We start from the raw sequence: 62,380 nt of genomic DNA, 5'->3' as shown, positions 1-62,380 counted from the left end.
CTGTAGAGAGTTTTTGGGTTGGTGATGGTCAAATTAATTAAAATATATAATTCTATACCTTCTTCCTCGAAATTACGTAATACTAATTCCATGTCACGATTTTTTTTTTTTTTACGTGCATGCATGTTTGTAATTATGTGCATGCTTGTATTATTTTATTTTTTCAAAGTATATGTAATTTTGGAATGGTTCTAGGGGTTTGACTACATATTCATGTGAGCTCAATGCTCTGTCAAAATATTATATAAAGAGAGAAAAAAAAAAGATAATTATATAAAGAGAGAGAAAAAAAAGATAACTTGTTTAGGAACGGGAACACAGTAATTCTTTTTCAGAATTTATCAAAGTTATTATTGCTCTTTTTGTTTCATAAAGAATAAACTTATTTGATTTGATACGGAACTCAAAAAAAATTAAAAGAATTATAATATTGTGATCATTAATTAAAATTATATAAAATATATAAAATCGTTATTTAATTTTGTAGTCTTAAATATACTGCTTGAAAACTGAAATTAAAATGTCACAAAAAATCACTTTTTAAAAAAGATTAAAAAAAATATTTTTTTTAACAGAGAATAATATTTTTCAAAGAAATTTACGTGTCATTACTTAAGAATGACATGCCAGTAAAAGTAATTAACATAATACATAAACATGCCCTTTAACTTGGATTCGAATCACATTTATGTCCTTCAACTTTGGGTGTGCACAAGTAGACATTTAACTTTGTATAAAGTTGAACAAATAGACACACGTGTCCTACATGTCATTTTTGTCTACATGGTGTCCTATGTGTATTTTGTCATGTAGAACTCACATGTTTATTTATTTAAAAATTGAATAGTTAATTTAATTTTCATAAATGCAATATTGACTACTTCAAGGAGAAAAAGGAAAAAGATTGATGTTGTTTGGTATAACAAAACACCAAATTAATTTATTAAAATAAAATGATTTCACAGACCAAGTTACTTAAACATATAGTATTAATTAGGCACGTCAAATGGTATGTTGGCTAAAGCATGCTATGATTAGAAAAAAAAAAGGAAACTTTTAAGTGTACCACAACTCTTTTTTACGAAAAATCGATCGATCGAGCTGAAAGCGAGATTCAAAAATTGAGTGATCACAAGGGAATAGCAGGTCCTTGAAAATGGGAAGGGGATGGCAATAGGTGGTGCGGGATAGGGTGAGACGGATTGAGCTTATTTCATAAATTTTTTATTCAATTTCGTTATGTTCAGCGTAATAACTTTTTATCATTTTAAATTCATCTTCACCTTATCCTGCATAGAGCTGCCCCGCATAAATTTGCCTTTATAATTTTTTTTCTAGTTAAATTTGATACTAAAAATATAAATCATAAAAATAAATTTATTTTTCATTAATTTGTATTGATTTAATAGGATAGTGACTTATAAAATTATTTTTTAGAAGCCAATTCGTAAACATGTAAAAATTTATAATTTTTTATTGAACAATTTTCATTTACTATTTTAAATAATTTAATAACTTTAAAAAATTATTTTAAAAAATAATATTTTACCTCTCTTAAAAAGTTAAAAATTTTGTCTTAACTATTCAAACGACCAAAACATATGAAAACACCCTGCATCTATTGATGATTGGTAAAATGATTAGATATATCTTTAATTAATTTTGTCTATGAAAGTGAATTATATATATATATCTTTATTAATACATAAATAATTTATTTCAGTAATAATCAAAGGGACTTCATTTAATTTGTATAAACATTTCTGATAATCGATAATATTAATCGAAATTATTATCGCTTGCTTCTAATGAGAAATTGGCAAGTCTCCTCCCTGGTGGTTATCAATTGAATTTATTAAATACAACGTAACATACATAAAACTATATATATTATATTCACGTTGCATTAATTTTGCAACTGGATTCTCCTTCGACAACCACCATATGATGACATGCAAACTACGAATCTTAAGTTTGATAAATTAATAATTTATAGAAATTTTTTGTTATATTAATTCATCATGAGAGAGAATTATTAATTATAATACAAAGTTTGGGTGGATAAAAGGAAAGAGCTATCATAACCAATGGAGACACCGAAACAGTACCATGAATAAATAAAGGGAAAATGGTCTGATATACCATTCAACTTTGTCATTTGGAGTTGATATACCCTCGTTATAAAAGTGGCTCATATATGTCCTTATTGTTATACAAACGGCTCACATATACCCCTGCCGTTACAAAATGGCTCACATATACCCTTCACTCTTAACGGAAGTTAAAAATTAGTTTTAAATTTATATTTATTACTTCTAATTTTTTTTAAAAAAAATATTTAGGGGTATATATGATTCTTTAATCAAAGTTCAAGGTATATTCTAATTTTTTTCATACATAAATTATTTTTTGACTTCTTTTATTATAATTATTGAATTTCTGATTCTTATTTTATTTTTTCTTTCATTCCTTAGTTTAAAGAATAAAAAATTAAACTATTTTTTTGTGTGTATTGTAATTTAATTTCGTATTCGAAGAAAAAATTTGATCATCTACAATAAGTTTTACAAGAATATTAGTGAAACATAAATAAATTTGATTATCAAAATAATAATTATAAATTAGTCATTGAAATAAAAAAAAGTCAAAAAAAATATGTTTGACGAGGATTAAATTTACTAATATAGGATTATATTTTTTAGAAAAAAATGACAAAAATTTAGATTATAATTATTATTTTTTAATTTCCGTTAGAGGAAAAGGGTATATGTGACCCATTTGTTTACAAGTAAGGGTATATATGAATTACTTTCATAACAAGGGTTATATCAACTCTAAATGACAAAGTTGAGGGGTATATCAGACCCTTTTCCCACAAATAAAACATAGTAATATATTAAATTGTAATTAGGGTTAAATGAAGATTGAATGTATAGAAACATTATTTTTGTCTTGGAGATATATCGGAGAGAGATTGTTTTCAATAAAATTAAAATTTTCGACTTAAAAAAATAATTTAGAGAATAATAACGAATCATAGGAAAAAAACATCATAAACGTAACAAAACATTTTAAATAACAAACAATAAATATAATAAAATGTGTAGCGTCGAAATTCTAATAAATATATAACTAACTAAATTAAAAGATTGAGTCAAATTACCTACTTTTGGAGTTTTGGTCTTAATGCATCCAAATAAGGAAATTAAAAAATCATTTCATTAATTTATGATTTATTAATACATTCTAGAAGATAATATTCTGACTAATTAATAATATACAGAAAGATCTAAAATCCCATAACCTTTTTTGGCACCAAATTTTCATAGACCAGCCTTGCCGTCCAGTCCATTTAGTATATATCACTCCATACTTTTTTAATCTAATCAAATTCGTTTAAATCGAAATAACATTTGAGCGGATCATTTGTTAATAAAAAGTTACGTGTACATACGATTCAAACAAATAATACAGATCACTTAACTCATTATTAAATATTTACATTCCTCTTATGGCCAAAGCCTGCAACAATTTTTGTAGATCCCATGAAGGTGTATTAAATTCGAGTTTTGATATTCTTTCTTTTCCTTTGAAAAAAAAAAGGAATTAATAATATCAATTTCGTCAGGATCTAAATATCTACTTAGCCAAATAATGTATGATGCTATTATAATTTTTTATTCAAAGTTTTCCAATTATCATATTAATTATATGTTGTTTGAACTTTAATTCAACCACAAAAAAGTAAGTTAACTTTGACTATCATGAGAAAAATGCAAAATTCTCTCTTTTGTTTAATTAATTATTATTTGCAAGATATCAATTTGTTCACACTTACTCTAGAGAAATAGTCAAAATGGGGAAAATACAATTAACCATATAAGTAAGTAGCTGGCATGATTTAGGTATGCTTTGTATTTTCCAATATTAAATCATTCTTACTACTTTTCCATAAAATAATAATATTTTTTATATCTGATAAATATTTTTTTTTATTAATGTCATTATTTTATTGCTACAGAAACATACTGGATTGTTAACATCACATGTTTCAATTTTATGTGACGTACTACACGAAATTTAAAACGAGTTATTGGTTTAAAATTATTTTTTAAAAAGATTAAATAAGAATTTTAAAATTAAATTTACATATGAAAAGATATCTTATTTTCTTTTTCAAATATATTAAAGATAAAAATGTGTCACAGATAGCGTTTAGTAATAGATTTTGTTGAAACTTGAAATATATTAAAGTTAAAAAAGTGAAACTTTACTAAAAAGATTTAATTCGGACTAATTTTTTTTTTGAAAGATTTTGAAGATAAATTTTCAAAAGCTTACCGAATTTCATAAACAAACAAAGTGTTAGATATATTAATTCCCATTTTGTACTCTATACAATCCTCTTAATAATAGTTCTATTATTAGGTCCTTGAATGTTCTTAATCACTCCCATTTTTAGTAGGACACCTATTTAAAAGGAATGTAGGATTAAAATAGGAGAGTATATTAACTACTATGTTGGAAAATTATTTTATTTTGTTATATTTTCCCTGAATTAGTCATGAATATTTTGTTTGACAAAATCTCAAATAGTTTCTATGTCGCCAACTTGAGAAATTTTTACTAAATCCACTTTAATTTCCAAGAATAAAAGAAATAAAAGAAGACAAATTACGTAACTTCACCTTCTCTTTCTTTGAACAGGTTTGTAAATGAACAAACATTTATTAAATACTTAGCCCCAGTTTGTTTCCACTTAATGGATGTCTGAATCTTAATCATTTAGATTTAACTTATTAAGTACATTTGATTTTTAGATTGAAATTTGAATCATTCAGATTCAGCCCATTATAAGTTCATTTGTTTAATTTTTTAAAAAATCTCTTAATGAGTCTGAAGAAGTCTAGATCTGTAGGAGACTCTTAATAACATTCAAACTCATTTGATAAGTTATCAAATAATAAATCATCGCTTCTCTGCTTTGGGCGTGCCTTTCTATTTCATAACTAAAAACTTTTTTCTTCCTTTTCTCAATCAAGCACCATTTTTTTCCTTTTGAATTGGTAAGTTTTCGTAAATTCTTTCAACTTTTTTTTTTATATATTAATAATATTCTTGTATTGACGCGTGCCAAAAACATTGGTTGCAATAATATTTTTGGTGTATTATTGTTGATCAAGGTTTTTGAATGAAAAAATAGTATTCCAAATCATGATTATTAAAACTTTTCAAATTTTTTTAATCAAAAGAGATATATTTTGTTAAAATGAAATTTTTTATAATATTTTATTAATATAATGTTTAAGTTCACTTGCACATTCAAATATTGAAAACAAACAACATTATTATTTAGTGTTCATATTTAGAAACCACATCTTAATATTCAGATGTGTATTCAGATCAAAACACTGAAATTTTAATGCAAATCTTAATATTCAAATTCAGACCTCTTAATTTTAATAAAAACAAATGAGGCCTTAGACTTATTCTAATATTTGCTCGTATATTTTCAACCTTATATATATATTAAAATGTTGTTTAACATTTAAAATATTTAATATTTTATAAAATTATCTATTTTTTTAATAATATTTTTATTTGATGTGAATTGCGATGATATATTTCCTCTTATAGTTGTGAAAAAACAATAAAACAAGCTAAGGGACAAATGTATGGTCGATAACTCTACATTGTCAAGTAATTAAGGTGTACGAAGTTGGATAAGGTACGATAACCACATAAGTATATGATTTAATTAGAAAAATATTGTTCACCTACTAAATCATATAATAATATAAAAATTAGTGTGAAAAGGCATAAATACGAAGACCCTTTCAACTATATTTTCCAAGTCTCTGTCAAAGGTAGGTAAGTTTGTTTTTTTTAATCATCTTTTTTTGTTTTAAGTGTTTATACAAATACTGTGAACTTTGACACTTAACCATCTCATTAATGAGGACCCAATCTATAGATTAATTTGGATTTTTGTTGGTTGAATTATTGCCAAAAGTGTGCTGTTAGATACCTGCCTCTCTGTCTCAAAAGATATCATTACGTTTTTTCAAACCTTTACATCTCTTAGCAAAAAATAAATATAATTTTTCCGTTCGATCGTGGAGTCAGAATATTCACTCATTGAAGAAATTAAAGAGATTGGATATATATGTATAAATTTTGCTTATTTAAATAGCTTATTTTTTTGGAAAAAGATGTCAATTGTTAGTAATGATTGTTCTGAATTAGGTATAGCTTCGTCATTATAGAGTAAGCATTACTCTAATTTCTAAGAGTACTGTAATTTTCAGGATTAATGAAAATGTTGAAAGCTATGACTTCGTTAAATTTTTCAACTGCAAAACTGATTTTACTTATATTGTTGTCCTATAGTTATTGTTGGCCTTTTGGTCTTAGTTTTTTTTTTCTCATTTTTCCTTACAAAGTCACAACTTGTTTTGTTTCTGTTACAACGTCTGTGACTAAGGGTGTGTTCCTTTTCGAGATTTTTTTCAATCTTTTTTTATGTTGTTTGAATAATATTTTTTCTAGGCAAGTAAGTTATTTTAAAATATGAAATTTCGTAAGTGATGTGTACTCTCACCCTTTAACGCATCCTATTTTCATCCTCACATTCGTAATTTCCTACCTCTTCTATCGTTTTGACACTCTATCTTTCGTAATATTTGTCTAAATTATATCTAAATATTTTAGAACTGTAACTTTTGCTTACCAAACGATGAAAAAACAATTAACAAATCAATATCTAAAAATACGTTTGTTTCAATACCGAACACACTCTAATTAGTCAAAGGGGTCCCTACGACGAAACCCTATGATTCGTTGAGCATTGTAGGGTTTATTGTTTTAGAAAATAAAAAATATTTAGTATTCTCGTTTCAATTAGTTTAAATGTCTATAATTGGGCACAAAAATCAAAGTGAGAGATATTAATATTAAGAAATTCACAATCTAAACTAAGTTTGAATCTTTTATTATTATAAATTATATATTTATCTTATTAAATAATGCTACTCCTTCAGTTTCAAAAAACCTAGTTGGACATGGAACGGAGTTTAAAAAAATAAAGAAAACTTTTTAATTTTGTGGTTTTAAATTAAAGTTATATCAAATGTACCAAAATGTCCTTTAATCTTACGGAAAAGTCAAAGTGTTGCCAAAAAAGGAACATATTCATTCTTTTTGAAACATACTAAAAAAGAAAACTGAGTCATTCTTTTTTAAACGAAAAGAGTATATAAATTGCAACGGAGGAAGGAATCTACTAACGTTCAATCAACGTTTTCATAAGTTACAACCAAATGATACACTGTGATGACGTGAATGAAGTTGTTATTCACTTAATCAAAGATCTTAAATTCGAGCCGTGTATATAGAAAAATTCTTAGGTTCAAACATTGGACGGAAAAATAATAAAAAAAAAGTTTTCAAAGGTTGGGAGAAGTTGGTGGATATGCTTAGAGGATTGAGGCATCAAGTTGGTTGAGATTATTTTGACTTTTTGTTTACCTACAACGATAATTATTGCAGGACTCCAAGAGATAGTTGTGGGCCATTGGGCTCTCGTTTGATGTCTACTTTTGGCCCATTAAACCAGATACGTCACGTATCCTTTCTTATCCTTTATTACTATTATTATTATTTGGTCCCCAGAGAGACACGCTTCAAAAACTAAAATCACATCATTCACTTTTTTTTTTTTTTTAAAAAAACTCAAATATTTTTGGGAACATAACGTCACCATTCTTACATTATTACGTAATTTTTAATTTTTTGCAATTATTCAGAATGACGCACAATTTTTTCAAATTTAAATCAGAGATTTCTGATTAAAGGTGAAACAATTTTATCACTACACTATTGAAAATTGTACTCATATTTTTTTTTTTATATAAATAGGAGCAACTTAGTTAATTTATACAAGTGAAAGGGAAACCATGTATAAAATGTGACATATGCATAATTCAATGATTCCATGCAAGTGGAAATGAAAAATATATATAAATTGTGAAAACAAGGTGGCTACTTTGAATATTGAGGTAGCCGACACCAAATAATGAGTTGATTTCATGTATGATGTAATACCAGTTTTAAACAATTGAAAATAATTCATTTTTCCTATGGGAGTCAAGTGTGTAATTGATGTTAACTGTGGTATCAAATCCAGGAAAAAGATTCTTCAACTATTTCAACAAACTTATTCATGTTATTTTTTACGCTCGAAATTACTCACGACAAGTTGAATTAATTACTTCGATTTGTATTCATGGCCAAAGATTATTTTTTTTCTTCAAATTTTACAATAAAACATGATCAAACATCTAATTTTAATTTGCACATACTGTTATTAGTGAGAAAAATATTAAAAACACTTCAAAACTAGGTGTTCATTATTAGTTTTATCCTCGAACTGTGTTGATAGTCTTAAACTAACTGAACTTAAATACAACTTTGATTTCACAACATGAGTGAAATACAATCCTAAGTTCTCGTTAAGTTTAGAAGTGTTTTCAACATTTTTTTTAGCTTTTTATTAACAGTCACACGCAACACAAGAGTTTGAGACTACTTATTATATGATGTGGCAGATCAGGGTGTATATAAGTTTAGTTAATCAAGTGTAGAGATATTTTGCAATTGTCTATAATTTGAAGATGAAACTTAATTTTCGTCAACTTTCAAGGTATTTTTCAAATTTTTTTCTTAAAAATGAGACCAGACATTTTGAAAGTTATTATCTGTTTTGAATTTTTATTTTTGTGGTCTATGCAAAGAAGAAAAAGAAAAAGACAGGATGTTAATAGTACTTCGACCAACATTCCTACAAGTGGATATCTATGAAAATCAATAAGAGAGCTGTCTATGGACTCAAAGAGGGCTTATGGTTAACGGGCCCTTCCAAATATAAGAAAAGATTTATAAAAGTCATTGTTTTAAAAAATCCATAATGTAAACCTACAAAATTTATGACATTAAAAGTGAAATTCATAATGTATCAATCAAATCGAACATTTCGGAGTAATTATGATTTTGATGATAGGATTTTCATCTTTTGGAATGGTGTTTGAGAATTTTGGAAGTCTAGGGTTTTTATTTGGGCCATTCCTTACTGGACTTAAGAGATTCAAAACACAACTCAGAGTGATGTTACAAGAACACCTAGTGTCTAGGGATGACAAATTAAGCCCATTTATCTGCTTAAATTTAGATTGATTATTGACCTAATCTGACATGTAATTTGAATTGATCCATTAGAAATTTTGTCAAAATAGTTTAAGACGCACAAGTATTGAAAAGACGTGATTAGACATGAGATGGGACATTGTAGAGGATTGGATTGCTTATTCTTGTATGCTTGTAGTCGTAGTTCTTATTATTCATGTTACTATAACAACTATATAATGCATCTTGCATTTCGATTATGAGATTATTTTGTAGTAGTTATCGTTAAAGTCAGTCCAGTTAATTAACAGCCCATTATGAAGAAAATTAGCAAAAGGCAATAGTAGTGTTAAGGAAGAAGAGAAAGTATCATACCTGTAAAGCAGAGCTAATATGTGAAAAAGCAGAGCATATTAAAAGCGAAGGGACATGCCGATTCTCCAATTGTATACGACTTTTCGAACATTCTCATCATTGCTGCTTCCTCCTCTTTTTTTTTTTTCCTCTTTTATAATTCTACTAGTATTTTCGTCAATATAACCAATCTGTTTAGATTCTAAAACACATGGCAGTTTCGCCGGAAACAATGCCGGATAGTTCCTTCATCGATTTCCGTGCACCGCCGCCATCTCCGATCGCCTCAGGACGCCGATCCTGCGTTAGGAACGATGAAGTCCTCACGGAATTTCTGCAAAATTCGTTAAGAGTACCAGACCTCGTGCTACCTGATCGAGTATTCCCGAGGCAAAAATCAATTCACAATCCGTCGAAACTCGATTTTCAGTCATTAGCGTCCTTGGACAGTGACGCAATCGCGAAAATTCTGGATTCAGTTGCGACGATTGGATGCTTTGAGGTTGTTAACCATGGAATTTCAGGGGATCTGATCAAGTTAGTTTTATCTGCCGGGGATGGAATCTTTGGGATTTCACCGGAGAGAAAGGAAAAATTGACAAGGTCATCGGAAAAGGCATATGGATTTGAGGAATTTCACGGAGAGGAAGAAAGAGAGACGAGTGAAGAGTTTGTTTGGTGCAGAGGAGATCAAAATTTCAACAAAGAAATGGAGGGAATTTGGCCTCTTGGATTTTCAAATTTCAGGTAATTAAATTCATCAATTTTGTCCCCTCTTTTAATTTGTTCTTAATTAATCAGCCCTTTGTAGTAAGATTGATAATATGAAATTGTAAATTAAATATTTAGCGGTAATGTTTGTTAATTCTATGATTCAATGATCAAAACCTCTAATAAATACCAAGGCTTGTAAGCTCATAAGTCATGACCATAATTGTTTCGATTCAATGGTTAATCCATGCGTTTCGATCAATTTAATGTGATTCAATTATACTCTTATCAAATTTGGTTGCTGGTTGGGAAAGTGTATATAAGCTCGCCTATAAGTCATATCTAATTTGACTGTTCATTTGTCAACATTATTAACATGTTTACTTTGATGAAAATCTTGACTCCGTCACTAGCAACATAACTTATGAAATTATTGCAAACACGTTGTTAGTTATTTTTTTCTCCTTTTATATAATTATTGCTCTTCATGCTTCGCATGCGTGCTAAATGATGATGACTGAATCAACGTTAGATATTCTAAATCATATTAGGTGATAATTCACCTTGTTAATCAATTAAAATTATTCAATTTCAATGACAGTGAAAAGATGGAAAAACTTTTGGATGGCATGGAAGACATATCTGGAAGAATCCTACAATTCCTGCAGCAAAATACTCCTAAAAAATTAATCAATGAAAATATCGATGACGAAAATGGGGATTTGCCAGCAACCTCCATCTGCTATTTACACAAGCATAAAGGAAGTTTAAAAGGGGATGAAGAGTACATGATGAACACCTTGAAATACGATGTGATTCGAATGTTGATAAGAGGATCTGAGTTTCCTCATGCATTGTGCTTGCATGTTAGCAATGGATGCTCAGAGTTTCATGTTTATTCTAAGAAAGGTTGGGTCTCTTTTCAGCCTGGTAAAGATTCACTTATTGTCACCATCGGAGATCTCTTACAGGTAATAAATTTTAACGTCTATGAGTGTATATATATACATATATATATCTTTTTAACCAGAATGAATTTGTTGCCACGATCCATTGAGATTAAAAACTAATAAAATGATCCATTATGATGGCCATCATTGTGTTTAACTTTAGGCCTTTTACTTTTAGTAGTGTCTTTCTTTTCGTATTTTACAAACATCATAAGGGCCCCTTAAGTAACCACTTTGTTCTACCATCATTTTAGATTTAAAAAAATGGAAAAAAGTAATGATAACAATCATTCTTTCGTGGATTTGTAATATGTCACTTGAAGTCTTTAAGATTTATGTTTTTATTTTCATGAGTTGAATTGTTTTAGAGATGGAGTGGTGGACAATACAAGCATGTGATAGGAAGGGCTGTTTATCAAGGTAAAACAGAGGATTGTGTATCCATGGCTTTACTAATTTCTCCTCCTAAGATCGTCGAAGATAACTCTACTAAGCATGAACATGAACAAGAGAAGACCATTTCAATTGGGCAACAAATTATTATCGCGATAGCTTCTATTCTTATTTACAATTTCTTCATTTATATCTATAATAAGCTTTGAAGATTTTCTATAATGAGTCTGATATAGAGCATTTCAGTTTGCCTTTTAATTTCCTTCTCTTTATTTTTGTTGTTGTTAGATTGTACATGGTTTTCGGATATGTTTTGTCAAATATATGAGATTTAAGATTTTGATCATGCTATTATCTTTATTTAAAGATCTCTCATATAGATGTAAGCAACTAGAAAACTTGAAAATTAGTTATCTAACTAAAAAACTTGAACAAGATGTAACATTTCACCCAGGGGATAGGGGAATTGGTTATTGGTACAGATAGAGAAATACATTAAATTAGGCACTGACACAAAGGCCAAATGAGCAGTTCTGACCAGGAGAGCATACATTGTTACACTTGCCACAATTTCCGTTGTCTTTCTTGATGTCCACACAGATCCCACCGCAGCATCTTGTTCCAACGATACAGACGAGGCCACAGGAGCCACAGTTGAACCTGTTGGTGAACAAATCAACACAAAAGTAGTTGAAACAACATGTACGGTGTTCTGATAATCTCTTGCAAGTTTTGCAGATCAAGTCATCGTCATCAGAATTATCTTTTCCTAGCTGTCTGGGAGGAGGAAATACAACTTTTCGTGCAGAAAGAGCAACGTTGGTGTAAGAGTTTGTAGTTGAATATGTATGGTTTGTCACAGATCCGGATATAATGGTAATTGGTGTGCTAGAAAGAGCAAGGATGGCGATGAGAAGGATGATAAAATCCATTATTGATACTTGTGGTTTCTGCTGAACTGGTAACAAGGTTTTATAAATAAAAGAGTGTGGCATGAGAACATAATGTCAAATACAAAAATCTAGGGTCCATGCGCAAGAATCTGAAATAACATGGCTTGTTATGCGATAAGTCAAAGTTGCATAATGCACAAATACAAGCCTATGCAGTTGATAAATGTCAAAACCTATGCAGTTTGCTTTTTGAACTTCTTGGCACCAAGAGCTAGTGACAGATCTTGGAGCCAAATTATAAGGAATTACTTGGAAGGTTGGACCTGAATCCATACAAGTTGCAGTAGGGAAACGTTGATTTCTCAAATCTACATTGCTTTCACTCACCATCTGTCACTGTTGGATTTACAGTATCTAGTGAAGATGATGATGCGATTCAAACAAAGACAAAGTTCTCGTTGTATATATGTATTTACACACTTGTATAAATACATATATATGCATCAATAAAGAACATTCATCGGAAAATTCCCAAATCAACTCTCATTTCCTCAGTCTTTCTACAGTCACACAACTAAATTTTGCACAAGGCTTTTTGATTGTTAATTGAAAAGATCACACCAGAAATGAAAGACATATACGTCTTTAAGTTTAGTAGAAAATGGTTGTGATGAAATGAATTTTGCATCATTTTTACTATATGATCATGAAGAATCAGTTATACATGCGCCAGTTATATTTGATTATATGAATCAATCACCAAGTGTAAATCCTAATCGATCTAAAATAGCAATATGGATCATTTGAACTGATATTAGGAGATGGGATGATCTTAGAAAGAATTTCAACATTTTGAAGCATCAATCCTTCCCATGTTTGACTACTCAGAATACATTACGGGGGTTAAAGTCTTCACAACTCTAGTCCTTGATAAGTTTCCAGAGTTGTTCTCACTGCTAGAGGACTCTTCCCATGTTTGAGCTGGCCATCAGACATGATAAATTCATGTTGACAGCCTCGTAATTCTTGATAAGATTGTGCTACTGAAATATATCTACTTGCTTTATTATACTATTGTATAAAGCCTCTAGGATCATCATTTTCCTCGTCCGTCTTTGGCTTCTCTGCAATAATTCTCCTCAGAAACTTGCTTTCCTTTTGAGCATATGGAAACATACTCAACTTGGGGTTTAGAATACATTAATTTCACCAACATAATGTTCTACAACATAGAATCATCAATACTGTGATTCAGCAATTCTTATTCTTTTGTCAAAATTACACAAACATACAAGTTAAAGAATCAAATAACAATATTACACACTAAAAAATCAAAAGCAGCAGCTTCACTAGGAAGAAAAATAAATAAAGAATGTAGTTACTATTTCTTACTATAGATGGAAGAATATAGTAAGAAGCCAACCTTGTTTTAACACATCTTTACCTAATACTCTGTATCACTTATTAGACGCCTATGCCGATTGTAATGCTTCTCAATGAAGACCTTTGAAGCCCCTTGTACAGTTCTGCGCCATGTCTATCCATATGTAGAAAAAAAAAGTGATTTAGAACAAACTTATCATTATAACTGTAAGGACCGAAAATAAGCAGGTGTAAATGCAGAAGTTAGCAAAGCAAACCTCGAAAGACTACGAGTAAAAAGATAATGAGAAACATACCAAAAGACACAGAGATTTAACGTGATTTAGACAATCGACTTACGTCCACAAAGGAGATGAGCAATCCAAAAATACAAAGGGAAACAACCTCAACCAATTCACTCGTAATACATGGGAAGTTCACACAAATGATAACATATCAAGCTTGTGACCCATAATTATCCCTCTAACCAAAACACTCTCAAAGGCTTTAAGACTACCTTGTGAATAGTCCTCTATTTATAGAATCCTAAACATTTTCTTACAAAAAAAAAATTAGTCAATACAGAACATTTTCCTAAAATAAAAATCCATTTATAGTAAGAAATTTATGGCAAATAAAACCTAACAATAACATTAATTTGAACCAATATCAGAATATAACAATATCTTTACTCGAATGCACTAAGATTCGTTTGGTCGGGAATAAGTTATTAGATTAGTTATTCCAATTGTTAACACTACAATTTATCCCCAAAAAAAACATGGAATAAACTAATCCTGAAATCAATTATCTCTGCCTAAATATTTGAAGCTATTTGATGAAATTAGCTTGCTCTGTTATTATTATTGCTTATTTGATAATTAAATCAGTCAATCTGCTGATGAAATAGCAAGTGATGAAGAATGAATTACTCTAACCTTCTCAATAGTACCAAAAAAGGATCTGTTGTTGAGATTTCTAGCTCTAAGCTTTGCTTTTACAATCAGCGCCGCAGATCTTTGAGAAGCTGCGGGAGGTAACAGGGACTTCCTTTCTCCGAAAACATGATTATTAGTATCAACTTTCGTTTGCAGTGTTCTTTTCCTTCTTTTAGCTAATCTGAGCTCCTTTTTAACTTCTAATTCAGAATCCATCTCAGCAAACTTCCTCAGTAACTGATCTGATGATGCCTTTGTAACATGCTGAACTTTACCACCATTTCCTTTTGCACCTTCCATTGATGATTATGTGAATAGAGAAGAAGAAAATTAACAACTCAAATAACAAAAAAGGAAACAGAGATATTAGATATGTAAATCGTGAATTGTGGAAGACGAGGAGTTTGTCTCAACAACGGTTACTATGTGCCTTAATATGCACCAAGAGTCGACCGTTGGACAATAATTTACATCTATATTAAAAAATTAATTATAGTATAGTTTTTTTTCCTAATATTGAAGATAAAAAAACCCTCTAGCTATTTAAAAAGTGTCAAAAACAGCTCGTTAATTATACTATATAGTCAAATATGCTCCCATCGTTATTAAAGTGGGAAAAAAGTGCCCATGTATTGAAAGGAATCTCAAGATCAACTAAAAATGCATTAGGATGATTAAAATTGAGATTAATATGATAGGGGTATTATTTAGTTTAGTGGATTGGGTTGAGTCCATTTTAAAAAATAGAGGCATATTTGATCTTATAGTATATTTAAAAATAAACTTAGCTAATATACGAAGTAAAAACATATATTCATGACTTTTCTTCGTGCTTTACACAAGAAAATATCTATACAAAACGACCAAGTAAATTTAATAAAAAATTATGTGTCGCGTAAATATATATAAAAAAAATTAGATGGAATATGAGAAATTAATATTATAGGATAATTTTGAACTTTTTTAAAGTACAAGGACGTATCTAATCCTAAAATTTGATTAGAACCAAATATATTTAAAAAGTAAATACTATAATTTATTTGTTAGAGAATAATAATCCTTTCCTCCATCATATAATGTTCTTTATTAGAATTTTCAAGAGATCCCTTTTCTTAAATCATAATCTTTTGGGCATCTATGTCTTCCAATTTGGAGACCTCTATGCCCTTCAAAGTTACATAAATACTAGTGAATTTAATTGCGCTATGCGCGATTTTAAATTTTTTATATAAATTGTGTTTATGTATTTCTAATAAAATTTACGCACAAATTATATTTTCATTTCAATTATTTTTTAAATTTTTTTTAATTTATATATTATTTATTATTTATAATCACTTAAAAGTTCTAAATCTTCTATAGGTACTCGTGTAATAAACTTATAAGTGAAAGAAAAAAATAATTATTTTTCTTAATAGAAAGTAGAGAAAGAAAAGAATTTCAAGAAATTTTGTATATATTTTGAGCTTATATATGAAATCGTTTTTAAACTTTTTTTTTTTTAAAAAAAAATGAAGAATCACAAATACATTTACAAATATACTTATCAAAAAAAGAAGAAAAAAATAAGAACCACAAAGTATATTGTCTATATCGATTTTTCGAACGTTGAGACTAAATGAATCATAAGAAATTTAGAGAAAAACATCATTATACTATTTTTTAAAATAAACCAACAAATATTATAAATTATCTTACAAAATTTTCAAAAGTATTGAATTTGATAATCTCTAAAAGTAATGAATTTGACAATCTCTATATGTGTTAGTCTCTTCATCCTCTTTCTTATAATTGATTTATCATATACTTGTATTCCATTTAATGTAGTATATGTTGTTACTTATGTTTGATTGAACATTGTTTGGTACAATAAAAAAAGTTGCAAAATATGTATGAATTATTTCAACTTCACTGCAACGATATATTTGTCATAAAAAAGTTAAGTTTTGTCTCTATTGTTAAATCAAAGATACATAAAAATAGCTCTCAAAATTACATTGTCAATTAAGAAGTAGAAAAATGTTTATGATTTTGTAGAGTATATACACTTCCGATTCCATTTTATTTTGTTTCTTATATTTTGTTCGAGAGTTAAATTATATGAACTTTCACCCTTATTATATTGAATATGTGTTTTTTTAATCATATTAATGTGAAAAACATTGAATCTTATAGTATTTTTTGTACATATTTCAAAATATTTAAATTTTAATTCTAAAATAATGGATTAATCTAATTCAATTGAGCATTGAGAATAGTTAAAATAACCATAAAAAGGTAAAATATGATAAGTAAAATGAACGAAAGCAGTAATCACTTTAGAATTTAACATTGAGGTAGATGTTATAGGTCGAATATATGAGACTCATTGATGTAGATTTTAACACATGATATCAAAATTTATCAAATATTGAGTAAGAAATATTTTAATAAAGAGTTCTCAAAGTAGTTCTCAACCAAAAGAATACATCAATTATTTAGTAATTGAAATATATTATGAGACTCCTTGATTTATCAAAATATCAAGATTTGAATGTTGAGTAAGAATTAATAAAGAAATGATAAAATAGTTCTCAATCAAAACAATACATACCTTAATTTGGCCGTAAGAATGAATTCATTAAGTTTTATCAAAATAGAATATTTAATAGCACATGAATTTCTCAAAATAAAGTATGAAAGATGCAAATTAAAAATAAAATATTGTAAATCTGCAAAGTAGAAATTGATATTATTCCTTTGACTCCTTTAAACATATACCTGCAAAATAAGAAGTTCGACTCTACATGTTGGAACCAATGAGTACATGTAAAAACTGAAAATGAAAATTTGAAAAAAAAACACTCAAACAAAAATATTTAACCATAATATCCTAAATAATTGAAATGATAGCAATTTTTGTCATATGTAATAACAAACTACTTACAAAAAAAAAAAAAAAAAAAATCTTAAGCACTTCAACTACTATATATAAAATTAGGGAAACAACATTAAACTTGTTACTCATCATGTGGAGGATAAAAGCATTTCTTTAGTCTCGAATCTTGATTATCTTACGCTCCTCTAACATGCTCCTTTGAACATATACCTACAAAATAAGAATTTCGACTCCATATGTTGGAACCAATCAGTACATATAAAAATTGAAAATGGAAATTTGAAAAAAAAAATATTAAAAAAAATATTTAACCATAATATCGCAAATCATTAAGATGATAGCAATTTTTGTCATATGTAACATGCATTTTGGATATTTATATAGTGATAGATGAAGTCATGAGAATTAAATACAAGGAAGATAAAAAATCATTTTATTTTGTAGAATAGCCCTTTAGGAGGAGTTATTAGAGGATTAATGGTAGTCTTTTGAGTTTCATAAACTTATTTTTTTTAATGAGAAATAAAGAAGAGTTAATGAGGAAGGTATAATTAAAAAATATAATTTTAAAGTGATTTTTAACCTATCATATAAATAAAAAATAAATTTTTAATTTTTTTAAAAAAAGATAAATATGAATGGTGACCATTGAGATTGAGATTTGCCACATCACCTAATCTTTTATTTAGCTTTATTATATATATAATTTTTTTTATTTATAAAAAATAATAAAAATAGAAGGTATAAATTATAATAACAATAAAAACTAAAAAATTTATAATAATATAAACTTGAAAATAATATGTAGAAAACGGACATTAGGAAAAAAATATTATAAAAATGAATTTTTTTATGTTTGAGGCAATATGGTAGCCTTTTGAAATTCCTTGATTTAAAGAAGGTGTAATTATCATTAAATAACTAATTAATAGTAAAATATATATACACATAAAATTATCGTGTAAGAAATAATTTAAAAAGTCATATTTTTTTTTAAAAAAATAGAAAATATTTTTCTGGTCATTGAGGCATGCCACATAGGCGGAATGAAGATCCTCATTTATATATATATATTGATTTTTAAATTACAAATTTATTTTTGATTTTATAAGGAAGAGCAACTTTTATATTTAGCAAACATAAAAATTAATTTTTTATGTTATAGTTATAGTTTGCATAATTGCATTGAGCATCAAATTGTATGAATCGTTGGGGGCATTATATTTGTATAGAATCGCTGACAACCTTTTATTTGTATAAATCATTCGTAGCCTCTGGTTTGTATAAATCGTTGATAACCTATCAATTCAATTTTAGGTATTTGTATATCTGTATAAAATTTGAATTTGTACACAATTAAATCGAAATAAAATGTTTGTATATCAAATCTCTCTCGCTTTATACAAACACAAATTATATATTTTGTATAATCTGTGTTTGTATAAAAAACGAGAAAAAGACGAAAGTGAACTGTACAATTATAAGTGTATAGTACAAAGATATATGTATCTGCATGTGTATATACATTAGAGTCGAGGGATAAATTGACAAACAAGAATTTCTGAATAATAGCAGTTTGCTACGAGATACAATTGAATCAAATTATGATTAAATTATTTAATTTATTTGTTACCCGATTTGGCCCATTTCAGTTGAGTTTCGTTTGGAGTACTTGAGTTACATGACTCGCTCCAATTGCCGTCATCATACACACACGTGTCAACTATCTATTGGATTAACACGTACACTAAACACTCACCTCGACTCAGAGGATCTAAAAGCACTTAACAAAATCCCACAAGAACACAGTGCTTTCTCTCTCTTCTCTTATTCTGTGTTTGGTTTACACAGCCAAAAAAAATGGATGATTTGATGGAAACAGATGAAGAATTAATGGATTTCACCTTAGCTGAAGTAAATTTCAATTCAATTTTTCGATTAAAGTATTGCATGTCTTTTGGATTAAATTAAATTACTAAATGTGGATTAATTTTCTGAGGATTTTCAGTTTTGTGTCAACAGGCTATGGAAATGACCACTTTCTTTAAAGGATTGAAAGGAAAATCAATCAGTCAAGAGTTGTGTCAAGAATTTGCTAACAAGTTTAGGTAACAAAAAAATTAGATTAAATTGTCTTTTATTTCTTATATATATATATATATAGCTAATTGTTAATTCTTGCAGTTCTTCACCATTTCGTACTGGGAAATCTATAATAAAAGGGGAACAGGTTTATCTCTGAACTTTATCAATATTCTCTGTTTTCATCGCCCGTTTGAATTTGTTTGTCTCGTTTTGACTTCACATTAAGTATACAAAGTAAAAGATATTTTTTGGATCGTGTGTAGCATGTGAAAAGTTGAAATTAAAGAATTGTTAAAATAGAAAGAGACATTCTTTTTTAGACAGACTAATTGAAATGGAGGGACTATATGAATCTTCTTGTGAATTTTCATTATGTTTTTGTCATGTCAAAGGTGAAAAGTTGGTTTCTTGATAAGCAAAAACCAAAAGCAGCTGAAGTCCCTGATGATGATTATGTAGAACATGTTGATGATTACGAAGAACCTATTGTTCCTAAACGACGAGGAAGAAAACCAAAATCTAAAAACACAAGTTCATCTCTGGTGGTCTACAAAAAATACGATGCTTGTGGTTACACAAGACTCCCAGAATGTGCATATGACTTGCCTCAGAGGCCCAGAGGTTACTAATTTCTCACTGGCCTCTATTTGTCTAATGATTTGAGACTGCATTTTTGAGCTATGGTTATTCATGGTTACATGTTTGATTTCGTCCTAGTTTATTCGTATAGATGTATGAATCACATGAAAATTCTTTTGAGCTGCGGAAATATAGATGACTATGAAAAAAGAAGGATTAGATATAAAGAAAGTTCTTCATGTAACTAGCACACATGAGCCACCGGTATCTTCTTTTCCTGTTAATTTGTTTAAACCTGCTATTTTGCTAAAATTTTCTAGTCTTATGAGTTTGGCAAAAAGTTTCATTCAAATGTGCCAACATCAAATACTTTGATGGGGCCTGAAGTCTTACAAATTTAGTCTTATCTAATTGATTTTGTTCCCAAGATACTCCAGTTTAATTTAAACAGTTGCTAGCATCTTGGTGAAACCACGAGATAATTTACGTAATGGATATCCTGTCGTTTTAAGACATTTTTCTTGATTTTATCTGTTTTCTCTGTATTTTCGTACTTATCATGGTTGAACATAGAGAGTACTTGCCTTACAGTGTCGTATTATAATATGCATGACAGCATGAGTGCAACATCATGAGAAAAATGATGTATTGTATAAGCGATAACCAGACACGTATTTTAACTAGAGTGCCTTGAACTTTGTAACTACTTGGTTGCTGTTACTGTCAGTCTCAGGTCAATGTGCATTCTATTGTAGTTTCTGCAGCAGAGATGGCCAAAGAACTCAGAGGGTTGTCTTTTGAAGCTCTGTCAGCAAAGGATTTAGCTTGGTGAGTATTTGATATAGCTATAGCGTTCCCTATATGACAAATAGTGCTTTGTTTTCCTTAGATTCTACATGTTTAGACCTAATCTATTTCTCCTCATAGATCACAGCCATGGAAAAAGCATCGCTGCTAGTGGCCCTTTAGGTTGGAAAAGAATTACTTAAACGAATGACATAATTTGCATTTCTTGTATACTTAAAAAACCTGCACCTTAGATTGCCAAAGGTGATAAAATGTCATGATGAAACATCAGATCTCTTGTAGTCAATTTGTGCTGGTAAAACCAACTTTTGGATTTATCCGAGTTCAACAGCTTGAGAGTTGAGTTTTAGAAGTTGAAGCTAGTAAAGATGTATTAAGGCATTCTGGAACAGTGATAGGAAGCATAAGAAGCTACTTATAAGTGGAAAACAATCACCTCATCAGAGTACTGATCTATCATTTTCTCTCAACTTCTATCATGAAATGTCGAAGAAAAATGAACATACCATACTGTAGAGGCAAGTCTTTCATACCTCAGACTGAAAACAAAAGTTGGCTGAATGGTTCAGGCATTAACAGGATGAGCTGGTGCTAGTCATAGCAACTTTTTGTCCTGAGCATCGATTTCTATGAAAATATGAATGTCGTAAAGGTCTAAGGTCAATGAATCCGGTGTGACAAAACTCCTTTCTCGATAGTAATTCTAGATTTTTATATCCAATGCTTCCTAGTTTAGGCAAAAGGAACCAGCTTGAGTTGCTTGTATGCTTTCTGAACTCTACTCACCAAGAATTATGTTACCATATCGATGTATGAATTCGATAAGATATTACTCACCCTCCAAAAACTACGCTACAGATCTTGAATTATATACTGAGATGTTATAAAGAGAGATCACTCCAGTGCTTAAAGTCATGAAGCACTTCGGAAGCAAGCTTTCATTGCTTCTCATCAGTGAAGCGAAGCAACTTGAAAGAAGTTTGCGCTTCAGACATTGTGACATACATTCCTCTGTCAATACTCTTCAGCGTTTTCTTACTGTCTTCTTTCTGTTCTTTCATTTGCAACAACCCTTTGTATACAACTTCTGTTTCTCTGCTTCTTTGTTAGTCTCGTTTGTTCAAAATGACTTTTGCTTCTCCTTATCTTTGTGCAAGTCTCTTCTACTTTTGAACTTCTTTTTGCTACTATTATTTGCTGTTTACTATCCTTTTTCTCCTTCTCAATCTGTTTCTATCTCATCCCTATTCTCCAACTCTAGATTATGGACTGACTTTTAGGAAAACAAAGAATGACTCTTGCGAATGAAGCTAAGTTTTAATGAAGTCCTAACGTAATTAATATGAAATTAAACACTGCAAAGTGTGTTATGCTCTGGAAGGCTCTTACTGCAGCGGCAAAATTGATAATAACCCTGTCTGACCAAGTAGCGGTTTCTCTGGCTTTTGCAGGTATGACGTGGGCTCATTTCTCAACTTCAGAGTTCTTTACACGGGCGAGCTTGTAAGATGTTTGTTCTCTCTGATCCTTTATCTGGTTTACCTACTTGTGTTGACATTTTAAACTAAAATATGCCCGTTGGTTCTTGTTTACCTGGACGTCATAGGTGGAGCTAGGTAAGGTCAAGGGGGTTTATTGATGAAACTTTATACTGTTTATACATGGTTAAAATGACATATTTTATGTATATATTGCAGATGTTGAACTTTCTTTTGCTTCTTCGTGTGTTTACTTTCGTATTTTCAACCCTGTAATTAAACAACCTGGCTCTGACACTGCTGGAAGTTATAATAATCTAGTGGTCACGGTGTATGTGAGAGATTTAAGACATCTCCTTGACCCCACTGTTAAGTAGGAAACGTCTAATATTTCCCTGGACCTGAGTGAAGTAGCAACAGTTCTGTGAATGCTCCCCTAGGTTTTATATGATAGAATGCATTGATTACTGAATTTGAAACGTAGATGATGGACTCACTTGTCACTCACACATACATTTTTAAGTCTGAAATATATGAAATATTTCGTTTTGCAGGAAGTTCGTGTAAGATTTGCTGGCTTTGGTAATGAAGAAGATGAATGGGTGAATGTTAAAAGGGGAGTACGTGAACGTTCTGTTCCCTTAGAGCCCTCAGAATGTGTCAAGCTGAGTGTTGGAGATCCTGTGATGTGCTTCAGGGTATCATTTCATTTTTCCAACTTTTGTTAAGAATAATAACTCGGTTCTTAAAAACCACCATAGATATCACGAAATATGTCTCCTCTTCATTTCTACGAGTCTGGTTATGCTCAATTTGTAATGGTATGTTCCAAATTCACAGGAAGATGAATATCTCGCAGTATATGGTGACGCAGAGGTTGTGGAGATCCAAAGAAATCTACATGATAATACAAGATGCACGTGCATCTTTGTCGTCCGCTATGACTTAGATAAGGCTGAGGTAAATCATTGAAACAATGGCATGTAATGGTAGACTGGTAGTATATTGATGTCAATACTCAATACTAATAATTTCATTGTTATTGTTCTGATGCAGGAGAAAATTGTACTGGACAAGATATGTTGCAGACCGAACTTCATCAATAACAAGAACAAGAACAACAACGACAACACACCCACTGAAATTTCCACCACAAGTGGAGTCTGAAGAAGATAGGATGTAGTTAACTCGTGTCAGTGATGCTAGATGGTTAAACAAAGAAAACACACCTAAGTCACTAAGCATCCTAACTTGGGAAGTGTTCAAAACTCTACTTGTGTATTACGTTTAATTGTGTGTCTTGTACAAGTTTCATGAATACAATGGTGAATGACTGTATCTCGATGGTCTGGTAGAACCTTAAACTCACCAGGCCAGAGCATCCGGGGCGTTGTGCTCGAATTTTGGATGTTGGAAGCAATGTAATTTTTAGCATTCCTTTCCTTTGTTCTTATTTTCTGCCCACTTTTCTATCGGAAACAACCTCTCTATCTCACAAAGGTAAGGGTATGGTGTACGTATATGATATATCCCACCCTTTCCACACCTCACTTGTGAATTGCACTAGGTAAGTTGTTGTTTTTCTATATTGTCTCTTTGCTGATTACTGATTGAATGGGTTATTAGACCACATTTATAACAAGAGTTGTAATCTTAAGATGATTTTGAATGGTATTTGATAAGTGAGGTCTGAGGATTTCTATAGTCCACCCCAACTTACTTGATATTGAACCATAGTTTGTTGCTGTAGAATCACTCAACTTATGGCTGGATACCAGAAAATAAATGGCTTATTACTTAAAAATGATTAAAGTATTGCTAAAAGCAAGTAAAATCTAAAGATTAGAAGTGATTGAGTAGTATTTAGGATAGTGAATGATAACAAAATTGAGGTTGTGTTTCACAGAATTAGTAATAACAATAATTTAATAAATTTAAGCAACTAGCCCGTCTAGCTCAGTTGGTAGAGCGCAAGGCTCTTAACCTTGTGGTCGTGGGTTCGAGCCCCACGGTGGGCGTGTCATTTTTTAAAAAATTTTTTCAATCAATTTTGGGCGTTCCAATTTTTTATTTTTAAAAAAAATCAATTTCAAGATTGTATTGGGTATTTATCAATTAATGAGATTCAAATCTTTATAAGTTGTAAAGATATTTTTTTTCAAATTTTATTTTCACAAGGAATGGACAGTGAAGTTTAAATGCTTAAATATACATTTAAATTCATACCAAACTAAACAAAAAAGGACACGTAATTTACGTAGCATAATAAACGTGATACTTCATTTAGGATGCAAAGTGTCACGTAGAACACATCTATCTAGCTATTCAACTTTATGAACATTTAATTGCGCAAAGGACAAAAATCACATACTTTTACAGTAAAATTATCTTTTGTCCCTCATAAGTTTATAATTACAAAAATTACTCAAACTGATACAATAATATAAGTGCTGATACATTAATATGATGCGCGAGATATATTAATCGTAAAGTAAGATATGTTACATTTTATACATGACACACTAATCTGGTGTATATTTTATACACGATACACTAATGTGATGCGCGAAATACATTAATCTGATGTGTGGGATACATTAATTTGATGCGCCAGATATATTAATTTCATGCGCGGGATACATTAATCTGATGTGTGAAAATGAGTGAATTTTGAGAATTTATACTAATAGAGGATAATGGTAATAAGAGAATTTAAAAGATGAAATTTCTGTAATTTATCCGATTTAATCACCTAGTTATGTACCTCCAAAATTAACGAATGTAAATGTGAGGCAAGTTAGAGGGTATAATATCTAATTTTTGCTCAAAGATGAAAAAGGACTGCTAAATGTTTTAGCAGAATCTTGTGAATCAGACATTGTGAGTGTGATTGTCAATCATCATTTCTAGTTTAACTTTACCTATATTTAGAAATTGACACCACATTATTGGCTCTCAACTTTTAATATAATGTTGCCTTCCATCTATTTATTCTACTGTTCATGAGAGAGAGAGAGAAAAAAAGTAAAAATTATCAACCAAAAATATTATTTTGATTTTTTTTTTTAAAAAAAAGTGATTGGGGACCTATTACAGCTCTCTTTAGCTAAGTGCGCACCCAATCATAGAGTAGGAATTCGACTTCATAAAAATAAGTAAAGCAGAAAAAGACTACAATAACTTCACTTGTGGGGTTAGCGGAGCCATCTTAGACGAAGGGTGGTTAGGTACTTAACATTCGTCTATGTAACGTATAGAGGTTAAATATGTTATTATAATGGCTTTGTATTAAAATTTGCATATTTTAACATAATTAAAAAAAAAAATTACACATTCTTCGCTGATCCATGAAAGTGGGAAATACAAATTTGTATTGACCATGTTTCTTGGTAATTTAAGTTCAAACTGGTGTCGTCAATATCACTCATCATATAAAATAATTTAAAATAGGGTGAAAATTATTTACGTCTCTCAACTTTACTTTAAAAGTCAAATTTCCACGACAATTTTCAATCCAACTTATATCAATTATTAATATTTTAAGATGCTAATATTTATTTTTACTCTTATATTATCGACCTTTTATTATGATATATATTTTTCTAATATATAAAGTAAAAAAAAACGTATCTAAAATAGCAATAGATTCAAAGCAGGAAGAAAAAACAAAAATGAGAAATTTGCATATTCAATCGTGCAAAAAGGATATAACGATTGCTTAATACGTTATACATTATCTAAGTTGGATAATAACTGTATAAGAAGATAAGGATGAGGAGATGTATAAATTTTCATTCATATAATTAAAAGGTATGGTCCTTTTTAGATTTATTATATCATTTTCATATTCATATATCCTATAAGAGTTCATAATAATGCATTGCTAAATAATTGTTGAGTGACAAGTCCCTTTAGCTAGCTCACTTTATACAAAAGTGTTCTAATTATGTTGATGTTTCAGCTTTATTGAATTGCTATACTTCTTTTTTCCTTATATATAGGCATCAATATATGGCATAATAGTATTTAGTATATACCTTCCTTAACAATGGTGTTAGTGGCAATTTAATTGGTTGGTGGAATATGAGATTTAGCCACCACATAAAACTCCTTAAATATAATATGGTTGATCTTTTCAATATTTTTTTGTGTTTTAGTTCATGTGGTATCGTTTAACTCGATTTAAATTTGGTTTAAAAAATAAAAAAATATGTAAAATAAATCATGAATATTTATATGCTTAAAAATCATTTATCATTATGTTAAGGGCTGAGGGGGGATTCAGAAGTAAAGTTTCTTTTCGAGGCAAACTAAAAAAAGTGTTAAACTGAGACATAGAGAGTATAATGTAAATACGTTTAGTTATTTATATAAAAGGGAAAGAGTGTCACCTAAAAGACTCCCTCATGCTCTTCGTATTTATTTTATGTCTTGAAAATATCAAATAAAACTTAATTCTACATTATAGTATCACATAAAGGTTCGCTACTTCTTCTCCTCTAAAAAAAATAAAAATAAAATTTAACTCCTCCAGGATCTGCTCTATCTTTTTACTTTCTTAATAACTCGAACTCATAATTTTCATATTAAAAATGATCGAATAATTACCATCCGAACAACTCCCTCATGTCAGAGTGCTCACTATCGATTTGCTACTAATTGTAGTTTATTTTTATGCCCCAGAACAACAAAAACAATATGATCTTATTAAATACTTATGCTACATTTTATTTTATGTTTTTTTAAATTTGATAAATGGATAAATTATCAATAGAGGGGTTGCTTTTTGTTTTTGTTTTTGTTTTTATTTTTTGTATGTACGAAAAAATGAGTTGTAAAAAAAAGGAAGAGATTTGATTAGTGCAATATAAGGAGTTCAATAATTGAGCACCACTTCCCAATTTGCCCTTCCGCACTCAAATTTTCTTTCTTTTTTGGAATTTGCTTTTAGGTTTTTATATTTTCTTATTACAATGTCTGATATATTATTATTTTTTATTAAAAAAAAATATTCTAATAAATACCCAAACAAAAACTTTGTACGCCACAATCCACACAAATGAGCATACGTGCGGAAAATAATCATAAATTAAGCATTTGTCTTAACTTCTTTTTTTGGGCCATATTCCCACTAAGTAAAAGCTTTTAATTAACGAAAAAACGTATTAAAAATAATTTTAAATATCATTTTTAATTAAAAATTTCAAATACGATTCATGTATATGAAATTATTTTTGGTAAAGAGCATTTGATTGTGGAACTTCCTAATAAGGATTTGAAATTAAACAGTTTGATGCAATTATATCGGATGAAGAATCAAAAAAAATAAATGTTGAGAAAAGGATTAATTGAGTTATTTCTACCCAATTGATCACGAAAAGTTGTAAAATTGATTATTCAATGCAATTATTGGCAACATGTATTCAGGTACTTAATGTGTTCTTCAAATATCAAATCTCTTTTCTCAAGTTGATATAATTAGACTGTTGATTGTAAATTCAAAAAAAAAAAAAACTTTTGACTTTGGTGTTTTGTCATGTAAGAACATAAATTGAATGGGTCACAATAGAAAACCTAGTTTGTTTGTTTTTGTTTTAAGACCACAACTTGTCAACTTTATAAAAAGGTGGTGGGTAGCTGTGGGCAAGTCTTAGCAATAAAATCAAAAAGCTTTAGGTAGTGTAACTTTTACTAAAGCTACCTTCCCTACCTTGATCTTATAACTATATTCATTCTTTTATGACAATTTTAATTTTAGTTTTAGTTTTATATTCCCTTTAAATGTTATATTTTTTCTTTTTTTAGAGTTAAATTGTAAGAATATTGACTAATATTTTACGATATAGTACCTTTTATCATATTGATATGCAAAAAGTTGCAATTTATAGTACATTTAATATAGTTTTTGAATATTTAATTTTTTTATTTGAAATATCAAATAAATGTAATCTAATTTAACCTTGAAAATCAGTCAAATTGACTTTCAAAAATGCAACATGAAAATCAAAGTGGATAGATGGAGTGTCTTTTTCCAAAAAAAAAAAAATTATTTTTACATATCAAACATCTAAAAATAACAAGCAAAATATTTGAAAGACATAATACAATAACATGACACTTAACTCGGCGTCAGCTGACAATTATGACGTTTAACTTTGGGTGTGCAACACTTAAATTTGTATAAAATTGAACAAATAGATACATTCGTCCTACATGGCACCATACATGACAATTTTGTGTCCTACATGTATTATGTCATGTAGGACACATGTGTCTACTTATTCAATTTATACAAATTTAAATATTTGGGAAACTTTCACATATAGCCACTTAAAAATAATTAATTACTCTCCATAGCTATAGTTTGATAATTACAATTTGTAGCTACATGTTATATGGAGGAGAGAGGCGAGCGAGACTGTGTGAGAGAGGAGAGAGGCGAGAGAGAGAGGGGGGAAAGAGTGGGAGAAAGGTGAATTGTATATGTATATTGGTTAGATAATTGTATATTATACATATGTATTTGTATATATAGCAATAGAGATTGAAAGAGGGAGGAGAGAGACGAGCTAGAGATGAAAGAGAGTGGGAGAGAGGTGAATTGTATATGTATATAATTGTATATAGGGCAAACAAGATTGGGAGAGGGAGGAGAGAGGCGAGCGAGAGAGGACAGAAAGTGGGAGAGAGGTGAATTGTATACGTATATAGGTTAAATAATTGTATATTATATATATGTATTTGTATATTATGGTGAATTATACAATATACAAACATGACTAATTATACAAACTCGAAGTCAGCCCACGTAATTACTGTATAATTTTAATCGCAAGTGAATATTATATCAAACTCTAACTATGATGAATAATTAAAATAGTATAAATTTACTTTATTGCATAATTTTCCCAATATTTTCTGCACCTGTAAAAACTAAGTTAAGAGTCATATTACGTATTATGCCTATTCGAAAATATCATTTTCTTTTGCTCAAAAACCATTGCATTGGTGTAGCTTTTGTGGTAATACACATTTATAGAATTAAAAGAAATAAATCAATTAATTACCCACCAGCTGAAATTGGTGGGTTTTGGTCCTTGAATATTTTTTTTTTCCAATTTGGGAAAATTGAAAAAAAGTCAATATCATGCACCTTGTTTCCTTGAAGAAAAATAAAGTATGTATGCATGCATGCCATGCACCTTCTTTTACTTCACTGTGGTGTTCCGCTATTTATATCTATAGGAGGAATAAATATCTCTATTCGAAAATACCTTATTTTCTCTATTTCATTTTATTTGGCTTGACTTAATAGTTAATATTGCATTAATCTTTTATTCAAAATGTATGTATAACTAAATGAATTATTTATACCTAATATAATTTAAATTAGATAAATTTAAAAGATATTTTGATATATTTGATATAAATTTAATTTAGAATTATAGAATTGAATTTTTTATTTATTTTCTTGAACTCTGTATTAAGTCAAAGTAGATCCTTTTTTTTCTCTTTTAAACAAGGAGTAGTTTACTTTATTTGTTAAACTTCGACTAATAATTTTGCTTAATTAGTGTCACAGTGAAAAGTTGAAACATGACAAAAGCGTGCCCTAATCATTACGTTAATAAATTTTGCATAGTCAATATGATTTTCTTTATTTTAAAATAAGTGAACGTGGCATTATTTGATAACTTCGCCTTTAAGATATAAATTTAAAATATAAAATGTGTTAGCTGGTTTTGAATTATTTTCAGAGAATTCCAATTAATAACACGACAAGAAATGTCAAAAGTTTTGAATGAGTAAACGAAACGTATAATAACTTTAATTTATAAATTGACATAACACAAATAAATTTGATACTATAGGCTATCCACTTGCCTTTATACTCACTAGCTATAGCTAGCTTCATACCATAATTTTTTTTTAAAAAAAAATAACCATGGGGTCAATGATTAAAACCCTTTTGACATGATTGTAATATGTCGTTGAGTTTATCCAATTTAATTAACTCTATCATTCTCTTTATAAATCATAGTGTTTAAGTAACATTATTAGACACGTGTCCACGTAAAGAAATCAAATTGCATAATAAATCAAAATTTTCAATTTTATATTGGTTATTTAGCACTATTCTTAATAAATAAAATGTGATAAGTATTTTAAGACGATTTTTTTTTAGGTTTAAACGTAAGTTCTTAGAAGATGAAAAATGTTAAAGCTCGTATTTTTTTCTTTCTTTTCAAAATTGCGTTCCGGGCACATAAAGTTCTGTTTTTTTTTCTTCCTTTGTGGAACACCTTTTCCAAATTCAACCAAAAATTAAAAATATTGTCGTCAATTCAAATATTAATATTTTGACTTATCACAATTGATGATGTCATTATGAACAAATTTACCGTGGAATATATAAAATGATCATCGAAGAGTAGGTGCATTAAGTAATACATTCTTTGTTTTAATATTTATGTGACTTGCTATTTTTTTTGTCCGTTTAAAAAAGAATGACATATTTTTATATTAAGTACGTAACAATAAACTATAAAATATCTTTTTTACATTTAATAAAATAATTTACAAACAATGTATGCTACCACATCTTTTCTTGAAACATTAAATAATACAAAATTGGTGTCATTTAAAAGAAAACTCATGGACCTACAATATTCATATGTTATAGCTCACCTAATTCATTACGTACTAAAAGATATGATAGTATATGTTGTTTGCCTTCAAGAGAAGCAAACATCGATTGCATGTAGTTTTTTATCGAAATATTTTGTAGGAGTTTGTGATGATTTAATAAATTATGTTTGTTAGTTTGAATGGGTAACACTACAACAAAAATAACTTTTAGCGACAATAAACATAAATATTAATAAGTGATGCTAAAATCTATACCGGCATTATTTAAGTGTCACTAGAACCAATGTCGCTAAATATATTAGAGACATATACAAAGAGTGTCAATTGCCGCTAAAATACATATTTAACGGCAATTAAGAATTAATTGCTGCTAATGATCATTTTTATGTACTGTAATTATGGGTATTTATAAGTTCAAATGAGGTATGGACCGAGAAATAGAGTTATTCTATACGCGAAACAAACATTTAAAGCCAAAATTATGAAACTTCGAACTTTCTCTTATTTACAACTACACTAGTCTTTGTTAAAATTGTCACAATATTTCACTTTATATATTAAATGGTACAAAATTGGTGACATTTGTAAGAAAACTCAGTGAACTACTATTTTTATAGGTGATGTCTCACCTAATTTATTACGTACTAAAAGATATGGTAGTATACATTATTTGCCTTCAAGAGGGGCACACATTGAATGCATGTAGATTTTTTATCAAAATTTTTTGTGAGTGTTTGTGATGATCGATTTAATAAATTGTGTGTTAGTTTGAATGGGTAATTATGAGTATTTATAAGTTCAAATAAAGTATGGACCGTGAAATAGAGTTTTTATATACGCGAAATAAACATCTCAAGCCAAGATTATGAATATTCTCTTAATAACAACTACACTAGTCTTTGATAAATGATCATGGTGTTTTACTTTAAACATTAAATGATACAAAATTGATGTTATTTGAAAGAAAACTCATTGACCTACAATCTTTATAAGTAATGGTTCACATAATTCATTACGTATTAAAAGATATGATAGTATACATTGTTTGCCTTTTAAAGAGGCGGACATTGATTGCATGTTATTTTTGACCTTTTTTTTTTGGATATTTGTGATAATATAATAAATTATGTGTGTCAGTTCGAGTAGATAATTGTAGATATTTATAAGTTCAAACGAGGTATGACCATGAAATAGAGTTTTTTCATATCCGAAACTAACATCTTGAGTAAAATTATAAACATTTGAAAATTCTCTTATTTTCAACTACACTAGGCTCTGGTAAAAATGGTCATGGTGAATTACTTTGAACATTAAATGATAACAAAATTATTGTCGTTCGAAAGAAAACTCATTGACCCACCATTCTCATATGTAATGGCTCACCTAATTCATTATGTATTAAAAGATATTGTAGTATACATTGTTTGCCTTGCAGAGAGACACAGATTGATTGCATGTTATTTTTTGACTAAAATTTTTTGTGGGTATTTGTGATGATTTAATAAATTATGTGTGTTAGTTCGAGTGGTAATTATATGTATTTATAAAATCAAAGGAGGTATAGACCGTGAAATAGAGTTTTTCTATACCCGAAACTAACGTATAAAGTCAAAATTTTGAACATTCGAAGTTTCTCTTATTTACAACTATACTAGTCTCTAATTAAATGATCATGATGCTTTACTTTAAACATTAAATGATAAAAGAAAACTCATTGACCTACAATTTTCATATGTAATGGCTCGCCTAATGCATTACATACTAAAAGATATCGTTGTATACATTGTTTGGCTTTTAGGTAGGCACACATTGATTTGTTGTTTCTTGACCAATATTTTTTATGGATATTTTTGATGGTTTAATAAATTATGTGTGTTAGTTCGAATAGGTAATTATAGGTGTTTATAAGTTCAAAGGAAGTATGAATCGTGAAATAGAGTTTTTATATATATCCGAAACTATCATCTTAAGTTAAATTATGAACATTCGAGATTTTTCTCTTATTTTTCAACTATACTAATCTTTGGTAAAATGATCATTCTGTTTTTCTTCAAACATTAAATGATACAATATTAGTCATTTAAAAGAAAATTCATTGACCTACAATTTTTATATGTAATGATTCACCTAATTTTCAACGTACTAAAAGATATGATAGTAATATTGTTTGCCTTTTACATAGGCACACATTCACATTGATTGCATGTTAATTTTTTATCAATTTTTTATTTTGGATATTTGTGATGATATAATAAATTTAAAATTATGTGTGTAAGTTCGAGTAGGTAACTATAGTATTTATAAGTTCAAAGGAGATATGAACTATGAAATAGAGTTTTTTTATATTCAAAATTAATTTATAAAACCAAAATTTTAAACATTCCAAGTGTCTCTTATTTATATTAGTCTTAAACATTCCAAGTTTCTCTTATATATATTAGTCTTTAGTAAAATAATCATAATATTTTATTTTAAATATTAAATGATTCGAAATAACTGGCATTTGAAGAAACTTATTGACCTACCTTACAAATGGGAACGGGGAGTATATTTATAAAGAATCGCCAAAATCAATTAACTCTATGACTGCCAACTAAGAACATAACAATCACCATTAGTCAAATTAATTATTATATTAATTTAGAGAATAGGTCAATTTGTGAAAATCAATTATTTATTTTTGGGTAAAACTAAAGCACACTTAAAGTTGGACTGGTGGAAATTAGTTCAAGTGATTAATAAAACTTATTAATTACATATTCAAGGAATAATTCTAAGATCATAAAAGTTTAAAGTTCAGACTTTTAATTAACGATAAAAAAATTAAGAATTTTTAATCAACATATCATATCTTACCTACAATATTTAGTAATTTAGCTAGAACTTGCAAAAGATCATGGAGATCACAATCTAATTAATTAATTGCGATTTGTTTTATCTTTACTATAAGAATCTTAACGATTACAATGTTTTCATTATATTACTCATATAACTGATATACTAATTTTTTGAGAATTTTTTTACCTCATAAAAAATTGAACCCAAAATTTTCGTTTTAAACTACAAGTTTCACTAAAAGCTTGATTAGACCATCTTAATTGTTCAATCCAAATGTAATAAAATAAAAAGTTAAATTGAAATGATTTTAAGTCAAACAATAAAAAGTAAGGAAAAATCTATTTTTGATTTTTGACTTATTTTAAGTTATTTTTGTTGGGTTTTAGCAAGTGTGAATGGAAAAAGAAAAGAGAGAATATGAAAAGTGAGGAAACTACTTTTGAGGGAAAATGAAAAGTCATTTACAAAATGCAAATGAAAAAGTCATTTCTTCCATATCGGCAAAAGAAATGGAAATTGTTGTCCTTATAGAAGGAAACACTTCCATTATTTCTTAAAAGAGATAAGAAGAAGATGCCTCCTCGCGCCGTCGTTGCTCGGCTTTGGATTTGGCTTTGATTGATTGATAAATTTTTTGGACAAAATTTATTTAATCAGTTTTTGTTAAATCAAATAAATCCTGTTAATATTATCTCTTATAAATTTGCGGGTAACGGTAACATTCCGAAAAGTTGTTACTTTTTCGAAAAGTCGTTACTTTCCAAAAAGTAGTTATTTTCCTAACAGACACATTTTTTCGAAAAGTTGTTATTTTTTTCAAAAGACACAACTTTCTGGATAAAATGGGTCTGAACAGATTTCACTGAACAGACATGTTCCTTGCTAAAAATTGCTATAAAAGGAAGTCAATTTTTGATTTTTCAAACACTGAAAATTTTTCTTTCTCTGCATTTATTTTTCTCTCAAATAAAAATCAAAGTGTCGATCGACTGAGTCTGTGTGACTTGTTGTTGTTCTTAAGTTCGTTGAAGTTAAAGAAATTTGAGGTACCGCTATTTCTTTAATAGGTTTAATCCGTTTTATCTTGGGAGAAATTAATCCATAACCTTGGGTACAGTGAGGGGATTAAATTTCTTAAGGACACACAGTAGTTTCTGTGGACTCGAATTATTTCTTGTATTTTATAATTTTTTTTTCTGCTTCATCTTATTTCTGTTTCTGTTTATTAACCTTATAAATACAGGTTATTGTAAGTATAACAATCTTATAACAATTTTTGATCTTGTCAAACACTTTCTAACTTATTTAAAGTTATTTTTAATATTTGTCAAACATTTTCAGAAATCAAAAAGTAAGTTGAAAATAGATTTGATCAACTTTTAAGATAATTCAATCGAGCTTTTACCTTCGTAATTACCTTTTTAGTCATATAATCTCTCTCTTTGGTAATTTTATTAGAAATCCTAGTAACTTTAAGTTATTTTAATTTATTCAAAATATAATCAATCATAACATATATATTTTTTAGTAAGCACATCATCATCATTTTTTTCCTAAAAATTTTGGAGACCTTTTTCTTCTAATTTGCTATAACTTATATATGTGCGCTTACTTTCTTTATTTTATTTTATTTCTAACAATTACTTTAATTTATTTATCACTTATACAAAACGGAACCAAATTAAAGTTGTTTTTTCACTAATTAAAGCAACGGCATCGAAGTGAAATATAGTGAAATGACATGATAAGCATGTAATAAAAGATTTTACAAGCAAGTTTAATATATGACAAGTGTCTCTCAATATTAATTATTAGTCTCACCACTAATTACATCTAAAGTTTGAAACTTTAACGAACCATATATGTTGCCTGCGATATTTAGGCTTTAAGATCATATCCACCACAGATCACAATCTATTTAATTTTAGCAATTCATCATTAAGTTAAAGTGTCATTGCAAAGTCCCAAATACTGATTTAATTTGTTTATTTTATTTTAATTTGATATGAAATTTGTAAAAATAAAAAGACTTCCTGAAAATTATAATTTTTAAACTAAACAAATCAAACTGCCATTTGATTTTATGACATTACACATTTCATGTCGCATGAAATAGATATTTTTTTAGTATATAAAAAAAAAGTAAAGTAAGACAAATATAGAGTTAATATCTCAGAGGTCACTTGACTTTGAGTGGTTAACTCAGAAAGTAACTCAACTTTGAGTTGTTTACTTAGAAAATCACTTAACTTTGTTTTATAACTCAAAAGTCACTGAACTATTGATGTTTCACTTAAAAAGTCATCCAACTATTTATATTTCACTAAAAAAGTCACTCAATTAATTTTTTTAAAAAAATTATTAAGTTTATCATAAACTAATTTTTTTAAAAATAATAAGATATCAATTTTAACTATCTTTATCTACTCTGATTATTCTAATTATAATTTTTCTTAAAAAAAACGTAGATGAGTAACTGACCCCCAAAAATAAAAACTTTTACGTTCCTGTAATTGTAAAATTAGAATTAAATTGTTAAAATATTATCAAATTGGAATTGATAATAAGTAATAAAAAAAAACAAAAAATTAGTAAACTAGTCAAAATAAATAACATATTTAGTAAAAATATCCATATTTTATAAATATTAGCAATAATGTCAAAAATGTCATTATTTTTAAAAATTTATGTGTCTCAATTTTCTTCCTATTTTATCTCTCTTTTTCAATTAATTCTATATATCCTTTTTTTCAAAAAAAAAATTATTTCTCTCTCATATTTATCTTTTCAAATTGTTAATTCTCTCTCCCATTTAATTTTTTTTCTCTCTTATGGTTATCTTTTCTGATTTTCCTCCAACATTTGCAAATATTTTTTTGCCATATATTTTGGTTGTTTTTTTAATTCAAAATTGAATCAACAAGAATCCGATGAAGGTATCTCTAATCTTTATCCTATTTTCAGATTTCTTTTCTAATTTTATTTTTGTTTAAATCTTAAAAAAATGTTGTTTGTATTTTTCAATTTCCGTTATGATTTACTCTCCAATGGCTGAATCCAAGAGGCTTACTAGATGTATTCATCTTAATCAACCAATTTCTGGTGATTTCATCCTTTAATTTATTTATTACTTAACAAATAGTGTATAATGTATGATCCGCTGCTAAAATGAGGGAAGAAAGAGGGTAAGAACATTTACAAGACTCATTGTGTGCAAAACCTTCCTCAAATTCAGAACGCAAATGTAAAATCTTTGTCTATTCGTGAGGATCTTGAAAAAAACGACGAAGATCGCGAACAATTTTCTATTAGTTTGTTTTGTATTTATAGTTCTTTTTTAGAATTTGGTATGCTTTCTTAATTTGTATTCAAATCACTATGTATACTATCAATATTTGTATTTATTAAAAATTCATGTTGTATGATTTATGAATCTTGTATTTGTCCCTAATTTGTATTCATCCAAATGTATGTCAACTAGTTATGTATTTTATTTATAAGAAGAACAACTTTCTATTAGTTTATTTGTATTCGAATACAAATACAAATAATAGACATATTAGAATGAATACGACTTAGAAAACGAAACAAGATTTTGAAAAGAAAAATAAATACACAGTGAAAAATATATACAAATACAAATGTATTTCTTAAATAGCTACAATTTATTTGACATACATATTGGAATGAATACAAACTAATAAAGGTATGTCAACTGAATGATTTTTTTTTTAATTTGTATTTATTCTAAATGTATTTCAACTAGTCATGTATTTTATTTAAGAATGAGTACACCAAATATTCAATTATTTCTTTTCAATTTTATATTTCATTCACTTTTTCGTCATACTAATTTTTTGTATTTTATATATTATTATACAAAATTCTAAATAAAAACTAGAATAAATAGAAATACAAATAAAATACATATTGAAATGAATACATATAGCATTTTTGAAGAAAAAAATAACTATATAGGGAAAAAATATATAAAAATACAAATATATTTCTTAAATGACTATATAGATAAATTCGGCATACCTATTGGAATGAATACAAACTAATAAAAAACTATAATAAATAGAAGAATATATTGTGGAATGAATATAATTTTAAAAAAGTAAAAGTTCTGGAGAAAAAAAAACAAAATTTAAATTTTATTTGAAAATATAACTGATGAGAAAATTAAGGATGCTTGCCTTTTTTTAAAATATTCCCCCCCTTAATTTTCTCCTTTTTGTTATTAAATAATTATATTCTTTAAATAAAAATAAATAATAAAAACATACATAACAAACTAAAATGACATTTTTACGAAGTTGTTGCTAATGAGTCCTCTTAAATGCTAAAATATTGACATTTTGAAAAATTTCCCATAAGAAAATGGCAGTTACAATCTTCTACTATTTTTTTTTTTAAGAAAAGGTAAAAACAAAAACTATAGTTCAACAAACTTGATAAAATAATTAAAATAAGCATCTTATTTTTTTTAAAACAATTATATTATTTTTGTATTATTACAAATTTAATGAAAAATTATTTAAATTGATTAAGTGACTTTCTAAGTAAAATATGAATAGCTGAGTGACTTTTATAGTAAAACACCAGTAATTGAGTGATTTTTCAATTATAAAATAAAGTTAAGTGACTTTCTAAGTGAATAACTCAAAATTGACTGACTTTTTAAGTGAGATATTAACTCAACAAACATGTTAAAACAAAATTTTCTTTTATACAATTCAAATATATTGATAGATATTTATTTTAGTAATAATAAACACAGGAATATCGATTTTATGATTCATTATGATATTCTTCTCCTTGCTAGGATAAATCATTAAATATAATTTAAGAAATCTTTGCAAGATTGTGTTTTTTATTCAAATTGCAATTAGTCATGAAAAAATATTTTGTTTATCACACTTCCTCTCGATCTTTTATTTAATTTTTTGGTCTTAAAAGAAGCAATTATCAGTATTGAAATCAACAAGCCTGTGTTTGCCAAAGAAAGTTTCCAGGTAAACACCCACCTTAAAAAGCAACAAGTTACATTAACAAAATAAAGTGGTAATATTAGTTAAATATATGTTCATAGCAGATTTGCTTTTGTAGTTAGTGGAATTACATCCATCAATTCCGCTCCATATTGTCTCCGTTGGGGACATTAATTCCCGTTGACATACTATCGTAATAAAGATTTTAGCGTTTAAATTTTATGTACAATGAAATTTTAGTGATAACGCATCAAAGCTAAATTTAAGCTATTTCAACATTAAAGATATCAAAAATAAAAATAATACCTCAATATTCCATGAGTTAAAAAAAATGAACTACTCCACTTGAATTATGTTGTAAACATCAAGTAAATAAATCACATCTGAACAAAGATCAAGCTACAGGAAATTATTGAATTTCAAACTGAGTAATTTAAAACATGTGAACATTCCATTTCATTGCGTTACAATTTTTTTAAAAAAATAATGGCAAAATTTCATCACAACTATATACTATACTTGGACTACATTTTTTTTTGTTTGAATAATTATCCCAAAGGAAAAAAAAAACAAAACCAAAAACTCCCATGAAAGCAGAAATTTATACATGCAATAAAAGCATATACATTCTTCATAGCTCCCAATCTTCTTCATCCAATTTACAACACTGAAACTTTCAGCTGATAGTTCCTGCGTCATTGTTGTTATTGCATCGGCCACGATCTCCGCCATATGCATAAAATTCCCAATAGAAATATATATATATATATATATATATATTTATATACTAGCAACCAGAGATCAGAGAGAGCTCGCGCTTAAGCACCACCAGGTGAAGATTGCCTCATCAAATCCCTATAGAATTTCGAAATAAATTTCTCAGCAGCCTCATCAACTTGACTATCTTCTTCAACATCTTTCAGCGGAAACGGCGAGTCGGTAATCCTCAACTGCCTCACCGTCGGAGTCCTTCCGAATCCAGGCAGATTATTCGCCGGCGACGCATTAGTACTCTGAATCATTTCCAAAGCCTTCATCATAGCAGCATTCATCACAACAACGTCGTCGTCCGCGGTGGCCGGAGCGTGTGCACACGGAAAGAGATGAGCGTGGTGCTTGCCGCGCTTGTTGAAGTGGAACGGAAGGTGAAAAGCTGGGTACGCTGGGCTGTTACTGCAACTGAATTCGTACTCGCTGGATGGAGCGCGTGCACACACGGACTCAGGAGTTGAAGAAGAAGCTGATGAGGAAGACGATGAAGAGAATTGGTGCGCGTGGTGAAACATGAGATTGTGAAATGCGGCTTTACTAGCGATTTTTCCACGCTTCATGAGTAAGTTGAAATCGAGCATGAATTTTCTCTTTGAGATTCCTTTTCTCAACATGAAGAAAGCTATTCGCACTATGTTCCAGAATTTCTTTGCTATTACTGGCAAATTTTGCTCCATTTTTTTTTTCTTCTCAACTAAATTCTTATTTATTCGAGAATTGTTTGATTTGGTTTCTAAATGAGAAAGATGGAATTTGTGATTAGATCTTTTGAAAGAGAAGAAATGTTTTTTTGATTTGTTGGAATGGAAAAAGTGTGAACGTATGAAGGGGTATTTATAGTGTGATTCCGTAGAGGAACACGACGCACTGAAGTACTTGAATTTCTTTTTAAGGGTTTTTGTTAAAAAAATTTCGTTTCGTATCCGGAGCCCATACAAGAGCTTCGATTAAATTTAAATTTCATATTATAAGTGACTATTTGATAGCGATACTCTCAAGATAATTTTTTTTATATTCTAACTCAAATTCAAAATCTCGATCATTTTTTATATTCTAACTCAAATTCAAAATCTCTGATCGAGAGTGAAACACTCTCATAAATAGCCATATTAATTTTTTTAAAAAAGGTTAATACTCCTCCCTATTATTCATAATTAAGAAACTAAGATAAATGTAATATTGTTTTTATCATTTTAACCTTATAATTCAATATTTTTAGAAACATCAACAAATTTATGAAGTTCTTAAGAAATTGACTCTATTTTATATATCATTTTTGAATTATAAAATTCAAATTAATCTATATTTAATTTAAATGTATATTTATTTAGTTCTAATTGTCACTTATTAAAATTTATAATATTTTTTTACGTAGTTTACAAATACAGAGACTCCTTAAGCGATAATGAGGCGAGAGAGTACTAATTTATTTGTGATAGGAATTCTGTGTGCTTTATTGTTAAGTTAAAGTGACACATTGAGGCGGTCCACAATATATATTCAATATTTAATTAGCTCAATTATTATTATGGGAAGTAGTGATTGGTCATGGACTTGTTTAAGAAGAGTTTTAAGTCCTTAAGTATATGATAATGATTAAATTACTATATTTACTCCGATTATAATTGTCACACTTTCTCTACATTTGGAATAGAAAAATATAAATGTCCCTTTCTCATTTAATCGACTTATTTTGTTTTGCAATATTTTCTCTAAGTAGTATTAAGCTGAAACTGGAACATGATTAATTTCATTATTTGAACTTATTAATTTTGGTATGGGGAAATATAATTAAATTATAAAAACTATGAAGCTATTAAAAATATATGATAAACTTTTTATTACTTTACTATTACTATATATACTATCTAATAAAAGAGAAAAACTAGAGGAGCGTCGAGTCAAAAGGGCATTTTCGGATTTTAAAAGCCACAGAGGAATTTGGGCTTGAGGTAGCTCCCATACATGATAGATAACTTAATAAGATGTTGACCAATTTGCCCTTTAGCCTACACTTTTTTGTAGGTTACTTAAGGCGTGTCATATTTACGCTTTATGTTTTTGTATTTATTTTTTATTTTATTATAACAGAAGAGTGAATATAGGAACTTGAAGTTACTTGGTCCATTAATTTATTTACCCTTATGCTTCAATTTCCTTCTATTTATATTTAGTGTTTTTTGTTTCAATTTATTACTTTTATTTTTTGTTTTAATATGTGATGCGTGATACTATAAAATAACTAATCGTAATAATAAATAACTCTAAATATTTATAAAAAATAATATGTTAAATTTTTTAATTGACCTCAAAATTATATTCATATAAATAAAGTGTAACAAAAAAAAGCTAATATATATTATGTTAGACTTTTATAAGTCATAATGCTTAACAATTTAGAAACTTTAAATCCATTTTATAAATTTAATGGTCTTTCAAAATTTCGCATGTCAAAAATAAACTCAAGATTTCTTATTTAAACAATTAATATTTTTCTTCGATAAGCATTTCTCAGCCAAAAAGCCAAAGAGGGAATTTTTTTAACGCATACAACAACAAGATAAATTATTGATGTTTGTCTTTTGTGATTTGTTAAACGCAATACATGAAATTTTGTGCATAAATTGAGTGACATAAATTACTCCACTTCACAAAAGTTTAACAAGTTAAAATATTAAAATAAGTTAACGCTCCTGATTTCGATCATGCCACATAAATTGAGACAAAAATAACTTAATATATTTGTGTTCTTGTAGTTGATTCATAAATGTTTATATTTATATTTAATAGATCAAAAAAACATTTTTATCCTAATAAATATATTAGTATTTCTTGAAGAGCCATATAATCAATAAATAAGTTATTTTATAACGTACTTCCATTTTTTTCAAATTACAGATCTGGTTTTATTTATTATGATCAGTTCATCACGTATTATATATCTCAAATGATGATAATTTATTAATTAATAGGTTGATAATAAAGATAGACCTAATGTTAATTAAATTACCCGTACAGTTGGTACAAGTTGGATATTTTCCGTATGATATTTATAAGTACACATTAAAAGGTAATCTGAAATTGATTTTTTTTTTAAGTAGAAAAAGAGAAATAAAGAATTTAAATATAGTATTTGGATAAATTTGTCTTTTCTCACTGTCGTCTAGTTTCCAAAACCCTAAAAAAAAAATAGTACAACTTTGAGCCGTTTGAGAAAATTAAAAAAAAAAAAAAAACAGATTTCTTAGGAAGAGAGGTTTTCCCAAAACACGTGGACTTTCCTGTCAAAGAAAGGAAAGAACCTCTTTCCTAATTTACCTAACCCAAGAAAAACCCTCTTTTTTTTGTCCAAATTATCTTTTTGTGAAGGAAATCATTAAAATCAAAATTATTTTAAATAGTTAATGTAATTTGACATATATTAGATATTTGGAATAATATTTGGAAAAAAATTTGCAAATAATGTTTGTCCATACAATTTGCCATTATTTGGCAAATATTTTTGATAAATATTTCAAATTTTTAAATACTAGTTTTTTCTAGTTTTTGGGCAAATCTCATTATTTGAGATTTTTTGAAAATTTAAATTTACCGCAAACTTTTATCTTTTACAAAAACACCCTTTATAATAGTTGTTTGCGTTGTATGACATAATTTTTTGTTTTAACACCAAAGTAGTGATGAAATATTTAGTCAATATTAAATGATGATATGGTTATTGATGAGTAATTGGTTCAAGGTAACAAAGTCATGTGTTATGTCTACCTCACGATTTATTGAATGATACTTGTTGTACTCAGTCCAACAATCACATTGCTCTAGTGTCATAGACACCATTTGTTATTGTTGCAATGAACATCCAATTGACTTGTAATACAAACTTATAGTTATTTTTGATAGTTTTTAATACTTATGGGTATATATCATATTTTTCTAAAAAGGTGAAATATATTTCTAAATACTATGGTCAAACACATGGTAAAATTTCACTCAAATTTTCACTCGAATAATATTTGCCAAGAATATTTATAAATTTATTGCCAAACGCTATCTTAGAATTTAGATAACAATTTGATGGTTCCTAACAGTATAAATTCAGAATTTTGTACATGTTTACTAGCTATTTATATTTGATTGATGAAAAATTCACACCTTGCCTTGTTTATATATTCGAAGAAATATATAAACAGAGTATTTAAAAATTATAAATATATTATATATATTTACCCTATTTATAAATTTACATGCGAAAAATACAAACGAGCGAAAATAGATAAACCATAGTCTCTATAATAACTTTAGTTATGATGTGTAATTATTGAAACTATAGTTTAGTGTCTTATTATGTCTTATAATATTTGTAAATTATAAAATTTTGTTTTTCTTAAATTATGTTTAATACTTAATAATTTTTATCCTTTTTCGTTTCATTTTATTGTCTGGGATAGGTGTGAATGTTCAACTGTTCATATTAAATATGAAAATTTCAAAAGTATACGCTAAAATTTCAACTTAAATCCAGCATAAATAATCTCAATCGAATGATTTTGTAAAGTTCGATCTTAGATTAATAATTCTGACTTTCGAGTTTTTAAAGACAAGTTCTAACAATTTCAATTCATCTAATAAATTACTCCTTAAATTATATATAACTTTCTAAAATTTACTAGAATCGATGTCGTCCTCTCTCTATGCTGTGTATCACGTAATAATTTTCATTTTTATCTAAATTCATAATAAAGAAAACACAATATAAGAGATTGACAATTAAAATATTTTACGTTAATATATGAAATTATATAATGTAGCACAAAATTCATCAGGAGGAACTCATTTAGTTGATTAGGCAAATACTACATCCAACCAAGAGTGATATTTATTAAGGGATATGATAAGATGCATATACATGTAAATATTATTGGGTTTTATTTGCCCTGATTTCTTACCATAAATAAATTTTCCTTTTAGGAAAAGGTTTTGAATTGACTAATCCTTTTCTTGTAGGAAAAGGTTTAGGACTCTATAAATAGAGGAATATTCCTTCTAACTTAATCAACATTCACAATGTAGTCTTAAAGGCTTTGAGAGTTTTGGTTAGAGGGAGAATTTATGGGTCACAAGCTTGATAGGCTATCACTTGTGTGAACCTCCCATGTATTCTGAGTGAATTGGTTGAGGTAGTTTCTCTCTGTATTTTGTACTCTCATATTTATAGTGGATTGCTCATCTCCTTTGTGGACGTAGGTCGATTGACCGAACCACGTTAAATCTTTGTGTCTTTTGGTATATTTCTCGTTGTCTTCTTACTCATGGTCTTTCGAGGTTTGCTTTGCTAGCTTTTGCATTTACACTTGCTTTCAGTGGTTCGATAATCGATGATTGAACCAGGTTAGAAAGATGTGTTCATCTTGGCGGTGTAGTTATAGCAGTAACCTTTTTGACAGTAATGAAGATTTTGTTGGAGAAATTGTTTCAGAGAGATTCTTTGTGTTGAGACATAAATTTTGCAAAGAAGATTATGGAGAGGAGAAGCAAGTTGTTGAAGATTAACTCAAGAAGGTGGACAAATTTATTTTGTCAGAAATTCAGGCCAAGGGGGAGATTTGTTGGGTTTTATTTGCCCTAAATTTCTTACCATAAATAGGTTTTCCTTGTAGAAAAAGGTTTTGGATTGACTAATCGTTTTCTTGTAGGAAAAGGTTTAGGCCTCTATAAATAGAGGCATGTTCCTTCTAATTTAATCAGCATTCACGATGTAGTCTTAAAGGCTTTGAGAGTTTTGGTTAGAGGGAGAATTTATGGGTCACAAGCTTGATAGGCTATCACTTGCGTGAACCTCCCATGTATTTCGAGTGAATTGGTTGAGGTTGTTTCCCTCTGTATTTTGTACTCTCATATTTATAGTGGATTGCTCATCTCTTTTGTGGACGTAGGTCGATTGTCCGAACCATGTTAAATCTTTGTGTCTTTTGGTATATTTCTCGTTGTCTTCTTACTCATGGTCTTTCGAGGTTTGCTTTGCTAGCTTCCACGTTTACACCTACTTATTTTCGGTCCTAACAAGTGATATCTGAGCCAGATTCAATGACGGAGTTAGGTTTAGTGGTTCGATAATTGATGATTGAACCAGGTTAGAAAGAGGTGTTCATCTTGAAGGGTGTAGTTCTAGTCGCAACCTTTTTTGACAGTAATGAAGAATTTTGTTGGAGAAATTTTTTCAGAGAGGTTTTCTGTGTTGAGACATAAATTTTGCAAAGGAGATTATGGAGAGGAAAGCAAGTTGTTGAAGATTAAGTCAAGAAGGTGGACAAATTTATTTTGTTAGAAATTCAGGTCAAGGGGGAGAATTGTTGGGTTTTATTTGCCCTAAATTTCTTACCATAAATAGGTTTTCCTTGTAGGAAAAGGTTTTGGATTGACTAATCCTTTTCTTGTAGGAAAATGTTTAGGACTCTATAAATAGAGGCATGTTCCTTCTAACTTAATCAACATTCACAATGTAGTCTTAAGGGCTTTGTGAGTTTTGGTTAGAGGGAGAATTATGAGTCACAAGTTTGATATATTATCACTTGCGTGAACCTCCCATGTATTTCGAGTGAATTGGTTGAGGTTGTTTCCCTCTGTATTTTGTACTCTCATATTTATAGTGGATTGCTCATCTCCTTTGTGGACGTAGGTCGATTGACCGAACCACGTTAAATTTTTGTGCCTTTTGGTATATTTCTCGTTGTCTTATTACTCATGGTCTTTTGTGATTTGCTTTGCTAGCTTCCACGTTTACACCTGCTTATATTCGGTCCTAACAAATATATCATTGTGCTTAATGTATTGATTTTTTTTAATTTGTTTTTTTCCCGTAATTTACAAGTCAAAAGTAACATTTAATAAAAAGAAGTGTATAGCAACTGTTAAATATTATCTTTTGCTGTTTTTTTCATAAAAGAAAAATATAGAAATTTCTAATCTTTAATTTTTATTGGTGAAGATTTGATTTTATATTTTATAATTTTTCCCCATTTTTTGTTCCCCTTACACCCAATTATATAAAAAAAATATGTATAACACTTTGTCCCAAAAATATATGAAGTTGTCAATATAATTAGTTTTAACTTTTATTCATCATATTGACGAGAGAAGAATCATCACATAGTCAATATTAATTTTAAAGTGTCAAAATAAGTTATAGAAATAATATTAAAATGTATTATGAGAATTTGACAAGTCCAAAAGATAGGACGTAGGGAAAAGGTTTGTAATATATTGTTACTTTGACTAAAATTGTTGTTATGAAATTTTAAAAAGAATTTTTTTTTCAGTATTATGTTATGGTGTATTTTAAAGGTATATATATATATCTATATGAACAAAAAGAATTGCATAATTATAAATAATTATATCTCTATATGGCCATATATATATATTATTAATTATTAAATAATTTAGACATATATATATTATTAAAATACATTATTAAATAATTCAGAAAGATAAATTACTATAGTTTAAATTTTGAGACGTGAAATTAAGAGGGTGCAATGGGTATAAAGTTTTCTCATCTGAAATAATTAAAGTGTATTTTGAGTGTCTTAAATGTACACTATAAAGCTTTTGAAATACACAAAATCGAGAACGTTTTTTGAACTTTGAAAAATCAAAAACTTCATTACTTTTTCAATTTTCTACTTTTTACTTCTTCTTTTTTCGGTTTCAACTTTCACCGGAGTTAATTTAATCCTTTTTCTTAATTAATTAAAAAAAATACAGCTGTTTACAACTAAATAAATATTTTAAAAATCATTAAACAACCAAAAATATCTCCAAAAGCCGAGCATGCGTTTACTATTCAATTTTTATTTGCTTATTTTAAACTTTAGGGAGTTTCCCTTCTCATGCTTTTATTTACACTTTTTGAAGCCTCTATTCACTTTTCAAAGTGATTAAATTACTAAATATAGTAGCAATAATTTAGTTGTATTAGTAAACAAAGTAAAAAGATTTTGCAACTGGGTCTTTTATTTGATCAATTAAGTTACCTAATTAGACGTACTTTGCATTTGGACTGTACTTGTTATGTTTGTACTAAATGACTCACTTTTTTTCTGCTATAATTCAAAAAAGAAACCCACTACTTAAGATTTTTTTTCTTGCAAATTTCACGTGTTCTCTGATTCAATAGCTGTGTAGCACAAATGTTCATATTCGTACATTCTATTTTGATTTTATTTTCTTGTCTCAATTTATATTTTGATTGATATATGACTTGATCGATACAGTATTTTTAAGAAAGAAGCTTCACATGTTTTTAATCGCATCGTTTTTATTAAGAGTAGAATAGAAATTTTAAAGTTAAGTTATTTTGAAGTATAAATATGTAAATTTTTTTGGATAGATAAAAAAAGGTGTGTCACGTGAATTTGAGACGGAGGGAAAAGATAACTGCAACAAGATTATCCTTTTGCAGATGAGATTTTTCTGTAGTAATCTAGATTATCCCATGAAAGATTCTTGTACAGTTAGTACTTGTGGATGTAAGTTTATCTTAATATTTTTTATTTTTTTTAATGTTATTACAAAAAGTTATGCTAAATTGCTAATTATGTTCCTTAATCCGTGACTAATGGTGTAATTTTCTCCTACTATAATAGCCATTTAAGACAAATGCCCAATCCTGTCACGACCCAAACCGGGTTGCGACTGGCACCCACACTTACCCTCCTATGTGAGCGAACCAACCAATCTAACCTTAACATTTCAATGTAATAACAACAGAAAGTAATGCGGAAGACTTAACTCATTAATAAAAATCAATTCAATAACTATCAATATTCAACATCTATTATTCCCAAAACCTGGAAGTCATCACCACAAGAACATCTACAATCAAATGACTAAACTAAGAGTATTCTAAAAGCTAAAAATACATAAGAAGCTAGTCCGTGTCGGAGGTTCAAGGCATCAAGACATGAAGGAGGAGATCCAGTCCAAGCTAGAAGCGTTAGCTCACCCTGAAGATCCGGTGTGACGAAGACTGGCTTGAATTACTGTTGAGTCGAAGATGACGACACGTTTGCTGCATTCCACAATTAAACAAGAAGAAAACAATAAAAGTAGGGGTCAGTACAAAGCACGGGTACTGAGTAGATATCATCGGCCAACTCAAAATAGAAAACAGTATATATCAAGTAATATCATAAAGTCAACTATGATACTCAACATGTAGCAACAACAAGCACTATATCATTAATAATTACCGTCAAGTTCACACGTGAGGACTCAAGCCCCAATACCATACTCATTTGGGAATCATGTTCGTTAGATTGAGTATATTACATCTTTCAAGATTCATTATCTTTGTTTCTCTTGTGTCGGTACGTGACACTCCGCTCCCTCATATTCATTATTCCTCTTGTGTCGGTACGTGACACTCCGATCCCCTAAATCTACGTGTCGGTTCGTGACACCCGATCCCTTAATTCTACGTGTCGGTTCGTGACACCCGATCCCCTAATTCTACGTGTCGGTTCGTGACACCCAATCCCCTAATTCTACGTGTCGGTTCGTGACACCCGATCCCCTAATTCTACGTGTCGGTTCGTGACACCCGATCCCCTAATTCTACGTGTCGGTTCGTGACACCCGATCCCCTAATTCTACGTGTCGGTTCGTGACACCCGATCCCCTACATGTGTCGGTACGTGACACTCCGATCCACTAATGACATTCTGTAAATCATCAAGCCTTCTCTATACCAAGGCATCATCAATCCCATTACTTTAATTCATCAAGCCTTCTTCTATACCAAGACATCATCAATCCCATTACTTTATTCATCAAGCCTTCTTCTATACCAAGGCATCATCATTAATAATGTATATTAAAGTTTCTTTTCAAGATTTGGGATTCAATATTTTCATCATGCTTATCTTATCACAATCACATAATCATATTCATGCGAACATACAATTAAGCATATAGTAGGGTTTACAATACTACCAATACATATCATTCTCTATTAAGAGTTTACTATGAAAGCATGAAAACCATAACCTACCTCCACCGAAGATTAGTGATCAAGCAAGCAAATTTTTCTCCAAGCTTTGTTTCTCTTCGTTTCTCCTCTTTCTCGTTCGACTCTCTCTCTCTCTCTTTCTCTTGTTCTTTCTATTTTCTTTATTCAAAACCCTCTTCCTTTTACCCTAATTAACATATAATTAAGAATAAAAGATGGCAATAATGCCCCACTAATTAACTTAAGGTTACCTCTTTTAACCCCCAAGTAATTAGACTTATTAACATTAACTCACTAACTTTATAATTAAGGCAAGAATAGTCAAAAACGTCCCTTAAAACGTATCAAGAAATCCGACTCTGCCTGGGATTTGCGCAACCTGTGACGGGCCGTCGTGCCTGCGACGGTCCGTCCTGCAGGTCGTCGCAAGGTTCAGAGAGCCAATATTTCCACCAAGGGTCTGTGACGGTCCGTCCTATCATTCCGTCACAAAGTTCAGAGAGTCGTTCCCTGTACCAAATTCTCAAGAGTTGAAGTGTTTTGAAACGGTGGATCACGACGGTCCGTCGTGCCTATGACGGTCCGTCCTGCGTGTCCGTCACAGAGTTCAGAGAGTCAATTTCAGCACCCAAATTTCAGAATTTCTAAGTGTTTAGAAACGAGACCCTGCGACGGTCCGTCGTGCCCATGACGTTCCGTCGTGGGGTCCGTCGCTTCTGCCAGTTTTTCCAGAATTGAAGTCTGTTGCTCAAAACGACTAAACGGGTCGTTACAATTCCATCCTAATGGGCTTGCGTGAACAATTCCATATAACGGGCTCTTAATCTATAATGGGCTTGCTGAAAAAGATGCAAAAAAGGGAAAATTACAAAATGGGCAAAATTACGATCTATCTCTTAAAAGTTTATAATTACTAAAATTTCTCAAATGGATATATTAATGAAGGATCCGGATACATTAATAGCCAAAAAAATCAAAACACTGATACATTAAAAAGAGGGTCAGATACATGCGCTAATACATTAAAAAGAGGGTCAAATACATTAATAGAGGGTCGGATACATTAATGGAGGTTTCGAATTAATTAATGGCCGAAAAATCAAAGCGCTGATACATTAAAAAGAAGGTCGTTAATTCATTCGAACCCTCCATTAATGTATCCGATCCTCTATTAATATATTTGACCCTCTTTTTATTGTATTAGCGCATGTAACCGACCCTCTTTTTAATGTATCAGTGTTTTGATTTTTTTGGCTATAACTGTATCCGAACCCTCCATTAACGTATCCGTTTGAGGAAATTCTGTAATTATAAACTTTTAAGGGATAGATTGTAATTTTGCCTTATAAGTATGTCACTTCTGTAATTTTCCCCTTCGTGACATTTTTACTACTTGATCTTCAAATGCTATCAATAGACAATATTTCTCTATGTTTACTTTTTACTTGTGCACTATTCCAAAATAGTTAATATATCAAAATAAATATATATATATATATATATATATATATATATTACATTTTAGCCTTTATATTAATTACCTATTTCCCAACATTATTTTCAAGACTCAAAACTAAACATCAATTAACATGAATAATATGATAATATAGTCTTATCAATCGTCATTTTCTTAATAGGTGTGTCAAAGTGTGATAATATTTACAAGCTCTTTCTTGCATTCACATCCACATGAATAAAAGGAAACCAAATGATCATAGATATTTTTCAAGTGTGGACATATATCAACCATGAGAAATTTTAAGTGTATGTATACTCGAAACATTAATATTTAAGTTCAACCACAACCAAAGTCTACCACCTTTTGCTTTAATTAAAAAAAAAGTAGAGGTAGAGGTTTAAATACATGTTAGTTTAAATTTTCACTAGCATTAATTGATAGGATATAAGTACGTATATGTATAACATGATAACTACAGTATCACGAGAATATTAGTGTGACATTGATAGTTCAATAATATTGTATACGTATTATTTCTAGTGGAAGAAAAAAATGTAGGTAAAAAATAATACTAACTTGTATTGAATGGTCGAAATAAGCAAACTTGTGAGCATGTCAACCAAGTTGATCTTCTTCTTCTATTGGCTAATGATAGACTTTATAACTTTTTAGTTTACACAGTTACAAAAATATACTCTCCGAGTTGATTTTTTTTATTCTCGTAGATCATTCAATTGATAGTTATAATATCAGAAAGTCATTTTTTTTATTCGAATAGAATTGGAGTCAGTAAGTATATAGCTTATCGTTTATCGAAAACATGTATATAAAATCACAAGGAGTGAGAGTCATATGAGAGGGGGTCTCCTATATTATTGACTCTCTTGGCTTGTTCGTAGATTTCCTTCTTTTACAATATGACTCTCCTAAGTAAAAAAATTATTTTCGTCCATGTATATGAAACATACACTTACAACTCATTAAAAAAAATTATATTTTCATAAATTTTTAAATAATAAAATCGTAGAATTCATTTTTACTTGTTAACTAAAAACGAGATAACAAAATAGAGTATCTAGTAAACATGGGGTAAATTATGAATATACATGCATTTAAAACTTTTAATACACATCGGAATGAGGACTAGTGTTAATTATGAACTAAATCGATAACATACCAAGTAAAACTTTATAAATGAGATCTGTACGTTTCGTTGATTAAAATAATAAAAATTTACTCGTATGAAAATTTAAACTCAATGAAAAATCTAGCACATTCAAGACTATCCATACAAAAATAGAAATAAAAATTGACATGCAAGTTCCCATGGTCCACAACTTTTTAAGTTTGCAGCTTCCAACTTGAAAACAACAATAGTAGCCAACAACTATAAATACCAACCTATTATCTTCATCATTTTACATCCTTACCATACATTATACATCTCAAGTCATTTGCATTTCTTAACAACACATAATTTTTCACAATATTCATCTCAAAATGGCACCTCATGGAGAGACTAACGTTCGAAACCTTAGCAAACCACCTCGTCTCTCTAACGACGGCCTAAAAAGGACGATGTCTGAAATTACATACGAGTGGATGAAGAATGATGCAATTATCGATGAAAACCTCCCTCCAGTACTGTCTGAGGTAGAAAGCGCGAAATGTGAGTGTTGTGGCATGAGTGATGACTACACATCTGAATATATCGATCAAATTCGAAAAAGATATTTAGGCAAGTGGATATGTGGGCTTTGTGCTGATGCAGTAAAAGAAGAGGCCCAAAAGAATGGAGGAAAAAATGAAGAAGCATTAACTACTCATATGAGTGCTTGTAGCAAATTTAACAAATTTGGTAGGGCTTATCCAGTACTTAATCAAGCTGAGGCAATGAGACAAATGTTGAAGAAAAATACAAAGGGAGTTATGAGGGCAAAATCAATTAGTCCAAGGGAAAGAATTATGCAAAAGAAGAGTGGTGGACTTGCTAGAACTAATAGTTGCATCCCTGCCATTACTAAAGAAATGAGTGACCTTAATATAGTAACCTGATCGAGCATCCTTGGGTTGTACCTTCTGCAATAACGAATGTACTATATAGACCTCTTACTTTTCTGTTTATGGCTGCTAAACTCCTTCTACCCTTGAAAAGGATTTTGAAGTTTGTATTAGTTTTTAACCTTTTTCTTGATCAATGTGTTTCATATATCTCCAATGTGAAAAAAATATGATGATTTGAAGAAGCACGGGATTAAAAAATACATAGCATAAAGGTACTGAGTAGCATAAGTTTTAACAATAAACAAGTTTTCAACACACACAACTAGTTCAAAATGTTGATTCTGAAAGGAAAATATTTAAGGGTTCTTAGGTATTAGTGTACTGATCCCTTTAAAACAGATCTAAAGAACAGTAACTTAGACAAATGACCAGTTGACAAACATGAAACAGATGCAATGAGCAGTATCTTCTTCATTCATAACTTTCCATGCTACTGCTCTCTCATAAGATATAGGTCTGCTCATGCTTGACAAGCAAATTCCCCCTTGTAGACATGCAAAACCCTGTCAATCAGTAAAGTACAATTAGAAACTGCAGTGGTCATGATCATCTGTCTTCAAGCAAATCTAATTATCACTATTTATTTTAAAAGGGCATGCAACTCGGTACAATAAGATTTGGGAAACCCTTACTTGCTACATTCAATACTTTCGATAGAAAAGGAGTACCAACCTGTTGCATTATCTGGGGGAACTCAGTGCAGAGGTTCTTCTTTCCATGATCATCAAATATTTTCTCCAAGGTAATATCTTGAAGTGCAACCAAGGTTGTCTCGAGCATGTCAAGACCAGCCTGATTTGCAAATGTGAAAACTGGCAAAGCCTGCAGAAATATTGAACTCACAATTTCATGTACTCGAATAACTAAAAAGTCTACTGCAATTAACAAGCAAAAGAATATCAACAGAGGATGTGGGAACAAACCTTAGCGGAGCAGCAGATAATAGCATCTGAGTGATGCCATAGGCTTTTGAGGATTGATTCACTTCCTTGATCAGTATTCAATTTGAGAAGCTCCACGCCCAAAAAGCACCTTCAGAGAAAAAAAAATTAACCATTACAAATATTGATGTTAAATATTCAACTCAGAACTTGATTACATGCAGACAAACATCTGTTCATTTCCCTCCTAAACGTCCCATAGAAAATATTGCTTACGAAAAAAAGGGGGATTGAACAATTTCTAAATCAGAGGAAGGTCAATCATTTGTTTTGATGAACCAACTTCTGAAAAATTACACCCGTGATAATCTAACCATTATACATTTAAATAAACTTACGTTCCAAGAAAAGCACAGCAGTTGACTGAGTGAAAAACAGAAAAAAACTACTTAGTGTGCTCCTATGTTAGGCACACATGCAAGAATATACCACATACCTGTAACTTTGGCAGATCCAACGAGCTAATGTATGTGCTTCAGGAGTCCCCAATGGCAAACGAAGACCTCCATGAGAACCCAAATGAGATGGTGAAAGTGCTAATGCAACTCTTTGAACAGATGAAATAATGCTTCGGACATACTGTCGAGCCATTGAAGCAACACTCTCTTGCATGTGGCTTTCAAAAGCAAATTGAAAAGCAATTGTCATGACAGATCTTGATGAGCCACCACTAGTGTGAAGATCATTGGCTGCTTTGTTTTCCGCTGGGCCAGTCTCAAGAGCAGAAGTAAGATCAAGGGTACGATTTGGACTGGACGCTTCCTGCACAAACGAAGCATATTGGTAAAAACATTTGAGGATAATAAACCAAATGAACAAATATCTAAAAGAATAAGCACTAATAGGTGGATACAAACCCTAACCTTTCCAGACTCGAGTGAAATAATGCGAAACCCAGACGGAAGCAATGGTGCATCATCAGCAAAAGAGGCATCAATAGGAGCAAACACGAGTTCGGCACAAGTTCCAACAGCATTTTCATCCATTCCACTGCATAGCTGCATAATTTTCCTCAGATTAGAAATTTATTCAATTCAAAGAAAGATATTGTAAAAGTTTCACAAGTGAGGGGTTGCGCAAGACATTGAGAATGGCCAAGGTGACAAGAGTGAGTTGCTCTGATGTAGCACCCCTCGCTTCCAAGCTTAAGGTTGCGAGTTTGAGCCACCAAGAGAGCAAAAAGGTGAAAACTTCTGGGGGAGGGGTAAAACAAAAGAGAGAATGGCCAAGCTTAAATTTGGACAGCAAAAGCTCTCAACTTACACATGTGCAGAGATAAAACTTACTTGCAATAGAAACATATCTCGTGGCATTATCGCGTCCTCAGGAGAATGACCTTCCAACTTAATGACCTCCAGCAACTATAAGCAAAAAAGAGCACATTATCAGCAAATAGGCTGAGAAACCACACAAAAAAAAATTATTCAAACAAGTCCAACTGGAACAGTTCAAAAAAACTAGGAATGCCAACAGTGCAGATTAAAAAGAACTACTAAGCTTGCCTCTTCATGCTCAACAGTGTGAGCGAGTGGAAGTATCACTTGACCCCCGAAGTTACCAACTCGAGCCCCAGGTAAGCTGCAGGGACCAACTTTAATGGCTGCAGCAGCATAAGCATCTATATTGTTGTCTGCCCATTCAGATCGATGTTCACGTAGGAACCTGAGAAGAATAGCCGGAGGCACATTCTGCACAACAAAAACAAGACAACTGTGTTAAAATGAAAAAAGCAACATGGACGGCAGCCACCCCTCCTCCAATTATAACACAAACAGGAAACATTTACTTATCCACTTAAACAAGTAAATCAGCAACTAAATTTTATAGTTTCAGCATCAACATATTGAATAAGCAGACCTGTAGAAGCATTGATGCTTTTGCACACATAACCGCGTTGCTCATAGGTGAAAATCCATTCGCAAAAGGAAGGTTTAAGCCCATCAACTTGTCAGGAGAAGAGTTCACAAGGATGGTAACATCATCCATTCCATCACTATCCAGCATTGACCAGCCCTCATCAGCTATACCATTAAGAGCCTCATTGAAGCCTCTGCCAAAATAATTTTAAGTTTGAGTGACAGAAAGAGTAGAGAACATTGAAAACGAATCCATCAAAAAGTAGGTCATTCAAACCTGCTCAGCCTCTGGCTTAATGCACGTAGAGCTGCGGGTCGTCTTCCCCAGTTAGTAACATTAGTCTGTGAAACCTCCTGTGCAATCTGCCGGAGGTAGCGTAGTGCCTGCAAGGAGGATGTATAAAGTCACCAGAATGCCAACTAACCTTGCAGTATAGAATCAATTCGAGTAAATGTTCTTACAGCCACTGTCGTCTTCTGAGCTAGCACTGCTGATGACTCATAAAGTGGGCGTAAGACTTCAGGCACACTCCATGCCTAACAATCATAATAGTGTCAAGTAAACAACAGCATAACTAGGCAGTATGAAGAACAGGAAATATGGACAATAGCTTTACCTCTAAATTCATATGATCAACAATGTGGATAATTGAACCACCCCCCTCACAAGGTCTAATCAGATATCCACTAGGTAGGATTTCTGCTCTCACAAAATTCTGAACAGGTGGCATACTTGGACCATTTTGAGTATTTCCAAGTGACCTTTCACACACCTGGGTGTTATAAAAAATTTGACATGTTAGTTCATGAAGCATGTGAATGGACAAACATATAGTGTGTGACCTGGCAGATACATAATTTTATATTCGAAAAAGAGTAGGCATAATGAAACCATACCACGAGACTGCCATCATCCATAACAGTTGTATAACGTAAGAGCCAGAAATCACGGGCAGGTGCCAACGTTGTTGGTGCATAAAGCTAAAAAACAAAAAAGTTTAAAGTTCATCAAGAAGGTATAAAAGGACTGAATGCACAAGCACGAGAAGCAACAGTACAGTAACCTACCTGCATGTAAAGGAGTTCAATGGTTCCACCATTGGCAGTAGGCAGCACATTGAGAACTTCAACAACCCGGCAGTCACGATACCAAGAAGGTCGATCCTTAAGGATTTCGGAGACCTAGAGGGATCTCAGACAATTAATTTCATATCACAGTGCCAGAAACAGAAATTTTAAAACAGATAATTAGCTTACCCTCGTTGGCTCGAGACCAACCAGGCCACAAGCTCTTGCTGCCACGCCAGTGCAACCATGAGAAATAGCAATGATTCCAATGGAATCCGGACCAGGCTATGCATTTCAAGAGAGAGATGATTAGAAAGAGTTGAACCAGTACTGAGTATCTGTAACAGAAATAATATAGCTACAGAAAAAGGAGACTGGAAAATGTCTAGCAATATATGAACGCCCTCATGAGAAGTGAAGTACTGTACCACCAATTTGCCATCACAACTCAAACAAAGCCTGAATGATGACAACTTTTATCATAAATATGAGCCTCTGAAAGAACACTGATGCACTATATAGAAATCCCAAAACTGTTGTAATGCAATTTTGCAATATTTTTATACGATAATTATAACTGACAACTTCAAAAGAGGCCAACGGCACGTATACTTTCTTTCGTGGACCTACTAAATCAGGCTATAAGATAAGATACAGTTTTATACTAATTGATGGACTAGTAAGAAGAGCTTCCATGGGACTAAAATAAAATATAGTATTTATATCTTTGGTTGATATAGTTGACTAAAGGAATTGTCTGCTGTTTGGTTATTTATTGACATCATTAATGAAGAAAGTTGAAGCAGCCAACATGCATTCGCTTTAACACTCAGTAGATTGCTAATACAGCTACATAGTATAGACGTGAATGTATTTGCTAGTTATCTCTTCAATTACATATGAGTTCATTAGATTAGTATTTAACTAATACAAGAATGCCAAGACAGAATTTAATAATGAACATTTGTCATAGCATATCTGATTAATTGTGCTAAAAGATAAATAAATCAATCAATAAACTTACCTCTATCTCTAAGGAATGTCTGTAAACCATATGAATCTCTGTACACAAATTCCAGACATTTGGACTCGTAATTGGTCAAATACGAAATAAATTGTCTTTTTGTACAAATTTGGTCATCTTATCTCTAATATTAGAGGTTCTTTACAAAGCATAATATAAATGTATGCTTGGTTTTAAAATGCACAAGGATTTGTTGCAATAATACCCTTGGCCTATTTACACTATTTTCTCCAATTTAAATAACAGTTCTATAATACCTCCCAAGTCAGTTTTCTGTGACACGATTTCCTAATTAGTCCATTCCAAAAAATGACACATATATTTGGAAACATCTAACTATAAACTCATATTTTACCCTCAAAGAGAAAGCTTTTTTATTAGTAACATGTATGTAATGCAAATATGCCATGATGAATACCACAAGTTCCAAAAATGTTACAGTCACACAAAATGTTGTGGCATATTTAAAGAAAACAAATTTCACAAATTCCCCTTTTTAACTTAAACTGCCTTAAATTTCGAAAGTTCCCCTTTTTAACTTTAACTGCCTGACGATGCAAACTATGTCACATAAATTTAGACGGATGGAGTAATTAATTTAATTTTTACAGTTAAAAGGCATAACTTTAATTTTAAAATACCTTCATTCCAGGCATTTGGACCCACTCAACAGCAGTTCCAGTAGCCTTTGAAAGAAACTCTGTTAAAGTTTCTTCTGCAATGGACAAAAGTCTGGAACAAAGCACAAATACATAGCCATAAGCCACAAACACAAAAAACAAGAGAAATGGTTACAAAGCACTATGTTTAAAGAAGAAAAGGACCCAACAACTGCTTTTTCACTCACTCACCCTGCAGGACTAGCATCCCTCGGCGGATGCTGAGATGTCAAGTGGTGCTGACCACTAGTCACTACTGAATCACAACTGGTATCTTTCGTAGCAAGTGGAGTCTGCATTTCAATAAAGAAATTATGAAACTTACAGTTCAAATTAAGCTACGTTGGTTTGAAGGGAAAGAGCAAAAATGGTCTTAAAGTCTTACACTGTGACTTTGCCTGCGAAAGTAGCCATTTTCATACACCAGTTGAGAAACTTGCTTCTGTAGTCTATCATTTTCTTCCATTAATAGCTTGTTCATTGCCGTCAGCTTCCTATTCACAGACTGAAGCCTTGACGCCTCTTTCCTCTGTTTCTCCCTGCATCTATATTTAACCAAAAAATGGAAACAAAAAAAAACAGAAATTAGCTATACATGGCTACAGATGGTTGAAAATTCAAAAAAAAAGTGTTTTTGGAGTTCGTTGAAAAATGGTTTTTGGGATTTGATGTTGCGTTTAGACATGCATTTAAGTTGAAATTTTTTAAGTTATACTAGTGGAACCCAAAAACTTGAAACTTGGAAAGAAATTGAAAAGAAATTTCAAAAAACTGATCAAATATCATGAAGGAGCCTGTCATTCATACATTCTTAGCAGGAACAGAAGAAAATGAAAAGGGAAATGCAGATTGTTGAAAAAAAACAAATAATGAAAGAGCAATTTTGTTTCAGGGAACCCCAAGAATGGAGCTTTTTCATCAGCGAGTAAGATTTATCAAGAAAAATTGTTAAAATGGATTAAAAAAAACCACCAAGGCTGGGTTTTTAAGTAGCAAAGCTTCCTTGAAAGTGCAATTTTGCATACAAGTAAAGATTAAACAAGAGAATAAATGACATTTATAGTACCTTCGATTCTGGAACCAAACTTTGATTTGCTTAGGTTCAATGTTAGAGAGGATAGGACATTCTCTGATAAGCTGCTGACGGCGCATTGAACTTGGTTTAGGACAATCATGATAAAGCCTCTCAAGGGCTTCAACCTGCTCAGGTGTATACCGGACATACTTTCCGTTATCCAACACCACCGACTTACCATCCTTGCAGGAAGCCATTTTTTCTTAAATCTTACAAACTTGAATGCTTTGCCCTTAATGAGAGAGAAAAAAAAAACCAGCTCTGTTACTCTGCTTCTTCTTCACTTTTGTCTTCACAACAATTCACCTTTTTTTAACATTATTCTTATTGGGAGCTCTGAACAAAATGAGAATGTCTTGAAGTGACCTTTTCTTGGTAATACTAAAAGAGAAGACCAATTTACCAAACTGAAACGGCACTAGACAACTTGTATCTTTCGATTTCAGAGCTTACAATAAACTACTAAAAATACACACTTTCCTTACTTATCTTTCACCATTACCAAAAAAAAAAAACAGAAGAATCAAAGTATTCTTCAAGAACTTAAAAACAATATCTTTAACAACATTTCCTTTGAATCTTGAAACAAGATAAAAAAAAAAGTGTGAGAAACACTAAAAGATCAAAGCTTTAGACTTCAAAAGATAAAAAACACACAAACCCAGAAACAGATCTTCTTCATGTACCCAAAAATTGAAGCATCTTTAAGTTTTTCAACAAAAAGTAAACCAACCCCATGAACCACCTACAAAATTTTCAAAGACTAGAGAGGAAGATCTTGTAGGCATGATGAGATATTATCAGAAGATGGATCTTGGACTGGTTAACAATGAATGAAATTGAGTTGAAAGAGGTGTAAGTAAATGCAAGAGAAAAAAAAAGATATAAACCCCGGATTTGAGAGCGACCCAGAGAGAGAAAAAGTGAAAAAAAAAAGTCTTTTTATTTGGATTTGGGGAAGTGGGTATCTTCACACCATTGTATATCAATGGTGTCCCTCTGTCAACTTCTTTCGGCTTTAGGTACAGTGGGGGTGGGGTAGGGGGTGGGGGGTGGGGGAGGATATTCTCACTTCTTTTTACTACTCTTTTCAGGCCAATCACCTATACTATACTACTGCTACTAATACTACTCTGCTGACCTCTGTTCGTCGCACCAGATTTAGAATACTTTTGATTAAGACATTTTATGACCATTATACCCTTGTACTTTTTTTTAAAAAAAAAAGTTAAAATCTCTCTTTTATTTCTTTAAATTTATATTCAGTTAAATCAATACATTTTAAATTGGGATAAAGAAAAGAAAATTCACTTGTGCAAGTTAGATTAATGAGATTGATAGTTCAATTTATGGAAAAAAAGTTTTTCTACCTCTATGCAAGATGTGATAAAATTTGTGTACACACTGCGATTCACAAATTCTATTTATGAAAATACAAATAATATGTTGTTATCGTTGTTATAGACAGATAATGTTTAAGCTTTTACAGTAAGATATTTCTTCTGTTTTTCATGTCAATACACGTGAAGTTTTTCTCATCATATGGTAAGTCTCGTTTCGACATAGCTAATGATATCTGTGTCAGAACAGTTCACGTCTTTGACATGCGTTTTTCTCCTGATTTTGCATGAACGTAGGATGTTTCGTGTGTCGTATCTCCCTTTATCAGACTTTTCTGTCTGTCATCATTTATACGTGTTTTCTGTCGAACAAATTGTCTGATCAATTTAAAGTTATTATGACACTGAATTATTGAAGTATTCTTTAAGTTTCATATTCAAGGGATAACATATAAATACGATTTTTAACTTGATTTCAGCGTACAATTATGCCCTCCAACTTTAGTAGTACATAAATAAACACTTAAACTACATGTAGACGCAACGTAAAACACAAAATTGTCATGTAGAATGTCATGCAAGACAAATGTGTTTGCTTATTTACATCCAAAGTCAAACGTCATAATTGTCAGCTAAATCCAAATTAAAATTATATTTATGTATTATACCGTAAAAGATACTCACATAAAATTCTACATATTCAACAATGCAGAAGCATTTTGTTTCTAAAAGGAAGAAACCTCTCGTTATTTCACGTTAATTAAAAATATCAAGTTTGAATTTTTTAAAAAAATCTTAAACATAATATTTTTCATTTTAGTGAATCTGACGTGATATTTTATTAATATAAAGTAAATAATGAATAAACATAGAAGGCCTATAAAAAGGGTAAAGAATAGAAAATATATAATGTATTATTATTATTATAAATAAAAGAGAAGAAGAGGGGCAAAAGAGGAAAATGTGAGTAAACTATGTAAAGGAAAGAAAAGGAGAGGCATGGGAAGTATGCGTGGGGCAGAGAG

The 62,380-nt window shown here is 30.0% G+C and overlaps 7 protein-coding genes and 1 non-coding gene across 9 annotated transcripts; 4 read left to right on the top strand and 4 right to left on the bottom strand.

The window, feature by feature from the left end:
- Window positions 1-7,713: 7,713 nt before the first annotated feature.
- LOC101256366 (flavonol synthase/flavanone 3-hydroxylase) lies at window positions 7,714-11,934 on the top strand. 2 transcript variants are annotated; one of them, XM_004235599.5, is made up of 3 exons: window positions 7,714-10,281; window positions 10,847-11,216; window positions 11,564-11,934. In XM_004235599.5, the coding sequence occupies exons 1-3, from the start codon at window positions 9,746-9,748 to the stop codon at window positions 11,795-11,797; spliced, it is 1,140 nt and encodes a 379-aa protein (XP_004235647.1). In that variant the 5' UTR covers window positions 7,714-9,745; the 3' UTR covers window positions 11,798-11,934. The 2 variants fall into 2 exon arrangements, with proteins under 2 accessions (XP_004235647.1, XP_010318530.1); XM_010320228.4 differs by having other exon boundaries at window positions 11,550-11,934.
- Window positions 11,935-12,088: 154 nt separating this feature from the next.
- On the bottom strand, window positions 12,089-12,520 carry Stig1 (protein STIG1). The gene has a single exon (NM_001247513.1). It carries the CDS (start codon window positions 12,518-12,520, stop codon window positions 12,089-12,091), a length of 432 nt encoding a protein of 143 aa, NP_001234442.1.
- Window positions 12,521-13,701: 1,181 nt separating this feature from the next.
- LOC101256663 (uncharacterized) lies at window positions 13,702-15,322 on the bottom strand. The gene is made up of 2 exons (XM_004235600.5): window positions 14,782-15,322; window positions 13,702-14,018 (listed from the first exon to the last, which is right to left on the bottom strand). The coding sequence occupies exons 1-2, from the start codon at window positions 15,079-15,081 to the stop codon at window positions 13,926-13,928; spliced, it is 393 nt and encodes a 130-aa protein (XP_004235648.1). The 5' UTR covers window positions 15,082-15,322; the 3' UTR covers window positions 13,702-13,925.
- Window positions 15,323-19,415: 4,093 nt separating this feature from the next.
- LOC101256958 (protein SAWADEE HOMEODOMAIN HOMOLOG 1) lies at window positions 19,416-24,049 on the top strand. Its single transcript, XM_004235601.5, has 9 exons — window positions 19,416-19,573; window positions 19,682-19,767; window positions 19,844-19,889; window positions 20,137-20,365; window positions 21,079-21,151; window positions 22,582-22,633; window positions 23,163-23,306; window positions 23,449-23,568; window positions 23,665-24,049. The coding sequence occupies exons 1-9, from the start codon at window positions 19,520-19,522 to the stop codon at window positions 23,773-23,775; spliced, it is 915 nt and encodes a 304-aa protein (XP_004235649.1). The 5' UTR covers window positions 19,416-19,519; the 3' UTR covers window positions 23,776-24,049.
- A 504-nt stretch (window positions 24,050-24,553) lies between these two features.
- TRNAK-CUU (transfer RNA lysine (anticodon CUU)) lies at window positions 24,554-24,626 on the top strand. The gene has a single exon. It is a non-coding gene; the product is annotated as a tRNA-Lys (tRNA).
- Window positions 24,627-39,518: 14,892 nt separating this feature from the next.
- On the bottom strand, window positions 39,519-40,704 carry LOC101257250 (uncharacterized). The gene has a single exon (XM_069295400.1). The coding sequence runs from the start codon at window positions 40,535-40,537 to the stop codon at window positions 39,908-39,910; it is 630 nt and encodes a 209-aa protein (XP_069151501.1). The 5' UTR covers window positions 40,538-40,704; the 3' UTR covers window positions 39,519-39,907.
- Window positions 40,705-52,828: 12,124 nt separating this feature from the next.
- LOC104646537 (uncharacterized) lies at window positions 52,829-53,383 on the top strand. Its single transcript, XM_010320229.2, has one exon. It carries the CDS (start codon window positions 52,829-52,831, stop codon window positions 53,381-53,383), a length of 555 nt encoding a protein of 184 aa, XP_010318531.1.
- Window positions 53,384-53,582: 199 nt separating this feature from the next.
- LOC101257548 (homeobox-leucine zipper protein ATHB-15) lies at window positions 53,583-61,111 on the bottom strand. Its single transcript, XM_004235602.5, has 18 exons — window positions 60,007-61,111; window positions 59,326-59,485; window positions 59,133-59,233; window positions 58,923-59,013; window positions 57,447-57,542; window positions 57,258-57,371; window positions 57,087-57,170; window positions 56,807-56,962; window positions 56,652-56,726; window positions 56,467-56,573; window positions 56,191-56,383; window positions 55,836-56,021; window positions 55,620-55,694; window positions 55,197-55,331; window positions 54,770-55,095; window positions 54,316-54,424; window positions 54,065-54,214; window positions 53,583-53,895 (listed from the first exon to the last, which is right to left on the bottom strand). The coding sequence occupies exons 1-18, from the start codon at window positions 60,210-60,212 to the stop codon at window positions 53,749-53,751; spliced, it is 2,511 nt and encodes an 836-aa protein (XP_004235650.1). The 5' UTR covers window positions 60,213-61,111; the 3' UTR covers window positions 53,583-53,748.
- Window positions 61,112-62,380: the final 1,269 nt, after the last annotated feature.

Source organism: Solanum lycopersicum, chromosome 3 (assembly GCF_036512215.1).
Source record: "Solanum lycopersicum chromosome 3, SLM_r2.1".
NCBI classification, from domain to species: Eukaryota; Viridiplantae; Streptophyta; class Magnoliopsida; order Solanales; family Solanaceae; genus Solanum; species Solanum lycopersicum.
This window is presented reverse-complemented; position numbering and strand designations above follow the sequence as displayed.

Coding starts and splice junctions, on each gene's coding strand:
- Stig1 (NM_001247513.1), bottom strand. CDS start 12,520: ATGGATTTTATCATCCTTCTCATCGCCATCCTTGCTCTTTCTAGCACA.
- LOC101257250 (XM_069295400.1), bottom strand. CDS start 40,537: ATGGAGCAAAATTTGCCAGTAATAGCAAAGAAATTCTGGAACATAGTG.
- LOC101256663 (XM_004235600.5), bottom strand. CDS start 15,081: ATGGAAGGTGCAAAAGGAAATGGTGGTAAAGTTCAGCATGTTACAAAG. Junction 14,019..14,781: donor TTTTTGGTACTATTGAGAAG/GTTAGAGTAATT, acceptor ACATATGGATAG/ACATGGCGCAGAACTGTACA.
- LOC101256958 (XM_004235601.5), top strand. CDS start 19,520: ATGGATGATTTGATGGAAACAGATGAAGAATTAATGGATTTCACCTTA. Junction 19,574..19,681: donor TGGATTTCACCTTAGCTGAA/GTAAATTTCAAT, acceptor TTGTGTCAACAG/GCTATGGAAATGACCACTTT. Junction 23,307..23,448: donor ATCCTGTGATGTGCTTCAGG/GTATCATTTCAT, acceptor CCAAATTCACAG/GAAGATGAATATCTCGCAGT.
- LOC101257548 (XM_004235602.5), bottom strand. CDS start 60,212: ATGGCTTCCTGCAAGGATGGTAAGTCGGTGGTGTTGGATAACGGAAAG. Junction 59,014..59,132: donor AGGGATGCTAGTCCTGCAGG/GTGAGTGAGTGA, acceptor GCTTTGTTCCAG/ACTTTTGTCCATTGCAGAAG. Junction 55,332..55,619: donor GAGATATGTTTCTATTGCAA/GTAAGTTTTATC, acceptor AAAATTATGCAG/CTATGCAGTGGAATGGATGA.
- LOC101256366 (XM_004235599.5), top strand. CDS start 9,746: ATGGCAGTTTCGCCGGAAACAATGCCGGATAGTTCCTTCATCGATTTC. Junction 10,282..10,846: donor CTTGGATTTTCAAATTTCAG/GTAATTAAATTC, acceptor TTTCAATGACAG/TGAAAAGATGGAAAAACTTT. Junction 11,217..11,563: donor CCATCGGAGATCTCTTACAG/GTAATAAATTTT, acceptor GAATTGTTTTAG/AGATGGAGTGGTGGACAATA.
- LOC104646537 (XM_010320229.2), top strand. CDS start 52,829: ATGGCACCTCATGGAGAGACTAACGTTCGAAACCTTAGCAAACCACCT.